The sequence below is a fragment of the Megalobrama amblycephala genome, linkage group LG16, assembly GCF_018812025.1.
Source record: "Megalobrama amblycephala isolate DHTTF-2021 linkage group LG16, ASM1881202v1, whole genome shotgun sequence".
Lineage (NCBI taxonomy): Eukaryota > Metazoa > Chordata > Actinopteri > Cypriniformes > Xenocyprididae > Megalobrama > Megalobrama amblycephala.
Genome location: NC_063059.1, coordinates 4,892,951 through 4,965,039, shown reverse-complemented (window position 1 = coordinate 4,965,039; position 72,089 = coordinate 4,892,951). Strand labels below are relative to the sequence as shown.

The following is a 72,089-nucleotide window of genomic DNA, read 5'->3' as shown; positions in this document are numbered from 1 at the left end:
ATGATTGTGATCGTTACAGTCAGGCCATAAATGTTATTAACAGTATTGTTTACACATGAGAGTTTGACAATTTCATAGTTGTGGCAGTACACCCTTAACAATTTGTTACCACAGATTGTCAGCCTGGCAGTCAAAAGACCACTAATACCAACAAAAGTGATTGGATAAAGCCATGCTATAACTATTAAAAAAGTTAGTAACCGTGTGGTAATTATGTTGTTGTAATGCAAAGGTTTGCTGATTGCAACAAACCTATCAAATGCCATTAGCATTAATATTGTAAGCTCAAAAGCTGCATATGAGTAAATGACAAAACTCTGTATGAGACATGCTTCATAGGAGATTCTATGTGTATCATAGAGCAGGTCTGTCAGTAACCTTGGGAAAAAGCCAGCTGTACCATATACAGAGTTGATGGACAAGCATGAAATCAGAATGTACATGGGCTGGTGCAATGTCTTTTCCAGAAATATTACAAGAATAATAATGACATTAAAGTATATGACAGCACAGTAAAAAATAAACCCCAAAGTGAAAAAAGCATATTTTATGCTCCCAAGATTTTCAAACAATATGAAGTAAAAGTATGTTCCATTCTCCATTTTCCTTTCACAAGGAACAATTTCATTGACCTGAAAAATAGAGAAAACAAAGTTTGTTTTTTACACATAAATAAACAATCAGCTTAGAATATTTAGCCACAGTGTCTTGTGCCATTTAATGTGACCTTAAATGTAAAGTGTTAAATTAGATGAGTAAATTATTAAATTAATGGTTAGCACAGTAATAATTCAATAATTTATTGTTTACTTTACAAACATTAGAAGTACCTTCTGTTATATACTCTGAAATGGCCATCATTGCATCTTCAGGTAATGAGCTCTATTTGTGTTCTGATTCAGTGGGACTGTGGAGTAGTGTTTTTATGGTATCTAACATGTCTCAGGAGGCCTGTTGTGGCATGATTGATTTCACTGGAAACATATAGCATAGATGTAAAACAAATAGACATGTAAAAATATCAGCATCTAGTGCTCTCCAAACTTTCCACTGCAAATAATTAGAACCAGCATTTTTGATCGTTTTCACAAAACTTTCATTGCCCTCAAAATATGTTGTTATATTGTCTGAACATGTAATATATCAAAAGAAAGAACTGAGCTTCAGCTTTAAAGAAAAACTTATTATAGCTTCATGTATTATTTTCCTTCAACAATTGAATGTGACGGTCCCACTTTATATTAAGTGGCCTTAACTACTAAGTACTTACATCAAAAAATAAGTACAATGTACTTATTGGGTTCATATTGAATTGCAAAACACTTTTGCTGCTATTGAGGTGGAATACGGGTAAGGTTAGGGAAAGCTTTGGTGGTATGGGTAGGTTTAAGGGTAGGGGTAAGGGTTAAGGGATGGGTCAACAGTGTAATTATAAATGTAATTACAAAAAATAATTACAGATATAATTACATGCAGGTGTTTTTAAGATATAAGTACAATGTAAAACATGTATGTACACAATAAGTGCATTGTATCAAATGATTAATTTAAATGTAAGTACATAGTAGTTAAGGCCACTTAATATAAAGTGGGTCCAATGTGACTAAGTGGGTAAGTTTAATAAAAAAAAAAAAGAAAAAAAAAAGAGAAGAGTGTCGTCGTCGTCGTCCCCCTCCCCCCTCACAGACTATCTGACAGGAAACTCGGGGACACTCGAGGGCAGATTTTTGGACTGGGACAGACACTGGACTGGACTCATGGACATAGATGGACTCAGGAATGTACTAATATATTGTTTTAACTAATATATTATAAAACATTTATATCATATCACTTCATTATGTTAATTGACTACCCCTTGCATCAAAGCTGCTCATGATCATGAAAACCACCTTTTTACAAGGGAGGATATGATTTGCCCCGAATCACGCAGTGACCTCTAGCACGATTCTTTAGGTAAGCTGTACTTGAAATCATATTTTTTACTTTATTTATTTTATTTATTATTTATTTACAAAAACAATATTTATTGCTGCTGTTATTTTAACACTGGTTTAAAAGCACGGTTACAATGAAATTTTGTGGGCAAAAATGTCCATTGTTAATAGTGTAGCTGTCTAGGCAAAGCACGGCTAAACCAAGCAGCTTTATGTTGGACGCGGCGAATTTGTGTGGAAAACCTGATTCAAAACTGACATCTTTTTTCCACTTTCACAACTGGGTCATTCACTGAAAACTGTTTGTTCAGCTTTTCAGAGTACCTACTTTTAACCACTTTGATCTCCTTTGTTAGTCTGTTTCTGGCCTGGTTATACAAGATTTTATCCCCACTTCTGTAGGCATCCTCTGTGGCATGACAAAGCTCTTTGAGTTTCCCAATAAACCATGCTTTATCATTATAGAATAAAAATGTCTTGGTAGGAATGTACATATCCTCACAGAAACTGATATATGACGTTACATTATCTGTGAGCTCGTCCAGAACGGTGGCAGCAGCTTCAAAAACACTCCGGTCCCTCCTGTTACAGGTTTAGCTGATTTCAGTTTCTGCTTCTAAGTTGGTATGAAATTAACCAGACACTGATGAGAGAGACCCTAATATGCACGTGGGATAGAGTGATATGCATCCTTGATTGTGGTGTAACAGTGATCCAGTATATTACTGTTTCTGTCTGTATTCTGGAAGTTCACGGGAGATATTTGCTTTGTTAACATCACCAAGAGTGATAAAAAGAGAGTCTGGGTACCTTTGCTCCATTTCAGTTATTTGTTTAGCCAGCTGTTGCAGCGCTGCGTTCACACATGCATCTGGAGGGATGTATATTCATGAGAATGAAAGAGGAAAACTCCTCTTTCCCAGTTTATGAAGGGTGCCTCTAAATTAGGACAGCATATCTTTTTCAGCGTTGTTACATATGAACACCAACTTTCGTTAATATAGAAACACAATCCACCACCTCTCGTTTTCTCCGTTAACTTTGCGATGCGATCCACTCGGAACAGCTGGAAGCCCGGCATATGAAGTACAAAGCACAGCACATTTGAAGCACAGCACATTTGTTACCATCGTTACTCTGACTGAGAATATTCATACATAGACACACAAATCTTCAACTAGTGTTTGATCACGCTATGGGGAACGTCACACGTGAGCTGATGTCTGAAAGCCAAGTATCAAAAACTCCAATCCTATTGGCCGGCGACAGCCTATGACGTCATATGGCGTGACCCGGAAGTATATAAGGAGCGCCTAGAGAAACAATCAGTATCTTTTCGTCTTTCGGGACTGTTCTGGCTGATTGCGATTGTATCGAATCCGGTAAGGGAATCTATGCCTTACAAATGTTTCAAGAGAGTGTGTTTTTCTGTGTCCCAGGTTTTGACACTTGATATACACATTTCTGTAAAAGAGTAAAAGGTGTTTTTACTGAGTGCATGGCTTGCTGGCTGGTGTGGTTATGATTGCCACTAGCCGGTTGTGTTAGTCTCCCACAACTGTTGCTGGGTTGGGGCTGGTTCCCTTGAGCTTGGTCCCTTTATTTCACTAGCTGGCACCACGTGTGGTTAAAATGGTAGGCCCTGATAGGCCTCCCTTTTAGCTTACATGTTGGCACAGTTTTGTGTTTAATATTTCACTAGCTGACGCCGCATGTGGTTAAAATGGTAGGCCCTGATAGGCCTCCTTTTTAGCTTACATGTTGGCACAGTTTTGTTTACATTTTCACTAGCTGACGCCACGTGTGGCTGAAGTGGTAGGCCTTGATAGGCCTCCTTTTTAGCTTACATACTGGCACAGTTTTGTGTGATTTGTATTTACCATTACCACCACCGGCCACGCCCGCCTCTGCTAAGAGTAGGCCCTAGGTTAGGCATCTCGCAGTGTATTGTGGCAGTATGTGCACTCCACCATTGGAGTTAAATTATGTTTACTGAACGCATGGCCTGTTGGTTGGTATGGGTCCTTTACTAGCTGCGCCATGTGTTGTTGAAGTCGAAGGCCCACTAAGGCCTCCTTTTTAGTTGACATGTTGGCACTTTGCTTGTAATTTTGTCCATTACTGCCATTGGCCTGTTAAGAGTAGGCCCTAGTAGGCCTCTTGCAAATTATGGTGGTGGAGTATGCACTCCTCCTGTTATAGAGCATATGTGTTTTTTCTCATTGAGTGCATGGCCTGCTGGCTGGTATGGTTATGGTCACCACTAGCTGATGCCACGTGTTTGCAAGGGCAGGCCCTATGGGCCTCCTGTGTAGCGAGTTGGAGTTCAGTTGTGTACTCCTCTCACTTTGAGAGTAAAAGGTGCTTTTACTGAGTATGTTACTGAGTGGCTCTATTTTTTATGTTGGTTAGGTTGGTTCTATTTTTTGCTCCTAGACCCCTAGTGGTCACTAGACTACTGCCATATGTTTACAGGTAGTAGGCCCTCTGGGCCCCATTTTAAACATACTGGTGTATGTAATAGTGTACTCCTCTCGCTGAGAGAGTTATAAGTGCTTTACTGAGTACACTTCTGGTTGGCCAGGGCCCCAGGTGACATTTTAACCTCCTTATGGTTTGGTTATTTGTCCTTCCTGGTGCTTGAAACACTGCCATGAGCTGATGCCACGTGTCTGCTGAGGTTATGGGCCCGTTTTTGGGGCCTTCCTTAGTGCATGATGGCGTATGTTGTACTCCTCTTGCTTTAACCCTCTGGGGTCTGAGGATTTTTGCGGCCCTGGAGAAGTTTTGACATGCCCTGACATTTGTGCTTTTTTCAGTTGTTCATAAACATATTAATGACAAAAGTGTCATTACACTGTATTCAGCACAAACTAGGCTACAATAATATGTGAGGAACATGTATGTACATGTTTGTGTTTTTGAAGGAATAACGTTTATGCGTGGTTATTGAAAAAACAAAAAACTTAAGTCATTGAAATAAGGCCAAAAAAAAAAAACAATTAAATCTGTGTTCACAAGACTTCTGGGTATTGGAGGTTGTAGACTAGAGTTTTTGCTTCAAAATGATGTAAAAATATCCTGCCTACTCATTCATATAAAACAATAGAGAGATTAAAATTTTTTTGAGACACTTTTTGTCAAGAAACACAGTATGCATGAAGGCGTGAATCATCATGAATAATGCTGTAATTCACACCTGAGAAGACAAAATATCCGCATAAGGACCTGCATAATGAGCTTTTTCGGTCAGGTAGGCTGTGAAAAAACCCTCTGTGATCATGCTGATAACAGGATTAATGTCCACTCTGGACAAAAAAAAACATGATTTCATGCATGCACGTATTATTGCACATGATGTGAAGAAAATGTTGTATAGGCCTATGTTAAATTACAGTACCAGTCAAAAGATTGGACGCATTTTTTTAAAAGAAGTCTTAAGTCTCTAACCAAATAATGGTTCTATTTTAATATACTTTAAAATATAATGTATTTCTGTGATGCAAAGCATCTGAACATTCCTACCTCTATGGCATTTCATATAGGCTACTATACATGTTATATTATATAGCCTAAATGTTAATGTGCAGTTGACAAACTATACATAATTAAAAAGATCTAAGACTTAAGCTTCACATTTTGACTCTTAAAATCTTATATTGACCGTAATTTCTTAATATGCTTAAAAGCATGCACATTTGGAGAAATATTGATGGATTCTCATATGTTTATATCAATTTTCTATACAGAGGAGTAATATTTATTCAATATTTATTGTCATCACTGTGAACGCTGGATACTGTGTTTTCAATTCTTACTTGCAGCCAGAGGGGGCTCTGTACACCTTTAATCCACAAGTATCTCAGTAAAAGAAGAGGCATATCATGTGGCATTCCAGGAACTAACAGGCTTCCAGAGATCGCTTTAACATACAGATAAACACTTTTCAAGACAATAAATACACGATTGAGACGATGTATACATGTATTGCCTCAGAATTTGCGTCTGAATAGCGCTCACTCCGTGGGTGTGGCCGCATTAGTGGATAATGAGCTGAATCACGGGCGTCTGACGTGTCTATTTTCATACAGATTACACAAACAGAGAATTTTTGTTTTTGATTTGACTTACATGATTTAAAACCTGATATTTCATCGTTTCTTTAGACACAAGTCTATTTTTTTGTGATGAGTATTCACTAAGTTACACTTCATTTTCTGAGAACTATCAGATTGGACTTTGTTCAGAGGGAGATGAGAGATCATGCATCATGTTTGTTTTCTTTATTTTACAAAAAAGCACAACATTTTGTTTTTACTCTGTGTCTACACAAATAAAAGAAGATATTCCACACATTAAAATGGTGTATAAGTCTTAATTGTATATGCAACATTGACAGAGTATTTTGAGTCTCTTTCACATTGGTAAGAAAAAAACCGATGTGGTATCGCCGGCGATACCTCAGACTCCAGAGTGTTAAAGAGTAAAAAGGTTTTTTTACCGAGTGCACTGCTTGTTGGATTGTGTTATGTGGACTGTTATGTGGGCACTTTACAGTCTAATTTTGCTGTTACTGAAGTCAGGTTTCTTGCTCCCTGCAAGATAGGTGTTCACCATTGAATGTCCTACTGTTGTGACAAAGTACTTTAGCATATGTGAGTCTTACTCACTTAGAACTACTATCATGATTGTTGTAAATTGACCCATTTGATTCCTTTTTTCCCCTTTATTTTTCTTTGTACTACATTTCCCACAAATCCCAGCAACTTACATTACCATGGCTGCGTTCAGCCCCGACAAAACGTTGCAAAACGTTGCAAAACGTTTTTTAAACGGAAACGGTGGCGCGTTGAACACCCTGTTCTGATGACGCAAGAGTTGCAACTATGGCAGCTGAGAAGGCCATTCTTTGTGTTCTTTTTGAATAATTTTTGGAGCCTGATGAAGTCGGTATAAATACGTGTTTAATACTGCAAAATACGCTCGATGTTACAGTCACTGCCCTTGCCGTCCAGAATAAAAGAGAACATCCCAATCAAGTGAAGGGATTTGTGGAAACTTCTATTATTGTTATACAACATTTGACTTGCACTTCATGATGAAAAGACAAACATTTCAGGTGAAGGATAATCCACTTCTTACCTCCTTGACTGTGTTGATCTATATTATTTTTATTGTTTGTATTAGGCTTATCAATATTGCTGATCACTGTTGTTGTGCTCTATATATATGCTATTGTAATATTTACCAACTAATGTCCTCTGATTATAGAAAAGTTTACTAAAGTGTCACATCACAATACAATAGCAAAATATATAAGTATAGTATTTTTATGTTACATTAATACCCATTGTGCGAGCTGTCTCTTTAATACCGCGCGGTTTATATACATCTTGCCACTGATTGGGCTGACATTTCTGACACACCCACCAAACAAGAGAAAACGTTGCAGCGTTGCAGACCGTTTCCAGGAAACATGTTGTTCAACCCGGAAAACATAGCAAAACGTTGCGCACCGGTTTGAGCTTGAACGTGCCCCATATCTGGTGTACTACATTACCCATAATTCCCTGGTCAAGGTCTATAAATAGACCTAAAATTACTCATTTCCTTTCTTTGTTCTTTTGCATTGGTGAGGAGTGGGTGTTTGAATGGACACCCAACCATGTCCTTTGAGTTTTTTCTTTAGGATGCATTAAGTAAGTTTGTTTTTGACATTTGTATGGTTTGAATTGGTTTATTTGAATTATTTGGATTGGGTTTAATAATCATCTTGGATTGAATACTGTATATATTGTTAATGTTTATTCATGAATTGTTTGTATGAGTCTGATTATCTTTTTGTATGGTTTGTAGTGACTAAAGACCATCCTGATCATCCTATCCATCCTGTTATTCCTGTCCTTCTATGAACATCCATCATGTGAATTTGCTCCTTGTATCTCCATGTGCTTTGGGTCATCCAAAGAATTCAAGACTTAAGCATCCTGAACTAAATAAATTAAAGACTGTAAGGACTAGAACTTTTTCCAGTGTTTTAATCAGACACACCACCAAGTCTCTACAATTCTGATGAACTTTGGATATTTAAAATCTGATATTCAACAATGATGTAGGCCCCCTTCTGGCCTCCATGATTATATGCCCACAGTATGGTCTACCTGTTAGGTTGAGCTTTGTACTTCCCTGCTAGTGTTGTCTGTGTAATAGTGCTTAGCTCCCTTAGCTGATCATTGGTTGAAGGCTTCCATGAGGCCTTCCGTTGAGGATCAGCCCCAGGCTGGTTTGTGCTCCCCTGTATCAGGGTTCCCTAGTGCACAGCCTCCTCAGTGCAAATAATCAGGCGCTGAGTAGATCCTAGGATGAGCGGATTATACTCCCCTCAATACGAGGATTTATAGCACTCAGCTGAGTTCTGCTCTCCAGGATGCCCATCTCTACGCGTGGATTTAAGTTGCTTTCTGCAGTTGCTCTTACTTGCTCTCTTCTCTGAAGAATGCATTATTGAGATTCTGTATTCAGACAGGGTTGGCCAAGACTAAGTTTGTCCTTCATCAGACCAGGTCGGCCTCCCTGGTGGCATTGGGGGTACTTCGTTCCCCTCTAGTGACTGACCGGGGCTCCTTTCGGTTCCCTGGCCACATTCCTTTTAAGGGACCTTTTTTCCTCTGAAGATTTGGTCCCAGAAGCCTTTGAGTGGCCTTGGTAGGCTTTCTATGGAAGGCGTCTTTGAGGTTCAGCTTGGGCTGTTGGCCGTAGTGAGTGCTGTCACTGACAGCCTTGTGTGACCCGAGGGTGAGTTGCTTTCTGGCATTTCCTTTGAAACTGCTTAACGTTTGTCTCAACCATTTTTTGGCATGCACTCTCCTTAAGCATGGCGCTTGGGTATATCATTCCCCATAGCGTGATCAAATGCAGAGTTGAAGTTCCCTTCGAAAGGGAATGTCTCAGGTTACGTATGGGACCATAGTTCCCTGAGAACAGGTTATGAGACTCTGCGTTACCATGCCATGCTTTTGGGCTGCCTGCTGAACAGTCCCTTAACCCTCTGGAGTCTGAGGCTGATTTGGGGCCTGGAGAAGTTTTGACATGCTCTGACATTTGTGCTTTTTTCAGTTGTTCATAAACATATAAATGACAAAAGTGTCATTACACTGTATTCAGCACAAACTAGGCTACAATAATATGTGAGGAACATGTATGTACATGTTTGTGTTTTTGAAGGAATAATGTTTATGCGTGGTTACTGAAAAAAACAAAAAACTTAAGTCACTGAAATAAGGCCAAAATATGTATATTAAATCTGTGTTCACAAGACTTTTGGGTATTGGAGGTTGTAGACTAGAGTTTTTGCTTCAAAGTTATGTAAAAATTATGCTGCCTACTCCTTCATATAAAACCATATATTGATTTAGTTTTTGTAAGACACTTTTTGCCAAGAAACACAGTATGCATGGAGGCGTGAATCACCACTGAAAAATGGGCCATTCTCACCTGAGAAGACAAAAGAATTGGATAGTAATGAGCTGAAATGACTTGCATATTAATGAGGCATTTCAGTCAGGTAGGCTGTGAAAAAAACCTTCTGTGATGTCTCAAGCTCATCATGATATATGAAACATACAGAAAAATATTATTACAATATAAAGTAATGGTTTTATATTATACTTTAAAATATAATGTATTTCTGTGATGCAAAGAGTCTGAATATAGGCTTTTAGTTTAAAAGCATGCACATTTGGAGAAATATTGGATTCTCATATGCTTATGTCAATTTTCTATACAGAGAAGTTATATTTATTTAATATTCATTGTCATTACTATGAGCGCTGGTGTTTTCAATTCATCCTTGATGTCGGAGGGTGCTCTCTGTGCATTTTTAGTCCACAAATTCATCTAAAAGAAGAAGAGGCTATTCCATGAATGGAGTTTCCAATTCATACTGCAGCCGGAGGGCTTCTAGAGCTCCCTAACCATGACTTTTACATCCAGATAAACACTTTTCAAGACAATAAATACACGATTGAGACGATGAATGCATGTATTGCCTCTGAATTTGCGTCTGAATAGCGCTGGCTCCGTGGGCGTGGCCGCATTAGCAGATAATGAGCTGAATCACGGACTTCTGACATGGCTCTCTTTTCATACAGATTACATAAACACAGAAGGTTTGTTTTCAATTTGACTTAAATGATTTAAAACCTGACATCTTAACGTTTTTTTAGACATAAGTTTAACTTTTCTGTGATTAGTATTCACTAAGTTACAGTTCATTTTCTGAGAACTATCAGATTGGACTTCGTTCAGAGGGAGAGGAGAAATCACGCATCATGTTAGTTTTCTTTATTTTACAAAAAGCACAACATTGTGTTTTTACTCTGAGTGTATACAAATAAAAGAAGATATTCTATAGTTTCAATTGATATATTACTTATGTCTCTATGACAAAAAATGACGGAGTATTTTAAGTCTGTTTTGCTGCAATGTGAAAAAAAACCTGCAAAACGCGCCGGCGCGTTTTCAGACCTCAGAGTGTTAAGACGATAAGGTATTGACTGTTTCTCTAGGCGCTCCTTATATACTTCCGGGTCGCGCCATATGACGTCATAGGCTGTCGCCGGCCAATTGGAGTTTTTGATACTTGGCTTTCAGACATCAGTTCACGTGTGACATTCCCCATAGCGTGATCAAACGCAGAGTCTCGTTCCTTGTTCTCAGGGAACTATGGTTACATAAGTAACCTGAGACATTTTTTGTTTATTTGTTTGTTTTTAGATCTACATGTTCTTTACACAGCCCTAGTGAAAAAAAAGTATACTTTATTGTATTTTAAATATATTCCCTTTTTCTATAGTACACTGCAAATATACTAACAAAAACTGTACTATCATTAAATATATAAAAAGTATATTAGTATCATATTTTCACAATGCAACTTTTAACACACTTTAAAATAATTGTACTTTAGTATATTTTCAAAAAATATATTTTAGAAAAATATACTTGAAGTGTAAGTTCAGTTTATTTTTTAAAAGTGTATTTATTTGCACTTTATAAAAATATATTTGAGGTATATTTTTCCAGTGTGCTGGAAATGATCATTGTAACAATGCACTGAAAGTATATTTAAAAAATACATTATTTAGTATCCTGAAGTTGTAGTGTATCTAATGTTAAATTTGAGTATATTTTTTAAGTTTACTTCTTCATCCTTGGAATTCATATTATTACTTGTGCTTATTTATTTCAGTATGAATGCATTACAAGCCCATTTAGTATATGCAGTGTAGCCTATACAATTTCCAAATATGTTTAAATGTTTATTAAGTTTACACTGGCAGAACCATTTTACAATCTTACACACAAATCTATATTGAACAACACACCAGCAGCACAAGTAATGGGAAAAAATATGTCGAGTGGTTAAACTTATCGGAATTGAAATGTCTCTTCAACTTGGTCTGTGACCAATCAGATTTTGTTGCTCACTGCCTTCAGCCAATCAGAGCTGCTGACGTCACGGTCGTCGTCTGAATTCCCTCGCTCAGTCAGTCAGGTGAAGTATAATGTCGCAATGTATAATTTATTTAATAAAACACTGAAAGCGCAATACATCGCTCAATCTTGGGGATTCTGACCAGTTCAATCAAGTGACATCGCAGACTGACCGTGATGGCGACGACAACCGGCTAATCTAATGGCCTACGCGATCCTGAAAGAACCTGCTATTGGGAGGTGAGTTGTAGTCTACCAGTTAACAAACTTTATTTTATTTTCTTTAACAAACGGAGAGCGATATTTCGGCTTGATATCTCCTTTTTGAGTCTGTGTGCGGTGGTTTATGGCACATGTTTGTATGCAGCACCAAAACATTAATATGATTGGTCAAATCGGCCCGTATTCTGTACGATATTAATTCATAAAGTGTTTTATGCTTGACTATGTACCGAAAACAACATCGACATGCCATTCTGATACAGTTCCCTGCTGCTAATCCTCATTTACTGTTCAGAAATAGTATTGGTTCAATGTAGGATTTAGACAGACTATTGTAAACATGAATAAAGAGTTGAACATGCTGTCTTATATCTTTGGTATATTATGTCAACAGATGCTGTTCTTCACGAGTCTCTGCGGTCATCATTGTGCCATCAGACACAGTGAGAAGCTCATCAGAACATGAATATAATGTGTCATTTGTATTTGTGTATAGAGGGTCACCATGGTCCAATTTTTTTTTTTTTTTAATGAAAAACATGGTAAGTTTTGCTGAATCTAAGTTTAAATAAAAACTATTGGATTTGTCAATGAAATATGTCTCTTCATTAGTGATGTTCTTATATTTTATTTATTTTAATGGCCTTGAAAACAAATGCATTCAACTTTGGGAAAATGTGTTAAACTGTATTTAAATAGTAGCACAACTGTATTGTGTGAGATTATGTAATTCAAAGTACAGTAGTCAACATTTGAAGTGGATCAAAAAAGTTAGGACAACTTTGATTAAAGGTTTTGATCCGCTTCAAATGTTGACTATATTATACAAAGTATAAGTAATAACAAAGTGTATTGTTATTAACTGCAAAGTGTGTAATGTTTAATATTTGGAATAAGCCAAAGGTACTGAGCATACAGTATATACTATTACCTGTAAAGTAATATATTCAGTGTATATTGCTTGTGTTTTCTGAAGACACTCGTAATTATTTTGTAATGTACTTAAATCACAAATAAAGTGTACTTATAACACAAAGTGTACTCATAACAGAAATAAAGTATACTTATAACACAAATAAAAGTATACTTATAACAGAAATAAAGTATACTTATAATACAACGTATATTATAACAAAAAAATATACTTTTAACACAAATAAAGTATACTTATAATACAACGTATATAATAACAAAAAATATACTTTTAACACAAATAAAGTATACTTATAACACAAACTAAGTACACTTTAATATCGCTAATCAAGCATGTAATTAGTCCCTACACAGGCATATACTTAAAGTGTACTAAGTATACTTGAAGTTGTTCCAATTTAGTACACATAAGTATACTAAATATACTTAAAGTTGTATTTTAATACTACTTAATTTCAACTTAAATATACTTAGTACAAAATAAGTTGTTTCAAAATAGCACACTTTAAATGAACTAATCATTAACACACTTGAAATATACTAATAATTAGTCTTGCTGCAAGTATACTTAGTATACTTTTTTTTCACTAGGGAGGTACACTGCAGTCGAGTGTCAATTAAGCCTAAATACTATTAACGAATGTTGTTTTAGTAGACTAATTTACACACACATGCACACACAAGTTAAACAGAAAGTAGATTTGAGCTGTGGTCAAACACAGAAAGAAAGGTATTGTATTGTTTTGTATTGTTCTTTTGAATTGTTTAAGACAGTAAACCTGTTTTGAAGCATATTGCATGGTTTGGCTGTTGTTTTTGCTTCTTTTGTTTCATTGTTACAACTTACCCCAGCATGTGTTACACCCTACCCTGGTAGTGGGGATCAATGTAACAAAGGCACACCATGTATTTGACATCAACTTACAAGGGTTGTGATATTCTTACAGAGTTTTGATAGGGTGTCTTTTGTAGTAAACAAATGTGGGTACTTAAAAGTTTGAGCACTCTAGCTTAAAATTTCAGTGAGTTATGGATGCTGAAGCAAAAAGTGTTACAACCACACTGATTTCCCTTATAGCACAGAGAATGAGAACGAAAAATATTTGATTCATACATGACCGAATTATTGCATGTGAAACTTGTTTTCGGAACGGAACTATAAAAACAAATAACACAGAACTACAGTATCATTGGAAAAAATGAAGATGGCCTCATACTTATAGTTTCTAGTTTAATTTTTTTCATAAAACAAAATTGTAGTAGTAGATTTTTATAGATTTTTTCCTAAAACTAATCAAAGAATAAAAAATAAGCATATGTAGTCTACCAAATTCTTTCATTCAAAGGACTATGCTCTTGTTGCTTAAAGTTTGAATACTGATTTAAAATCACAGAATAATATAATTTGCGTAATGAAACAACTAGTATCGCAGCATTACAGTTTGGCAACCCATCTGAGTATGCGCCTTATTGGATTTTAATGCACAAAACATTGTTAAAACTTTCACTATGTAATGGATCTAATCTGCTATCATCGGGCTACAGGCTGCAGCGAGGACCTCTTGGGAAAGTTCCATCAATGGAATATGAATGAGTTCCATCATCATTAATATGAAGGGGTGGATTTTACAATCACCTTCTTTTATTGTATAACAACTAGAGAAACATGTATTTATTTATTTTTGAATTAAATGCATTTATTCTGGTATTAATGTTTCAGGCAATGTCTGACCCATGTCAGGAATGCAATAACAGTGTTCACTCATTTAGCCAAGCTAAATAATAAATTATAATGTATAGGCCTATAAATTTATAATTGTGTCAAATATTTACTGGGAATGTTACATTTACAGATAACGTAATGTATGCGATTACAAAGCATGGTAAGAGATAAAACAATGTTTGATTAAACAATGATTTTTTGCTGAATATCATACACATTCTGTATTACCTATTACATCAAAAACACAGCTATTTGGATGCTTTTATAATACATATCATTTTTTTGCGAATTTCAGGAAAATTTAGACCATAAACAACAGGGTTCAGGATGGGTGGTACAACAAGAAACTCCAGTGAAAGAATAATCGAGAGCCCTATAGGGAGATCCGAAGTCACAAACCGACTCAAAGTGACCTCACAAAAAATAGCAATAGAGAAATTTAAAAGGATCACCATGTGTGGAATACAAGTTTGAAAAGCTTTTCTCCTGAACTCTGATGAGCTTTTTGTACAAATGATCAGAATTTTAACATAAGAATATAATATAAAACTTAAAGGCATGATAAGAGTTGTGGTCACTATGAAAAAGCCAAAAATATTAATAATAATAGAGGTTGAACAAGAAAGTTTGACAATTTCCCAGTTGTGACAATACACCTTCCAAAGTTTGTTACCACACATAGTCAGTCTGGCATTTAAAATAGCAGTAATGCCGACACAAAGCATTGGATAAATCCAGCTCATAGCTATTAAAACAGATAAAATCCTGGGAGTAATTATGCTGTTGTATTGTAAAGGTTTACAGATTGCTACATATCTGTCAAATGCCATTAACATTAATATTGTATTTTCATTTGATGCATATGAATAAATGACAAAAGCCTGTAAGATACATGCTTCACGGGACATCAAGTGTGTATCAGACAGCAAGTCTGTCAGTAACCTTGGGAAAAAAGCAGCTGTTCCAAACACAGAGTTGAAAGACAAACATGAAATCAGAATGTACATGGGCTGGTGTAATGTCCTTTCAAGAAAAATGGCAAGAATTATAAAGGCATTAAAGAATATAATAGCACAGTATAGAATAATTCCCAAACTGAAGAAAGCATATCTTATGTACCCAATATTTTCAAACAACATCAAGTAAAAATACGTTCCATTTTCCATTTTCTGTTAAGCAAAGGATTCATTGACCTGAGGATGAAAGCAGACACAATTCATGTTATTTATACCTTTAAAAAAAAAAAAAAAAAAAAACTGTTTGGTAATACGATCTGACATTACCATCCCTTTGTCTCCAAAGAATGTGTAAATGTGCAGAGAATTAGCTCTAGCCTGCTTGTGCTATGTTTTAGAAGAGAGTCACCATACATGCTTTTTTTTTATAGCATAAAACATGTCTCTGAAGACCTCTCCACTGTGGCTTGATTTGCATAAACAGCACACCGGAAGTTTTTCTCAACTAAACACATTAAAAATGTGGCACAGTTGGTAAAACTCTTGTAACTCAAAACTCACTGATAACCGCAAGCTATTGAACACTTTGCTTCAAATTACATGCTTTGATGTCTGAAGATGTAAGAATGTAACATAACAACTTGTGTTGGCTGAAAATGTGCAGTCTGGTGGGCAAACACAGACACAACTAATGAGGTTGTGAGTCTTTGAAAAGGTTTTTTATTTTAAATTCATTTTCAACACAATATGCAAAGTGTCATTGGGGATATGGTACTATTGACTAGATTCATACTTGTTCTCAGTTGTGTTTGTCTTTTAAATGGCAAAGGTTATGTCTTAACACAGCCTTGACCACCAGATGGTGATAGTGATCTGTGCATAATTTAATAGTGCGCAGCATGTGCACCTCTCCTAATATTATGATTATAGTGTTGAATGGTTCATGCTTGAAATCATGCAAACATTCTCATTGTGATCAGTATTTCCTTGGTGTTGTGTCTTGTTGTTGATGCAAAGTAAGAATGGTACAGTATGGTACAATAGCTTCTTAATATTACTGATGCACAACTAATCACTTTCTTGTATTAATAATAAAATAGTGATAGGTTTTTTTTTTAAGTTACTGAAACACTGATTTATATTAATCTGCTCTGTGATAGTATTCATTGAAAATGTGTGTGAATTGTTTTGAATCGAAATATCCATTGCTTAAATATATGACCATGTTGAATTTCAGCCCTTAAAAATGCAAGATTTTGGCATTAGTTAACTTCCTAGAGGAAATACTGAAAGGCCAACTGGACTGACTCAAGTACTGCCGCATTCAGGGACATCTTCATTGCTGCTTCAGTGCCAATTACCTGAATTTGACACTACATAGGCTGCTCATACCAAAAAGTTATGGCACCTGAAAGGAAAACCATTAATGGCTTTTACCAATTAGTAACTTATGATGCTCATTGAACTGGGCTGGGTTTCCCGATAACATTGTCTCTTAGCGTGCTACGAAGACTCTAAAGGTAGACCTTAACTGAAGATATATAGTTTCTAGGCATGTTCCCCAAACTATCCCTTGGGAGGTTGCTTAAGGTATATCTTGTTAAGTGCGACGTTACCAGGTGCTGTCCATGGCGAATTGAATTGGTTGATATCGATGGCTCGAGAATCGATAATTCACTCTATACAGGGGCTGCTTCACTGCATTATGTGAGAAATCAGTGTTCTTTATAAAAAGAAGCACTTCAGAAGTAGAAATTGCATTTAACAGGACTCATAGGGATGTTATAAAAGTAATCCAAATTGCAAACTAAATCTATATTGTAATTTATCTATATTCTGCGGGTGTGGAGCTCCTCATCAGCGTGAGTTTAAGCTGACCGTTATTTAAAACAAAGCTTTAATACCTAGGAGACGTGTCATGCAGCTGGCAGACATGTAGGTATCGCGTTTATATCGTTTTGTAATTTTTTTTTAAAATTCAAAATATTCACAAACTTGTTAACTATATCATGAATTTTATGATATATTCCGATTGTAAAATATGTGGAAGTGAATGTGTTTTGTTGCGCAATGAGTTTACATGGCAGTTAGAGCTGTCGAATTTACGAAATCTTCCATGAAATACATAAAAGTATGTGGCCGGTGAACTGTGAGAAGAATAGAGTAAACTTTATTGTTTCATACACAATGTGTATCTGATGTGAATAAAACACTTCATCAAATTATAATTGAAAGGGTTATTGTTGCAGCTTCCGTAGACATAAGCGTATGGAACTGAACAAACTATAAATGTCTTTTTTATGCAGTAGCCTTCTTAATTCAAATGTGTATTTAAATGTCTGAAACCTAAAATAAAATGTTTTCAATGTTTTCACTGACCAACATAATTGTATTACGCTACATAGGCGTCTGGAGTCATTTTTTTGTGAGAAAATTTTACTTCCGCATCTGAAAAATGCCAAATCGGAAGTGACGTAACTGGAGGGAGTGCGATCAATATAAACAATAGGAAACCAATGGATCGCAATGACAGTTCAGACACTGAGGAAATTGTAAATGTTTATTCATACTCGTATAACAAACCACAGCCATACAATTAGCTTGCTATGTGGTCAAGAGAGCAGGGACAGGCCAGGATTAGACAGAATAATGGTCAGAGGAGACAAATTGAGCTGTGGTGTGAGGAGAACAAGTAGAGTACAGGACAGAGACCGGTGTTAGCTTATAGATATACACGTTAGCTAATGATATGTAACACTGCTCAGATCACAATATTGCACAGATTATTATCATGAATCAGGTCATCTAGGAGTAATGTTATTGATTACTAATAACAGAAACTAATAAACTTTGTTAATATTCGTCCACACTAATGTTACGTGTAGCGAATTAACTCAAAGGGGAAATATTAATAATTATTCATAACTCAATATGATTTATTAATTATGATTAATTATGAATATGTAAATCGGTTAATCAGATTCACTGGATATAGCTACATTAATCTTAATATTACAATCAATTAACCTGTTGTCCAGGGAACACTTAGTGTTGATTGTTTAATAATTCTAAGAAATGTTGATTTCCAGGTTATGGAAAAATAACATTCTTATCGCACCGTGCTACTTAGAGCATAGGTTCGGGTCTATATCACTTAAGAGGCAATTCATTAGCAGAAGGAGTCAGAACCAAACATGTATTGTGCACAATCTTTATTAACTAACTCACAAACACATAACTAAACTATCAAACACATAACATAACATAACATAACATAACATAACATACACAAAGGGTCACACACATATGTAGGTCAGAATGAGTAATGATAGAGTTGAACCGGAAGAGGTACTGTTACTAGAGCTATAGGAAAGTCAAAGGCACTCTGGAAAGGACTCATCAGTTTCTTTTAGCAATAGCAAAGGTAAGTCTTACAAATCAATATTAAATCGCTGTTTAGCATTAAAATGTACGATACTTGCAAGATGCCTTTAGGCTGAGGAGCGTCGGATCTGCAGGTTGAGGATAAATCTTGAAGTTATCGTCTGAAGTTGTTGCCAGTCTGTTGGGTGATGAGCACATGGCTGGGTGTTGTAGGCCGGGGGCTACAACCTACCTCTCTAGGCCCGGCCGCAAGGAGACCTGTTCGGTTGTCCAGAAGCAAGGAAGAAGAGAGGGAGTGGCACTGTTCGCTGGTTTTTAACCTCTGGTCAAAGTCCAACCTCTTAGGAATGATGGGGGCCAATGAAGATGTTGTATTTCCGGGTGACAACACACCCCCCTTGACAGGGCTTTTATGACCAAGTAGATTAACAAGCTGAGTCTTTGAATCAGAACTATTAAAGAGTCTTCTAATACTCCTGTGTTGCACAGGTATGGACATACCGCATACACAAGCATTTAAATCATCCCGATACGAACGCATAGACACTAAACATGGCATGATTGAAGTTACCTTAAATGCATCATAAAACATAAACATACATACGTGAATACAATGATTGTAATACAGCAACGGTAATAATGGATACCATTTCGTGGGAAGGATTCATTTATAGCACAGTCCGTCTATACAATAATGCCACAGAGTCTGTGTTCTGTGTGGAAAATGCAGGAAGATGCTGATTTTCTGTGTCTCTTCTCTGCTCTCCATGCGGCAGCCACATTCCTCGGCGCAATAAACTTGTAACTGAGAGCTTCCCGGGGGATGGGGACAGACCCCAGAGTGAGCTTAAAACTATTGGTTAACTAACCAATAATTGTGTCTGATTTGCCTCAGCCATTACAACGTGATATAACGGTTTCTCATCACAACTGATTTGGTAGTTAGCAAATGTAAAAAAAAAACAAGACTTACGGTGCACAATTCACGTTTTCATCTCTCTGACGGATCCATGATCATGTCTCCCGCCGTGGCCGAACATAAGTAGTGTTACTGTATGTGTTTCATGTATTGTTACCTTTATTCATTAATTATGTGTTATGAGTTTATTCCGTGCCGATAGTGTGGGGATGCATATGACGTCATGATTTTGTAGTTGTGTGAACTTGAATGTATATGTTTACAGTCAAGTTTACATACATGGCATGAATGAAATTGGAGTAGCACATAATTCAAAACTGTTTTGTGTGAGTGTGAGACATGCATTTGTGTACATTTGTGTTCATCAGTGTTGAAATTGTTTCACTTAAAAACGGCGAAGAAGCATCGCGTGTGTAAGTTTATTCATTTAATATCATCATTTACTGTAGCATTACAATGTTGAACTCCATCATATGGCCGGGATGATAATCCTCCGGTCTAAAGTGAATGCGTTTATTGAAGCAGATGCAGAAGTGAAGTCCCGTCTCTTCACCTGCACAAAACACACCCCGGCATGGAAGATAGCAGCCTCCTTTTTCTTGTTAGTAAACCTCTGGACTCAGTGTCCAGACAGGCTGGAGTTTGTGCAGCCTCCACAATAATTTACAATGACGATGATAAATAGAATACAAAAACTACTGAAAACACACTGATTCATGACCGCCATTATTGAATACCAACCTACTCTGCACTGAGTCAACACAGAGCTCGGCAAACGACTCCCCCTCTCGTGACGTAAAATGATGCAACGCTGAAAAAAAAGGCATTTTTTACAGAGACCGTCACTTTGGCTGTGTCCGAAAACCTAGGTAGCTGACTTGCTGCCTCGCTGCCTCGCTGCCTTATCAAGCAATGACTTGTAAGGCAGTGTTTGTGCATGAAGGCACCTCATGAAACGGATTTCGGACAGACTTCTGAGGCAGCGTAACAGTTTAATCATCTACAGGAATTTAGCGTGAGCTTTGGTGAGAACTAAACAAATATTTAATTACTACAGTAGTAATTTCTCGCTAGAAATTACATCAAAAGTGGAAAATGTTGGTCAAAAATGTACATTTACTCACAAACTAGCCAGCAAACGCAACTTTCGGATACCATCTTTATTTTTCTAGCTCAGCTGTCACAGAATGGAAAGCACAGGATTGTGGGATATCAAAGGTAGCAAAGGATACATCTATGTTTCCTTGAAAAATCAATCAGATGAAGATATCTCAGGAGACAGGAAGTGAAGCTAACATTGGATTCGGACGTGCCTTAATGCCTTCCTACCTTGAAATGTGTCCTCAGAAGGCAGCATTTTCCAGTTTTCGGACACAGCCCATATCTACTAAATTTGTGCCCTTATGTCCTGCAAAACATTTTTAAACCCTGCAGTACCTTTTCATATGGTATTTTTGTACAAGGTTATATATTTATCTGGAAAAAAATGTTTAACCTGCAATATGCACTTTAAAGGGTTAGTTCACCCAAAAATGAAAATTCTGTCATTAATTACTTACACTCATGCCGTTCCACACCCATAAGACCTCCGTTAATCTTCGGAACACAAATTAAGATATATTAGTTGAAATCCGATGGCTCTGTGAGGCCTCCATTGGGAGTAATGACATTTATTATTATTCCTTTATTTAACCAGGGGAAGTCATATTGAGATTATAGTCTCTTTTTCAAATGATCCCTGGCCAAGAAAGGCAACACTTAAAAAATGTATCAGCACCCCATAAGCCATACAACAACACCTAACAAGGACAAAAGTTAAATACAACAACAAACAAAATATAACACAATAATATAATAACCAGGACAGGCAGAAAACAAAACAGAACAGCAGCCTATATACAATCACACTTATAGTTGAAGGTTTCTGTGACATATAATTTAAAATCATTAAGTGGGATAATAGTGCTTCAACTGTTTCTGCAAAGCATTCCAGGTTGAAGGGGCATTGTGACGGAAGGCAGTTTTACCAAATTCAGATTTTACAGCAGGTATAGTAAAAAGAATGCTATTGCTTGATCTGAGATTGTATCTATTGTTTTCTACCAAAGAGAAAACTGATAAGTAAGAAGGCAACAGTCCTATCACTGCCTTATAAATAAAAATAAGCCAGTGATGCTGTCTACGAATTGAGAGTGGAGGCCAACCTGATAAACTGTACAAAGTACAATGATGTGTAGAATATTCAGCTTTAGTAACGAAGCATAAAGCAGAATGGTAAATAGAATCTGGTGAACATAAAACAGACTTTGCTGCATGCATGTACAGAATATCTCCATAGTCTATAACTGTCACAGAGACAAACTCTGTGATTCCCTCCTCTGGCCATCGGAGGGAGCCCTCACCCGAGTACTAACATTCTCACAGACTACATTTCCCATCATCCCCTGCCTTGGACTAATTACCCACCAGCTGTACCTCGTTAACCGGACTATAAAAGACTCACATACACTACACTCAGACGCGAAGTCTTGTATTGCCGCGGTGTACAATTCTGAGCATTATTCTTCTGTCTGACTGATCACCTGTTACTGAACCTGTTGTTTATCGTTTACGAACCTCTGCTGTCTATCCCTGACTTGTGCTTTGTGACCTGTGAGTGTTATCTGCCAGCCCTGACCTTTGCCTGTTCTCTTTTAACAATTCTGCCTGCCCTGTGTTACATCTGTTACATCTGTCTACCCCACCTGTACAACCACAATCTTGTTTAATAAAGCATGCAAATGGATCCCAGCCTGAATGATGATTCATTACAATAACAGATAAAAATGTAGCAGCAACAAGTTCCTTTCTTACTTTTAAATTAAAACAAGCCTTATTTCTATAATAAAAACCAAGTTTAATACTTTTTTTACCAGGTTATCTACATGGGGTTTAAATGTGAGCTTTTCATCTAATAAAAAACCCAGATAATTATAACATGACACTCTTTCAATTTTCTGGTCATATAGAGTGATAATTTCAGGCAAATCCTGTAAATTGCTGGAGTGAGTGAATAACATAAATTTTGTCTTTTTAGAATTAAGTTTTCAATTTAACCCTCTGGAGTCTGAGGCTGATTTGGGGCCTGGAGAAGTTTTGACATGCCCTGACATTTGTGCTTTTTTCAGTTGTTCATAAACATATTAATGGAAAAAGTGTCATTACACTGTATTCAGCACAAACTAGGCTACAATAATATGTGAGGAACATGTATGTACATGTTTGTGTTTTTGAAGGAATAACATTTATGCGTGGTTATTGAAAAAACAAAAAACTTAAGTCACTGAAATAAGGCCAAAAAAAGTATAGTAAATCTGTGTTTACAATACTTTAGGGTATTGGAGGTTGTAAACTAGAGTTTTTGCTTCAAAATTATGTAAAAATTATGCTGCCTACTCCTTCATATAAAACAATATATTGATTTAGTTTTTGTAAGACACTTTTTGCCAAGAAACACAGTATGCGTAGAGGCATGAATCACCACTGAATAATGGGCCATTCTCACCTGAGAAGACAAAAGAATTGGATAGTAATAAGCTGAAATGACTTGCATATTAATGAGGCATTTCAGTCAGGTAGGCTGTGAAAAAAAAACCTTCTGTGCTGTCTCAAGCTCATCATGATATATGAAACATACAGAAAAATATTATTACAATATAAAGTAATGGTTTTATATTATACTTTAAAATATAATGTATTTCTGTGATGCAAAGAGTCTGAATATAGGCTTTTAGTTTAAAAGCATGCACATTTGGAGAAATATTGGATTCTCATATGCTTATGTCAATTTTCTATACAGAGGAGTTATATTTATTTAATATTCATTGTCATTACTATGAGCGCTGGTGTTTTCAATTCATCCTTGAAGTCGGAGGGCGCTCTCTGTGCAATTTTTAGTCCACAAATTCATCTAAAAGAAGAAGAGGCTATTCCATGAATGGAGTTTCCAATTCATACTGCAGCCGGAGGGCGCTAAAGAAACAAAAACTCATCTAAAATTCATCTATAGAAGAAAAGAAAACAGGAACTAACTGCATGTCTTCTAGAGCTCGCTAACCATGACTTTTACATCCAGATAAACACTTTTCAAGACAATAAATACACGATTGAGACGATGAATGCATGTATTGCCTCTGAATTTGCGTCTGAATAGCGCTGGCTCCGTGGGCGTGGCCGCATTAGCAGATAATGAGCTGAATCACGGACTTCTGACATGGCTCTCTTTTCATACAGATTACATAAACACAGAAGGTTTGTTTTCGATTTGACTTACATGATTTAAAACCTGACATCTTAACGTTTTTTTAGACATAAGTTTAATTTTTCTGTGATTAGTATTCACTAAGTTATAGTTCATTTTCTGAGAACTATCAGATTGGACTTCGTTCAGAGGGAGAGGAGAAATCACGCATCATGTTAGTTTTCTTTATTTTACAAAAAGCACAACATTGTGTTTTTACTCTGAGTGTATACAAATAAAAGAAGATATTCTATAGTTTCAATTGATATATTACTTATGTCTCTATGACAAAAAACGACGGAGTATTTTAAGTCTGTTTTGCTGCAACGTGAAAAAAAACCTGCAAAACGCGCCAGCGTGTTTTCAGACCTCAGAGTGTTAAGTAAATTGTTTTGTAGAACTGTGAAATCATCCTGCAATTTCTTTAATGCCTCATATGGAGATCTATTTCCTCTCTCAAGATCCATAAAGTTACTAAAAACATATTTAAATCAGTTCATGTGAATACAGTGGTTCAATATTAATATTATAAAGCAATGAGAATATTTTTGGTGCACCAAAAAACCCAAAATAACGACTTATTTAGTGATGGCCGATTTCAAAACACTCTTTCTGTCAGGGTTCTGTCACTTCTGTCTAGTTTATTTCTTGGTTTTGTGACAGAGCTCTGACACGCCCGTTTTTGTCCTGTCTTTGTGAGCCCTTCAATCTGCATTATTGAGTCCTCTCTCCTTCCTCACCAAACCCTGACAGCTTCAGGAAGCTTCGGAGCATTATGAATCAGCGAATCAAATCATGATTCGGATCGCATTGTCACAGTAAATCACGGAAACAAACAGACAGATCCAGGTGCAGGGTAGTTTAATGGGTAATCCAAAATTGTGAGTCCAGAAACAGGCAAGGGTGATGAGGGAACACAAAACAGCTGGGTGCAATGACATGAGATAATGAGTCCGGGAAGTACATTATGGGTAATGAAGTTCACAAGTGGGGTGAGACACAGTTCAGATTGGAGTGCCCTCTAGTGGCAGACAAGGGCACTCCCAGTAATGATCATGACATTACCTCCCCTCAAAGGAACGGCTACCAGACGCTCCACCAGACACACAAAAAAAACAAAAACAAAAACTCAGGAGGGAGGTGGAAAGGAGGAGGACCAGGGGGAGAGATGGTGGGCCAGGTCCAGAGTCCCCAACTGAAGGCCAGGGCGGTGCTGGAGGGACTGACCAGGCGGGCGCCAGCAGGCCTGGAGTCCTGGCTGATTGCCAGGGTGGCACTGGAGGAACTAACCAGGCAGGTTCCAGCAGGTCTGGGGTCCTGGCTGAACGCCAGGGCGGCACTGGAGGAACTGACCAGGCGGGCACTGGCAGAACTGGATTCCTGGCTGAGTGCCAGGGCGGTGCTGGAGGAACAGACCAGGCGGGTCTCAATGGTTCAGGTGGCCTGGGCAGATGCAGCAGGGCAGAAGGCTTGGACGGTGGCGGCAGGGCAGAAGGCTTGGACGGTGGTGGCAGGGCAGAAGGCTTGGACGGTGGCGGCAAGGCAGACGGCCTGGGCGGTGGCAGCAGGACAGCCGTCCTGGGCGGCGGGGTCAGGGCTGACCAAGGGTGCTCTGTGGCCGTATCAGGGAGAGCGGGCAGCCCGGTGACGGCCTCCGTGGCCGTATCAGGGAGAGCGGGCAGCTCGGTGACGGCCTCCATGGCCGTATCAGGGAGAGCGGGCAGCTCGGTGACGGCCTCCGTGGCCGTATCAGGGAGAGCGGGCAGCTCGGTGACGGCCTCCGTGGCCGTATCTGGGAGTGCAGGCAGCTCGGTGACGGCCTCCGTGGCCGTATCAGGCTGTATCAATGCGCTTCGTTGGCACCGGCAGGGCAAGGCGCTTCGTTGGCACCGGCAGGGCAAGGAGTTTGGGAAAACAACAAACAACCTCTAGAGTGGTCTCCAGGCCTTGAAGGATGGAGGAAGCCCTTCTCCTCCTTTTCCTCCGCTTATGAGGGTGAGGCGGTGGCTCTGTGCCTACTTCATCTGTAGGCACCAAAGTGGACTCACTGGCTGGAGCAGGCTCTGGAGTGGACTCACTGGCTGGAGCGGACTCACTGACTGGAGCGGGCTCTGGAGTGGACTCACTGGCTGGAGTGGACTCACTGACTGGAGCAGGCTCTGGAGTGGACTCACTGGCTGGAGCGGGCTCTGGAGTGGACTCACTGGCTGGAGTGGACTCACTGACTGGAGCGGACTCTGGAGTGGATCACTGACTGGAGCGGGCTCTGGAGTGGACTCACTAGCTGGAGCGGACTCACTGACTGGAGCGGACTCTGGAGCGGACTCACTGACTGGAGCGGGCTCTGGAGTGGACTCACTGGCTGGAGCGGACTCACTGGCTGGAGTGGGCTCTGGAGTGGACTCACTGACTGGAGCGGACTCACTGATTGGAGCGGGCTCTGGAGTGGACTCACTGGCTGGAGCGGACTCACTGGCTGGAGCGGACTCACTGACTGGAGCGGACTCACTGACTGGAGCGGACTCACTGACTGGAGCGGACTCTGGAGTGGACTCACTGGCTGGAGCGGACTCACTGGCTGGAATGGGCTCTGGAGTGGACTCACTGGCTGGAGCGGACTCACTGACTGGAGCGGGGTCTGGAGTGGACTCACTGGCTGGAGCGGACTCATTGACTGGAGCGGGATCTGGAGTGGACTCACTAGCTGGAGCGGGCTCACTGGCTGGAGCGGACTCGCTGGCTGGAGTGGACTCTGGAGAGGCCTCTGGGCCTTGAAGGATGAAGGAAGCCTTCTTCCTCCTCCTCCTCCTTTTACCTGGGTGAAGCAGAGGCTCAGTGCCTACCTCCTCTGTGGCTTCTGGAACAGATTCACGGGCTGGAGCGTGCACACTGACTGGAGCGAACTCATTGGTTGGAGCGGGGTCTGGTTGACCCGGTGTGGCCCACTTACTCCGAAGTTCGAGATAGTGGACAAACCCCCAAAAGTCCAGGTCTCCCAGTCCATCCATCTCCCACAGAGGTAACGAGTTATCCAGGCAACCATTCAAAAGGTCCATTAAGGCAGCATCATTGTATCCCAGCCCTACCGCCAGGGTCCAAAACAATTGTGCAAAGCCTCCTACCTCCACCCCTGTTGTTTCAGGGTCGTCAAATTTTCAAGACGATCCATCCGCTCCTTTACAGTAGCCGGAGGAGTGATACGGATACCCATCCTGCTGGATCTAGTATTGCTGGAGTTTTCTGTCACTGTAAATCACGGAAACAAACAGACAGATCCAGGTGCAGGGTAGTTTAATGGGTAATCCAAAATCAAGAGTCCAGAAACAGGCAAGGGTCAAAATCCAAAAGGCAGTCAAACAGAGAACAGGAAAACAAACAACGAAACTGGTAAACTGAACTGAAAACTCCAGGACAAAGGCAGAAACAAACAGGGTATAAATAGACAGACACTGATGAGGGAACACAAAACAGCTGGGTGCAATGACATGAGATAATGAGTCCGGGAAGTGCGTTATGGGTAATGAAGTTCACAAGTGGGGTGAGACACAGTTCAGATTGGAGTGCCCTCTAGTGGCAGACAAGGGCACTCCCAGTAATGATCATGACACGCATGTCAAACCGGCAAACTCAGGGCAAACTGCTGAAATCACATGACTCTGGCGCTCTGAACAGCAGATTTGACACGCTGATTCACAATGCTCCGAAGCTTCATGAAGCAGTTTTTTTTAAATCGGCCATCACTATATAAGTCGTTATTTTTATTTTATTTTGATTGCCGCACCAAAAATATTCTCGTTGCTTTATAATATTAATATTGAACCACTGTACTCACATGTACTTCAAATGATTATATTATATTATATTATATTATACTTAGGTCATTATAAAATGCAATTTTATAATCTTCAAACAACTTTCATCTGCTTTGGGGCCCTAACCTATCATAACCGTACCTTAAGTATTACATCATAATAGTGTAGGGGGAGGGGGGAATCATAATATATAGTATATAATATAATAAAGCCATTAATATATGAATAAGCCATTTTTTGTCCATTTTTATGCCAATCATGAATTTTTATGGTGATTTGCACATTTTTCCATAGACGAGCAATAGGTATTCCAGATGGGGTGGGGTCAGCAGAGGGGGGGTCGGGGGTTATGGGGGGTGTTGTTTTATTTAAAGAGCTATTTGAGTAGTCAATGAAGAAACATAAAATACCTGATACATAAACCTTTGAAAACAAAATCATATTCTGGAGGTTTTTAATTGCTGGGGTCAAATTGACCCCAGTGTAGAAAAAAATGTTGCTGGATTTTGAGGGTAAAAGTGTGCTATTTTGAAACAACTAATTTTGTACTAAGTATATATTAGTTGTAATTAAGTTGTATAAAAACAACTTTAAGTATATTTAGTGTACTTTTGTGTGCTAAATTGGAACAACTTCAAGTATACTTTAAGTATATGCCTGTGTAGGGACTAATTACATGCTTGATTAGTGATATTAAAATGTACTTAATTTGTGTTATAAATATACTTTATTTGTGTTATAAGTATATTTTATTTGTGTTATAAATATACTTTGTGTTATAAGTACACTTTATTTGTGATTTGCGTACATTACAAAATAATTACGAGTGTCTTCCGAACACACAAGTAATATACAATGAATATATTTTTTTACAGGTAATAGTATATACTGTATGCTCAATACCTTTGGCTTATTCCAAATACTAAAAATTACACATTTTGCAGTCAATAACAATACACTTTGTAATTACTTATACAAACCCGATTCCAAAAAAGTTGGGACACTGTACAAATTGTGAATAAAAACAGAATGCAATGATGTGGAAGTTTCAAATTTCAATATTTTATTCAGAATACAACATAGATGACATATCAAATGTTTAAACTGAGAAAATCATCAAGTATCATTTTAAGGGGAAAATAAGTTGATTTTAAATTCATGGCATCAACACATCTCAAAATAGTTGGGACAAGGCCATGTTTACCACTGTGTGGCATCCCCTCTTCTTTTTATAACAGTCTGCAAACGTCTGGGGACTGAGGAGACAAGTTGCTCAAGTTTAGGAATAGGAATGTTGTCCCATTCTTGTCTAATACAGTCTTCTAGTTGCTCAACTGTCTTAGGTCTTCTTTGTCGCATCTTCCTCTTTATGATGCACCAAATGTTTTCTATGGGTGAAAGATCTGGACTGCAGGCTGACCATTTCAGTACCCAGATCCTTCTTCTATGCAGCCATGATGTTGTAATTGATGCAGTATGTGGTCTGGCAATGGCTAAAACTCTGTTCACTGTTTTCTGGAAGTATTCCTGAGCCCATGTTGTGATTGCCATTACAGTAACATTCCTGTATGTGATGCAGTGCCGTCTAAGGGCCCGAAGATCACGGGGCATCCAGTATGTTTTTCCGGGCTTGACCCTTACGCACAGAGATTGTTCCAGATTCTCTGAATCTTTGGATGATATTATGCACTGTAGATGATGATAACTTCAAACTCTTTGCAATTTTTCTCTGAGAAACTCCTTTCTGATATTGCTCCACTATTTTTCGCCGCAGCATTGGGGGAATTGGTGATCCTCTGCCCATCTTGACTTCTGAGAGACACTGCCAATGAGCCAATATTTGGCATGACATTTCAAAATGTCTCACTTTCAACATTTGATATGTTATCTATATTCTATTGTGAATAAAATATAAGTTTATGAGGTTTGTAAATTATTGTATTCCTTTTTTATTCATAATTTGTACAGTGTCCCAACTTTTTTGGAATTGGGTTTGTACTTTGTATAATATAGTCAACATTTGAAGCGGATCAAAACCTCTAATCAAAGTTGTCCTAAAACCTTCTTCTTAGGACAACTTTGATTAACATTTCTGATCCACTTCAAATGTTGACTACTGTACTTTGAATTACATAATCTCACACAATACAGTATTATAATTGTGCTACTATTTAAATACAGTTTAACAAATTACTGAGGTGACATTTTCCCAAAGTTGAATGCATTTGTTTTCAAGGCCATTAAAATAAATAAAATGTAACAACATCACTAATAAAGAGACATATTTCATTAAATCCAATGGTTTTTATTTAAACTTAACATAGATTCAGCAAATCATACCATATTTTTCATTAAAAAAAAAAAAAAAAAAAATTATTGGACCAATGGTGACCCTCTACACAAATACAAATTACACATTATATTCCATTTTCTGATGAGCTTCTCATTATTGTGTCTGATGGCCACTTACACAGAGGCATTTGACCGCAGAACCTCGTGAAGAACAGCATCTATTAAGAGAATATACCAAAGATATAAGGTCAGACCGCATGTTCAACTTTTTATTTTACAATAGTCTGTCTAAATCCTACATTGAGCCAATACTATTTCTGAACAGTAAATGAGGATTAGCAGCAGGGAACTGTATCAGTATGGCATGTCGATATTGTTTTCGGTACATAGTCAAGCATACAACGCTTTATGAATTAATATACAGAATACGGGCCGATTTGACCAACTGTCATGATCACCATCTGTTCCTGTCAGTTCCCGGACTACATTTCACACAATCCTCCCTGCCAGTCACATGTTCACTCCACACCAATCACCTGTTGCCACATACAGCTTAGCACACTACCTGGACTATAAATGACTCACAAACACACCACCTGATTGCGAAGTCTTGTTTTCCCTGTGATACATTTCTGAGCATTATTATCCTGTCTGCCTGCCTGTTTACTGAACCTGTTGTCTACCGCCTACGATCCTCTGCTGCCTACCCCTGACCTGTGCTTTGTATACTGATCTGTGAGTGATATCTGCCTAGCCTGACCATTGCCTGTATTCTGACTACGATTCTGCCTGTCCCTTGCTGTTCCTGTTTGCTCCTGTCTGACCCTGCCTGCACAACCATGCTCACTTTAATAAAGCTTTGCATATGGATCCCTGCCTGAGTCCAGCGTCGTTACACCAACCATATGAACAGGGCGTTTTGGTGCTGCATACAAACGTCATAAACCACCACACACAAACTCAAAAAGGTGATATTAAGCCGAAATCTCACTCTCCATTTGTTAAAGCAAAAAAACACAAAAGTTTGTTAACTGGTAGACTACAACTTACCTCCAAATAGCAGCACTTTTCTCCGGTTCTTTCAGGATCGCGTAGGCCATTAAATTCCTGGTTGTCGTCACCATCAAGGTCAGTCTGCGATGTCACTTGATTGAACTGGTCAGAATTCCCAAGATTGCACTTTCAGTGTTTTATTAAATAAATTATACATTGCGACAATATAATTCACCTGAGTGACTAAGCGAGGGGGATTCAGACGAGGACCGTGATGTCAGAAGCTCTGATTCGCTGAAAGCAGTGAGCAACAAAATCTGATTGGTCAAGTCAAGTCACCCTTATTTATATAGCGCTTTTTACAATGCAGATTGTGTCAAAGCAGCTTTACATTGATAATTGGTATATAATTTTCCTTTTAAAGAATAGTGTCAATGCAGGCAGATCAAAAGCACTGTTGAATAAATGTCAAGAATACTGTTGAATATCAAATGTCAAGTCAAATTAAATTAAATTAGGGCTGCACGATTAATCGTATTTTAATCACGATAACGATATCTGCTTCTCCCGATTGATTTTAAATAATCGTCACGATATTGGCCCACTCTATGAAAATGAACATAATTTGGAAATATTGGAAGTAATATTAGGAGTTTCGCTGTTTTATCTTTTGAAGTTCCTAAAGGTTTCACCAGTTTTCATAATGTTGATCAGCTAGAAATGATTGTTCTTTGCTTTACAAATTTGCCGGGCAATTTGAATCTGGTTTGTCTTATTGCAAACGAATTTTGTTGCTTTAAAATCTAATGTGAATACATATTACAAAGCGCTCACCAAAACCATGTTTTGTATTGATTTACCATCTAACGAAGTTATCATAGTTGGTTAAATTAAGTCGTTGTGCCACCTACAGGCCTTTTGGGTGAATTGTAGGTTGGTAAAGAACTTGCAAAATAGCCATAATTACATTACTCTTTTTGATAGAATAAACGTAATTAATAATCGTGATTATAATTTTGAGGAAACTGTGGCACTGGCTGTCGTGTCGATGAGGCCTTCACAATGGATGATCTAGTCGACTCGATCTCGGCTGATACTTCAGGGCTGCGTTGTGGTCGTATCAAGGCGCCGGTCCTCGGTCTCATCTGGATACGGCCCGAATCCGGTTGACTACGGTAAACCTCGGGATAAACAGAAAGACTAATATTAGCGTAGATGCCATTCTTTTTCTGATGTAACGAGTACATCTGGTGTTATAGGAAGTGTTCCCGGTTCCGGCTGAACTAATTTATGCAGCCTAATAATCCTTTAACGGATTTGAAAATATAAATTTATAATGTGTTATGTGTATGCCAGGCTAAAGAGAAGCGTTTTTAGTCTAGATTTAAACTGACAGAGTGTGTCTGCATCCCAAACAATGCTAGGAAGATTGTTCCACAGTTTAGGTGCCAAATAGGAGAAGGATCTACCACCTGCGGTTGATTTTGATATTCTAGGTATTATCAGCTGGCCTGAATTCTGAGATCGCAATAAACGTGAAGGACTATAATGCATTAAGAGCTCGCTTAGGTACTGGGGGGCTAAACCATTTAGTGCTTTGTAAGTAATTAACAAGATTTTAAAATCTATATGATGTTTAACAGGAAGCCAATGCAGTGACGACAGAACTGGGCTAATATGGTCATACTTCCTAGTTCTAGTAAGAACTTTAGCTGCTGCATTTTGTACGAGCTGTAGTTTATTTATCAAGCGGGAGGAACAACCACCCAGTAGAGCGTTACAGTAATCTAACCTCGAGGTCATGAACGCATGAACTAACTGTTCTGCATTCTTCATTGAGAGCATATGTCGTAGTTTAGATATATTTTTAAGATGGAAGAATGTGTTTTTACAGATGCTACTAACATGGCCTTCAAATGAAAGATTGGTATCAAAGAGCACACCCAGGTTCCTAGCTGACGACGAAGACTTAACAGAGCAGCCATCAAGTGTTATACAGTATTCTAGGTTATTACGTGAAGAAGTTTTCGGTCCAAAAATTAGAATCTCTGTTTTTTCTGAATTTAGTAGTAGGAAATTACTGGTCATCCAGTTTTTTATATCAGCTATACATTCTGTTAATTTTGTGAATTGGTAAGTTTCGTCAGGGCGCGAAGAAATATAGAGCTGAGTATCATCAGCGTAACAGTGAAAACTAACGCCATGCTTCCTAATGATATCTCCCAAGGGTAGCATGTACAGAGTGAAAAGCAACGGTCCTAGTACTGAGCCTTGCGGTACTCCATATTTAACTTGTGATCGATATGACATCTCATCATTTACTACTACAGACTGATAACGGTCAGATAAGTATGATTTGAACCATGCCAATGCAATTCCACTAATGCCAACATAGTTTTCAAGTCTATTTAAGAGAATATTGTGATCAATAGTGTCAAATGCAGCACTAAGATCCAGTAACACTAATAGAGAGATACAACCACGATCTGATGATAAGAGCAAATCATTAGTAACTCTGATGAGAGCAGTCTCAGTACTATGGTACGGTCTAAATCCTGACTGGAAATCCTCACAGATATTATTTCTTTCTAAAAAGGAACATAGTTGCGATGAAACTGCCTTTTCTAGTATTTTTGACAGAAAAGTAAGATTTGAGATTGGCCTATAATTGACTAATTCTTTAGGATCTAGTTGTGGTTTTTTAATAATAGGTTTAATAATAGCCAGCTTAAAAGTTTTTGGTACGTATCCTAATGACAACGATGAATTAACAATATTAAGAAGTGGATCTATGACTTCTGGAAGCATCTCTTTCAATAGCTTAGTTGGTATAGGGTCTAATATACATGTTGTTGATTTTGATGATTTAACAAGTTTAGACAATTCTTCCTCTCCTAAAGCAGTAAATGAAATGAATTTTTCCTCAGGGACACTACAATGCAAGGTCTGACACAATTCTGTAGTAGACGGTTGCATGGTTATAATTTTCTCTCTAATATTATCAATCTTGCAAGTAAAGAAGTTCATAAAGTCATTACTGTTGTGCTCTTTGGAAACATCAGAAGTTGAAGCTTTATTTCTTGTTAATTTAGCCACTGTATCAAACAAATACCTAGGGTTGTGTTTATTTTCTTTTAAGAGTTTTGAGAAATAGGCAGATCTAGCAGTTTTTAAGGCCTTTCTGTACTCAATCATTTTCTCTCTCCACGAAATGCGAAATACTTCTAGTTTTGTTTTCTTCCAGCTACGCTTCATTTTTCTGGCTGCAGTTTTTAGGGCCCGAGTCTGCTCACTGTACCATGGCATTGGATTAATTTCCTTAATATTTTTTAAACGCAAAGGAGCAACTGAATCTAATGTGCTGGAAAAGACAGAGGCAATAGTTTATGTTGTTGCAACATCGAGGTCTTCTAAGCTGTCTGGTATGCTAAGGCGATGAAACTGATCAGGAAGATTATTTATAAAGCGATCTTTAGTGGTAGAAGTGATGGTTCTACCATATTTATGGCGGGGAGGCAGTTTAGCCGCTTTCACCAAATGTAATATACACGAGACTAGATAATGATCTGAGATGTCGTCACTCTGCTGCAAAATTTCAACGGCATTAATATCGATTCCATGTGACAATATTAGATCTAAAGTATGATTACGACAATGAGTGGGTCCCGACACGTGTTGTCTAACACCAATAGAGTTTAGAATGTCTGTCTGTAAATGCCAATCCCAATGAGTCTTTTTTATTATCTACATGGATATTAAAATCCCCAACAACAAGGACTTTATCTGCAGCTAGTACTAACTCTGATAGAAAATCAGCAAATTCTTTAATAAAGTCTGTATGGTGTCCTGGTGGCCTGTATACAGTAGCCAGCACAAATGTCAGCTTACATAATGTTACGTAAAGCACCATCACTTCGAAGGAATTATATTTGAAAGACTTTTGACTAATACTGTAAATATTACTATAAATTACAGCAACACCTCCCCCTTTGCCTTTCTGTCGAGGATTGTGTCGATAATCATAACCTTGAGGGCTGGACTCATTTAAAGTAGTGTAATCGTCCGGTTTTAGCCAGGTTTCTGTCAAACACAGCACATCTAGATTATTGTCTGTGATAATATCATTTACAATAAGTGCTTTTGAAGAAAGTGTGATCTAATATTTTACAATCCAATCCAAGCTTTATCATTTGTTTATCATTATTATCTCGATTTTTTATTTGTTGAACATCAATTAAATTTTTTCCATTAAATGGGTTTGGAAGTTTTTTGTTTTTATTAATTCAGGGTACAGACACAGTCTCTATGTGATAATATCTAGGTGTAAGAGTTTCTATGTGTTGGGATTTATCTGACTTCTGTAACGTGAGACAGCTAGCAGACGGTCGGTTTAGCCAGTCTGTCTGCTTCCTGACCTGGGCCGTAGTTTGTCATGTTTCAGCTCTAAGACTATGTGCCATCTTACTAGAGAGAAGAGCAGCACCATCCCGGGAAGGATGAATACCATCTCTTTTCAACAGGTCAGGTCTGCCCCAAAAACTTTTCCAATTATCTATGAAACCTATATTATTCTGCGGACACCACTTAGACAGCCAGCCATTGAGTGATGATAATCTACTAACTATCTCATCACTCCGACGAACAGGAAGGGGACCAGAGCAAATTACTTCTCCTGACATTGTACTTGCGAGTTCACACACCTCTTTAATGTTAATTTTAGTGATCTCCGACTGGCGAAGTCGAACATCATTTGTGCCGACGTGAATAATAATTTTAGAGTATTTACGATTAGCATTAGCCAGCACTTTTAAATTTGCTTTGATGTCAGGTGCTCTGGCTCCTGGCAAACATGTGACTATGGTGGCTGGTGTCTCTATTTTCACGTTCCGTGTAATAGAATCGCCAATTACTAGGGCACTTTCAACAGGATTCTCAGTGGGTGCGTCACTGAGTGGGGAGAACCTGTTTGATGTTCTTAATGGAACGGAAGAGTGGTGTTTTCCGCGACTAGGCCGCCTCACCGTTACCCAAGTGCCCTGCTGCGCGGGCTCTACAGCCGGAACCGAACAATGTACAGAGTTCACTAAGCTAGTCGCATCCAAAACAGCATCTGAAGCCCCTGCATTCTTACTATCCTCGATTAAAGTTTGGATGCGTGTCTCTAATTCTGAGATTCTCTCTGTCAGCCTGACTATTTCCCTACATTTATGACATGTAAATCCCTCGTCGCTGACAGAGAGGGCTATGCTAAACATGTGACAGATGGAACACGATATAACACTGGGAAAGGATGACATAACTCACCGTGTTTGTAGACTGATCTGAGTTGCCACAGCTGTTTGATGAACGCGTTGGAAGAGGAGCGCGCGAGACTGATGACAAGTTAACCAAGCTAGCGGGATGCAAACGCGTTGTATCAGCGATTTAGATTCAAAGATTACAAGCTGGCGACATCAGATTAATGTGGTGGGCAATAGTATATATATAAAGTAATGATAATATAAGCAACAAAAAGTACGAGATTCAATAAAAGTAAGAGAAAACAAAGCTATACGAAGATACAAAACACTGAGCAGCGAGGCAGAGAGGCAGGCAGGAGCAATCCAGCAGCAATCGAGCAATCCAGCAGCAATCCAGATTGGTCACAGATTAAGTTGAAGAGAAATTTGAATTCCAAAGTCTCAAGTTTAACCACTCAACATATTTTTTTCGCTTGTAACTTTACTTGTGCTGCTGGTGTCTGGTTTAGGCTACGTCCACACGAAGCCGGAGCTTACCCTAACTGATCTTTTTTTTTTCCTCGTTTTAAAAAATATCTGCGTCCACACGAAACCACTGAAACGACTCAAAATGATGTAGTATACATGCCAGACCAGTATGTGGTGCTGTAATTCTGCCACAGAGATGCACTTAAAGCAGCGAATAAAACTTGGAGCATGCGCATAAACCTTGCACACTGTATACAAACTATAGTAAAGCTTAGAAATAACGCTTTATTTTGGATCAGTAGCTTCTGCAGCACGAACACAAGCATCTAGAGTCTGCCATTGTTGTTGTTGTTGTTGCTGTTTTGTGCTGTTAGCGGCATCTGACTAGGGTCGACACGTGGGGTGATGACATCATCGTTTCAGAAAATATACGGATAGGCTGTCCACACGAAAAAGCAACGACGGCGTTTTCAGATTTATCCACTCTGGGACCCAGTTTAAAAAAAATAGTGGTTTCACCTTTTGAAAGCCGGATCCGTGTGGACAAAACGCCTATCCGATACAAAATTTGTGCGTATTCACAAAAATGCGTCTCCGTGTGGACGGGGCCTTAATATTGATTTGTGTGTACGATTGTAAAATGATTCTGCCAGTGTAAAATTATTAAACATATTTACTCATATTTGGAAATTGTAGGCTACACTGCATATATTAAATGGGCTTGTAATGCATTAGTCATACTGAAATAAATAAGCACAAGTAATAAAATGAATTCCAAGGATGAATAAGTAAACTTAAAAATATACTCAAATTTAACTTTAAATACACTACAACTTCAGGATATTAAATAATGTATTTTTTTTAAATATACTTTCAGTGCATTGTTACAATGATCATTTTCAACACACAGTTAAAATATACCTCAAATATATTTTTATAAAGTGCAAATAAATACACTTTTAAAAAATAAACTGAACTTGCACTTCTTCAAGTATATTTTTCTAAAATATATTTTTTAGAAAATATACTAAAGTACACTTATTTTAAAGTGTGTTAAAAGTTGTATTGTGAAAATACGATGCTAATATACTTTTTATATATTCAAAGATAGTACATTTTTTGTTAGTATATTTGCAATGTACTATAGAAAAAGGGAATATATTTAAAATACAATAAAGTATACTTTTTTTTTCATTAGTATACTGTAAGACTTGATTTTTCCTGCTAGACAAAAACTGAGATCAAGTGCCCTGCAATAAAGCAATAAAACTCATCTTTTTCCGTTTTTGGGCCAATGCGGGGTTCCTTACAATACTAAGTAGTAACCTGTCATCCAATTTTTTTATATCAGCTATGCATTCCGTTAATTTTGTGAATTGGTAAGTTTCGTCAGGGTGCAAAGAAATATAGAGCTGAGTATCATCAGCGTAACAATGAAAACTAACACCATGCTTCCTAATGATATCTCCCAAGGGTAACATGTACAGAGTAAAAAGCAACAGTCCTAGTACTGAGCCTTGCAGTACTCCATATTGAACTTGTGATCAATATGACCTCTCTTCGTTTGCTACTACAAACTGATAACGGTCAGATAAATATGAATTGAACCATGACAATGCAATTCCACTAATGCCAACATAATTTTCGAGTCTATTTAAAAGAATATTGTGATCAATAGTGTCAAATGCAGCACTAAGATCCAGTAACACTAATAGAGAGATACAACCATGATCTGATGATGGTGGGTATCAAGGGAGGTCTCAAGAGAGACCTTCAACCTTTCGATCAGAACTCGGGAGTGCAGTACTCTAAAGAACGACCCTCAATGCGAGGGGAGTACCCACTGGACTCAATCGAAATGAGTTTTTAACACCTGTTTGCCACCTGATGTTACCTGTTGGAGTTTGGGCTCCTTGCCGCTGTTGCCTTTGGCTTACTCAGTTGGGGACACTTGACATTTGATATTCAATAGTGTTTCAGTTTGTAGTAGTAAACAATGAGATGTCATATCAATCACAAGTTAAATATGGAGTACCACAAGGCTCAGTACTAGGACCGTTGCTTTTCACTCTGTACATGCTACCCTTGGGAGATATCATTAGGAAGCATGGCGTTAGTTTTCATTGTTACGCTGATGATAGCTCTATATTTCTTCACGCCCTGACAAAACTTACCAATTTGCTAAATTAACAGAATGTAGCTGATATAAAAAAACTAGATGACCAGTAATTTCCTACTACTAAATTCAGAAAAAACAGAGATTCTAATTTTTGGACCAAAAACTACTTCACGCAGTAACCTAGAATACTGTCTAACACTTGATGGCTGCTCTGTTAAGTCTTCGTCGTCAGTTAGGAACCTGGGTGTGCTCTTTGATACCAATCTTTCATTTGAAGGCCATGTTACTAGCATCTGCAAAACCACATTCTTCCATCTTAAAAATATATCTAAACTACGACATATGCTCTCAATGAAAAATGCAGAACAGTTAGTTCATGCGTTCATGACCTCAAGGCTAGATTACTGTAACGCTCTACTGGGTGGTTGTTCCTCCCGCTTGATAAATAAACTACAGCTCGTACAAAATGCAGCAGCTAGAGTTCTTACTAGAACTAGGAAGTATGACCATATTAGCCCAGTTCTGTCGTCACTGCATTGGCTTCCTGTTAAACATCGTATAGATTTTAAAATCTTGCTAATTACTTACAAAGCACTAAATGGTTTAGCTCCCCAGTACCTGAGCGAGCTCTTAATGCATTATAGTCCTTCACGTTTATTGCGATCTCAGAATTCAGGCCAGCTGATAATACCTAGAATATCAAAATCAACCGCAGGCGGTAGATCCTTCTCCTATTTGGCACCCAAACTCTGGAACAATCTTCCTAGCATTGTTCGGGATGCAGACACACTCTGTCAGTTTAAATCTAGACTAAAAACACATCTCTTTAACCTGGCATAGACATAACACATTATCAATTTATATTTTCAAATCCGTTAAAGGATTATTAGGCTGCATAAATTAGGTCAGCCAGAACCGGGAACACTTCCTATAACACCAGATGTACTCGTTAAATCAGAAAAAGAATGGCATCTATGCTAATATAAGTCTTTCTGTTTATCCCGAGGTTTACCGTAGTCAACCGGATCTGGGCCGTATCCAGCTGAGACCAAGGACCTGCACCTTTACACGACCACAACGCAGCCCTGAAGTATCATCAGAGATCGAGTCGACTAGATCATCCATTGTGAAGACATCATCAACACGACAGCCAGTGCCACAGTTCCTCAATAAACCGACCATACCGGCGTGATGAATACGATCCTCAATTGGACACGACCACAACGCAGCCCTGAAGTATCAGCAGAGATCGAGTCGACTAGATCATCCACTGTGAAGGCCTCATCGACACGACAGCCAATAGCACAGTTCCTCAACAAACCGTCCATACCGGCGTGATGAATACGATCCTCAACTGGATGGAACTGAAATAAATACTTTGAATCTTGCGATCCTATCAGATTTATGATAGCAACCTGATTCGTAACAAAGCACAGTTCGCCAGAGGAGAACTGGCCCCCTGACTAAGCCTGGTTTCTCCCAAGGTTTTTTTTTTTCTCCATTTTAACACCTATTTGCCACTTGTTTGCCACCTGATGTCACCTGTTGGAGTTTGGGTTCCTTGCCACTGTCGCCTTTGGCTTGCTTAGTTGGGGACACTTGACATTTGACTTGACATTTGATATTCAACAGCATTCTTGACATTTATTCAACAGTGCTTTGATCTGCCTGCATTGACACTATTCTTGAAGAGCTGCTGTGCAGCAAAAATTATATACCAGTTATCAATGTAAAGCTGCTTTGATACAATCTGCATTGTAAAAAGTTCTATATAAATAAAGGTGACTTGACTTGACTTGACTTTTGATCTGCCTGCATTGACACCATTGTATGCGAAGTGAACTGAGCTGAATGATGACATCACTGTTTACTCCAGTGCTGATATAGATAAATTAACTAAATAATAATAATAACTATTGTTTCGTACATCGGAATTAATCAATACTGAATTTTTCTTAAGATGGATACTAACACCATTTTCTTTAAGAGCTGCTGTGCAGCCAAAATTATATACCAGTTATCACTGTAAAGCTGCTTTGACACAATCTGCATTGTAAAAAGCACTAAATAAATAAAGGTGACTTGACTTGACTATTGACCAAGCTCAATGCAAGTACCAGGGAGGCTCCTAAAGAGCCTACACTCTGATATAACTCTAGGGAGTCAGAATACCATCTTAGCTGGAAGTGCTAAGGACCTACTCGACCCAGAGATTCTCCTTCAAGGTGGCCTGCTCGAGGGCCAACTACTTGGTAAAGATCCAGAACTCCAGGGCTAGTATCAGAGAGGCTCCAATGGAGCCTGAGCTACCTGATAACAGTCTGCTCAATTCTAGGGAACTAGGACCCTCAGGAACCTAGCTCAACCCAGAGGATCGCTTCATTTGCGATTTCAAGGTGACCCAAGGAGGGCCAACTACTTGATATCTAATCTAACTCCAGCAGAGATAGCCACTAGAGGTATGCGGGCATGGAATACTTATTTGCATGGCCTTAACGAGCCGTGTACTCAGCATATCACTTTCTACCCTTAAAGCAAGGGGAGTACAAAACTGTGTGGCCAGGTTGATAAGGAGGCCTCAGTCAGGGCCTACTGCTCTAGCATAACACGGCCAAGGCCCGAGGCTAATGCTTGAGCTTTAAGGGAGCATGCTCAACTTGCCCTGAAAGGGGGGAGTACTCGACACGCTTAACCTGAGCATCACTGGTGTTGGGCACATATGGGGCACAGACCTCTGGGAATGACGTGAGCTAACCCAAGAAAGGCTCAAAGGTAAAAACCTGAGCAAAACACTCGCTCCAAGACGAGAAATCAGCTCTGGAGGAGTGGAGGCCCCATCAGGAATAAATTCCAGAGGAGGGGCCTGCAACACTCAACTCCACGACTTGATGATAATAAAGGAGCTTTTCGTGGAGAGATACTCCAAGATCAATCTAAACAAAGCTACTACCAAAGCTCTAGAGAGTGGAGACTTCAGCATAATGCTTTCCACTCTCTAAACGAGAGGAAGTCTAACAACACTCAAGGACAACCACAGGGGAGGCTTTCAACGAAAGTCCACAACACCTGGTTATTTGTCTGTGCCTAACACCACCAGGGAACTGAAGCTCAGCATATCGCTTATACTCTAATATCAAGAGGAGTTTCAGCTCAAACTAGATACATTGAGGAGGCCGTAAGGCCTGCCACTCGCATTAATAGCCTAGACTCTCACAAAGAGAGGAGGCATACTAGGATCACTAACTGCTAGTCTTAAGCTGGAGAGGCTCTCCTAGGAGTAGCCAACTCCGGGCTACTGCATGCTAGGAGGCGGAAAGCTACAGCTGAACCGCCTCTGTCAAAAAAGGAGCAGTGGCTTCAACAAAACAACTCTCCAAGTGAGAGGAAACCAACACACTCACCACATGGAATGTCAAGGTGGCCTTAACAGGCCATCACTTGAGGACATCAACTACCTGGAGCTCAGTGGAGCAGAGGCTTCAATAAAAACTCTGAAATGAGAGGAAGCCAACATACTCATCATAGGGTGATTGTCAAGGTGGCCTTGCAGTAGGCCAACATCAAAGACCTCAACTACCTAGAGCTCAAATGGAACGGCAGCCTTGAATAGAGAACAAAAGGAAGCCAGCTCACTCATCACAGGGTGATGTCAAGTGTGGCCCAGAGAGGGCCAACACCTACCGTCATGAACTATCTGGAGCTCGGGGGAGCGGAGGCTTCAGCATATCACATTCTACTCTCTAAGCGAGAGAAAACCGCTTCACTCGACCTAGGGAAGGTATCAAGGGGGCCTAACAAAGGCCAAACACCTCAAAATCATGATTTTACCTGAAGCGCAGCAGAGCGGTGGCTTCAACAAACGACTCTCTTTATGGAGAGGAAACCAGCACACTCAACACAGGAGGATTATCAGGGTGGCCCCGGAAGGCCGAACACCTGACATATCAACTACCTGAAGGTCAGATGAGCGGTGGCCTAAAAAACCAACTCTCAGATCGAAAGGAGGCCATGCCATTCACTACCCTCCTCCTCATTCATTTTTTAAAGTTAGACTTCAACCTTCTTGGTATTCCTCAATCAATTCATTATAAAGAAGATAACAAGGAAAAAAAAAAACCATAAAATTATAAAAGAATGCCTATTTTTGAATTCATTTTTTGTAAAAATTGTATAGGGTCGCTAACGACCAAAGGTGTGTATCAGTGTACGTATATTTTTTCTGCAAAACAATAATACAATCTTAGATGACGGAATAAGTGCAATTCACCTTAATTCCACAAGGAGGCAATGTCTGATACACAATGCTGAAGTGACGACTCATTCAGACAGAAAATGAAATAATAAGAAAAACATGAAATGGCTCAGTGATTTACTGCAGAGCAAGTACTAAATGCAGTCAAATATGACTGTCACTGTCAATGGATGGATCTGGTGAAGCTGTTAGCTATCTAAATATTGATTTTGAAGATGTTGAAAAATATATAGTTCTGAGAATATGTTTGAGATCGCAAATGGGGTCATATTTGCGACCTCAAACATAAAACTAGCCTATTATTTGCTGAATTTACTGGGAAATGAGCTCTGACGAGGACAGTAATGATTATCTGCATAGGTTAATGCTATCTGCTATTAAGACCTCATAAAGAAAAGAGTCACATAGTAAGGGTGCCACAATATCCTTCCCTAATAATGGGAGCTCCAGGGCCCCAGTTCAAATGCCTCAATACATAAAACATAGAATAAACATCCCCTTATTCCTTTCTACAGGGAGCTGAGGTCACTAAATTTGTAATGGCTCTCACAGAGGGAGAGGTAACCTAAAGCTCAACCTGAGACTTCAAAAAGCAGAGGCCTTAATGTAAAAGTGGCCTGCCACTCTCTTTAGTCTGAAAGGAAGCTATGTGCCGGATCCACAGACGGGTTCAAAAAGATGGAACTAACACATCATTGGTCTAGCCTCAGGCCTGGAGTGAAGCGCCTGGAATATAAAAGAAAGCCCCCCTTTTATTCCTTTCTATAGGGAGCTGAGGTCAGTAAATGTAAAATGGCTCTCACGCCAGAAAGGCAACCTGCAAAGCTCAACCTGTAACCACAGTAAATGGCACTGCATGAAAAGTGGGATTTTCGTCCCCGTAAATGGCCGGAAATCTCCCTAATTTTCGATAATTAATGACAATTCACATCCTGTGAACATCGCGTTCGTCTGTGCCACATATTGACGGAAACGAACCATGACGTATGTGGAGCTCGCGCTGAGGCGCTAATGGCTCTAATTAGCATATGAATAGCAGCGCCCACAAATGAATTTATTGAGGAAAGGAAAATTTGCCAGTGACGTGCTGTTTATTCAAAGAAAGAGCTTTATTAGCACGCTTCGGAGCTGTAGGTAACTAGAGGTCGCACAACCCATCCAGACACCCCGTCAACGATGCCGTCTTCATCAGACATCAGGTCTATGGTAGCGCACTTCCAAAGGCCCACCTCATCCTCAGCTAGCACACTCTGTCTTGCTTCTAGCAGCTGTAAAAAACAACCAATAAAGACAATCAGTATTGCGCGATGCACTGCGTATGGACTCAACACATCTATTAATGCACCTGAAAAATATTCACATTGACCAAAAACGGATCTAATCTAATAAATCTTACCCTCTTTCTTCTCGCTCGACTCCGAGCTGAACGCTTCACAGCTTCCGCCTGCGATGCAAGATCTGGATGTTTCTAAGTTACCTGAAGCTTCTGCGTACTCGTCTCGTAATATGTTTTACAGGCAGCTGGAAAACAATTAAATGAGAGTGATGAATAAAAAACAACGAGTAAAAGAACTTAAACAATAAAAACAATAAAGGAGAAAATAGTAAAAGTTACTTACACTTGTGCTACTTAAAAAAGCTTTGCTTTTAGGCTACTTTTAGCTTAGATAGCAGTCTTACCGCAATCTTAGGATTGTGCACCCGTCTTCTCTTCTTAGAGTTAGTATCTTCCACACAGTTTTTCAACTCCAAAGCAGCCAACCTATCTTCTATGGACAGCAACCTAAAGTGAACTGCTCATTTACATCGGCAGCAAACTGATAGCATTCAGCAGTTTCTTCTCGCCGGTGTTACAGATCAGCTAGGGATCATGTTAACTGGGGGCGCACGTGAGCACGCAGATAGTTTTACCTGGATTTCCAGCAGATGTTAGACGGCGACAGATTCGTCACATGCGATATTCCATTTATAGATTTAAAAACGTATGTTTCACCAGTTGTATACATTGCGATGCGTAATAAAGCGCCTCGATTTCGCGGTGTTCGTTCCTGCGTTTTTGGAGCAGTTTTAACGAAGGACAATAGTTTCAATGAATGTCAAACTTGTCAACGAAATTAAGTAAAGTATAAATATTTATTTTCAACAATAGTGTATCATATTGTGTCTGTAGTGTGCTGCCATGTTTTCTAAACACAAATTACAACAGACAGATTAAGCTAAAATTAGCAGTAGGCTACCTAAAGCAAACATGAATTGCAAAGTCCTTAATGTTTTTATTAACAAGTCTTGTTAATTTATATGTTGCTTACTATTGTTCATAAGCAAATTATTTATTTTATGAGCGATTACATATATTAAGGGGAAAAAAACAGACACTTTGGCTTGTGTTTGTTCTAGGTGATTTGACTGATTTTGTTGATTTTATTTTCTGAGATCTCTTGCTTAGGTTTCAAGTACACTCTGTATCCTAAAACAACCATGTTTCATTCTGGATTCATGACTGATTTAACTTGACTTTGTGCAGGCTTGTATCATACTCTGCTCCAGAGTCATATCCATCAATAGACTGGAAGTAGCAGATGGATACCTGCAGACATTTCTCTCAAAATTAGTCGATTTTGAGAGAATTTGCATTTGCATTTGTATAGCTCACAGCATTTTCATTTACATGTTAAAGCCTCCCCTGGAATTAGAGGAAGGGGGGTCATGGGGGGACAACTGCCAAGCAAGGCCTACGTCAATTCCTGACAATTCACGGCAGTTTTCGGTGTTGCCTGCAAATTGCCGTGTGCAGTCGTAAACCTGAACTTCCACGACAATCTACAGTGCCGCTTACTGACGAAAATCCCACTTTTCATGCAGTGTGGAGACCTAAATCTAGATGAGGCCTGCCATACTGCTGTAGACTGAAAGGACCGTTTTCTGCCGTTTTCTGCTTCATAACACATAAACGCGAGTGCAGAAAGGAAACATGCAACTAGGGTTGCCAAGGGAAACACTCAAGTGCGAGAAAACAGCCTTATACAGGCGAACGCGTGTGCTCCTAATCCAAACAAACAATGCACAAGTAATGTGTGTGATAGATGTAAAGCTTGCACACCAACCTACACATCGCTCGTCCAAACTTAAATAGAGCATTGCTTACTGATATAGAGGATGCATCCTAAATCAGCTAAACACTCTCATAACAAAAAAAAACCCTCCTGCTTCCGTCAAGAAGAGACAGACAAATGAGAATGGAGCTTTCCTTGGCGGTAATTATTCACAACATGTGCTGACAGAACCCTCAAGCACTGGGCATGCATGCTCAACCTCTGTATATTTATTTTTCACCCAAAGTGCAAAGTACAAAAATGACAAAAGGGCTAATGGAACAACTGGGCTAGCAGGCATTGATGGGCACTCTTCAAACTACTGCGGTGGAGCCCTACACTTCAGGCAACAACAGACAGGCAGCATTGTTACCCACCATTGAGGTCCCCAAGATCCAGACCTCTATATTTTCAGACAGGTCTGTCTCAGGTGAGCAAGAAAGTGCTCACACGCCATCTCAGGTAAGATTTTTGCTCTTCTCTCCTTGAGAATCTTCCATCATTAACCATATTAGTATAACTTCCTTTTGTGATCTGACGTGGCTTTACATCACAGAATGAGGCAGAAATGATAGGCAACACTTTCTATGAAGACCATGCTTATAATGAATTATAGCTCCATTTATTCTTATTTATAAGCAAGTATTACTATTTTATAAACATATTTATAAAGACTTATTAAGACTTATACCACATTAAAAGAACAGTTATAGTTACATTTATATTATTTTAATAATTACTTATAAGTCACGCATTTTGCTTTTCAATGCATAATTCATACACTGTCGTATGGTTCCATGAATGTATTTATAAAGATGTAGCTTACATTGCTATAATTTTGTATTATTGTTAACATTACTTTTCATTCAGATTTATTTGTCAAATTAGTGAATATATTGTTATTAACAGCTGTGCTGTGTTCTTATAAATACTTATGTGAGTAATAATAGTCACTAATCTCTATAAATGCATCATTGTTGGCTTTAGGTAAAGTGAAAACATAGGATGCAATTTTCCTAAATCAAATGTTAAGAAATAACGAATATGTGCTCATTTTACATTTTAAGCTTACTTGTAAATGTAACTAATAAAACCCTGAAATCATTAATACAAACAGTTGAAAAAAAGCATCTTTTTTATGTTACATACTAGCAATACACTGCAACACTATTTTTAAAGTGTAATTCCAAACTGCTATATGCAATACCATGGAATTGGCTGAGGAGATATAGTTTTTACAAATCAAAATTACCATTCATTACCTCTAATGCAAACTTTAGCCATTAAAGACATAATAACTAGTTGATACAGCAACTGGAACTATTTTGTGATCATTTATAAATCTGTGTATAATGGCTCATGAGCATGCACATTGAAAAAGCAAATGCATGGCTTATAAGTAATTATAAAAATAATATAAATGTATCTATAACTAAATCTTAATGAGTCTTTATAAATATACTTATAGAACAGTAATACTTACTTATAAAGAAGTATAAATGTGGCTATAAATCATTATAAGCATGGTCTTCATAGAAAGTGTTACCAAATTATATTTTATAGCAGGGGTATTCAATTCCTTCTCAGCTGAGGTCCAAACAATACTTTTTGGAACAGTTAGGCTATATTTCCATCAGGGCAGCCGCAGTAGCTACTTTGTAAAAAAAGATGACATTTAAGATGACAATATTGGGCCCCAAGAGCCAAAGTAGTTATGTCTAAGAATTTTTACCAATACTTAACAAAAAAAACAAAAAAAAAAAACTGAGAAACATACTAGGGGTGCAGGGTTTACGTCTTAAGAAAAGTATGAACCATTTTTATATTTTTTGCTATAAAGTAAAGTAACTACTAAAAACAAACAATGTAAAAAATCTAATAATCAAAACTCTCACCATTAGCACAAAACTAGTAACTAGTAATTTCAAAGTATTTTGTCTTTCCTTGCCATCTCTAAATAATTTTTCAAATTATAGCCTAACATTGTTTATTATGAAATGTTCTTAATATGCTGATTAATAATGATTAATAATGTCAAATGTATAGGGAAGAACAAAACGTCTAAAGGAGCCACACGTTAACTTGTCACAAACCTGGTTTAGTTAAATGTTAATGAGTTATCTGTACCCATATGAAAAAAATCTGTATGTTTCATATACAGCAACCATATATCTTCCTTACTCAAATCAGCCAGCATTTCCTTATGTGTTTCATGTAAGTCCAATACATGTCATATACAAAATCAGACCGATTATGGCCACTTTCATACTAAAAAGCACACATACAACTTATATGGGATTTTTAGGTCATATATGAATATTGTAAATTTTTATATGAGTTTTACATGACAACAGTATGTAATAGTATATGATTTTAGTAGAAAATGTGTATGAATGTCAGTAAATTTCCTATACAAATCATTTAAAATTCTTGATTGGATCATATGCAAGTCATATAGGATTCATTTAAATTTTGCATCATTTGCTCATATGAATTTTATACAGATTTTATATGTTTCCACCCAATTCCTCATATCTCTACATATAATTGTCTTACATGATTCCATTAAATATTACAATATCTCTGCATATACAAATCATATATGATTTCAGTCAATTACTTGCACAAATTTGCATCAGAAATATTTCAACACAATCAAAGGGACACAATCAAATTATACTCCACAAGAGTAATTTAAAATTACAACTTGATATCAAACTGAACTTTGTGAAGACAACACACACACACCCCAACAACAACAACAAAATACCTTGAACACACTGTCATGGCTATCAATCATCAAACACCATTAAGGTTTTCAGATATTTTTGTGTTTTCTTCCCTCTAATTTCAGTAAGTTTGGCATTATTTGCTGTACCAATGCTGGCAGGCACCACATGAGGACACTTTCTGCAACGTTGCTCCTGTGAGACAAACAAATAAAAGGCAAACATTGCTATTGTTAGGAAGCAAAGTGGCCCACAGTCCATGACTACATATCAAGTTAGACAAATCAACAGTAGCATGTTTGGGAATCTGGACTTCCAAATGGAACCAGAAAGTTGTGAGTTTGACAGGAATTGCCACTATTGTGGCACTGAGCAAGACACTTAAAAGATTATTTCACTTTGAAATTAAAATTATCCCAAGCTTTACTCACCCTCAAGCCATCCTAGGTGTATATGACTTTCTTCTTTCTGATGAACATAATCTGAGAAATATTATTAAATATCCTGACACATCAAAGCTTTATTATGGCAGTGAGCAGGATCAACGAGTATGAGCTGAAGAAAGTGTCTCCATCCACATCCATCCATCATAAACATACTCCACACAACTCCAGGGTTTAATAAAGGCCTTCTGAAGTGAAGCGATGCATTTGTGTAAAAGAAATATCCATATTTAAACAAGTTATGAAGTAAAATATCTAGCTTCTGCCTTCCGTATTCAACGTACAAAGAAAGTGTAAAACTCTTGCAGTTCACAAAGCTTACGCTACATCCTACACCTTCCCTATTAAACTTACGGAAAAAGTGTAACTGACATGATCACAATTTACACTTTCGTAACTTGAATATGGATTGTGGTCTGGCGGAAGCTAAATATTGTACTTCATAACTTGTTAAATATATTTTTCTTACACAAATGCATCGCTTCGCTTCAGAAGGCCTTTATTAACCACCGGAGCCGTGTGGAGTATGTTTATGATGGATGGAGGCACTTTCTTCAGCCTTATACTCATTGATCCCATTCACTGCCATTATAAAGCTTGGATGCGTCAGAATATTTATTAATATTTCTCAAATTGTGTTCATCAGAAAGAAGAAAGTCATATACACCTAGGACAGCTTGAGGGTGAGTAAAACTTGGGCTAATTTTCATTTCAAACTGAACTAATCATTTAACCTAAACTTAACTCCATCTGGATCACTTTGAATATAACAACAACAACTACAGGGTTTCAGCACTTCATTGACTAGATAAACTAGTACACTACCTGTTCTGCTGGAAGGGCTCTGTAATTACTCTGTGGCAAATCCTGTCCCATCTTCCAAGTTACGTGACTGATGCTGACAAACAGAGACTTCAGGGCCATCTTCACTTCATTTATCAGATTTGGTAGCTCTAGCAACAAAAATATAGCAAAATAAAAGATAAAGCAATCTCTTAAACCTATTTACCAACCGACTGCCTCCTATGTGTGCATATGGTCATCTAAGCTGATGAATTTAATGTTAATGATGCGTTTTACAAAGCCATCATGCCAGATGTTAGAGGTTGGAAAACTTTCAGGTTTCTTGTCATATACTTGATAATGTAATTAATTACCAATAATTATTAAGTTCTTTGTCTTAACTTTACATAGCAAGTTGAATAATAATATTGAAACAATAGCAGTTCTACAATAATTTAAAAATTTTAAGTGTAAAGACAGAAAAAAAACTACTAAAATAAACCACCAAACAGTTTGATAGCTGGCTGCTGATTCACCAAACAATAAAATAACTAATACATGCATTTTTCTTACTTTTTTGTTGTCATTTCTCAATTTTTCCGTTTTCCTCCATTATTTCAGCCTCTTCTGAGTCTCTGTCGAGGTTGTGCTTGATACTCATCAACAGACATTAATTTCTCTGTGGTTTGGGAATCACTGTCCTTTTCCTTTCAGTCTGTCAAGAAACAAGAAACAAGAGATGGAAATAATACGCATTCATTTTCTTAGAAATTTGTCTTCTTACCTCAATAAATGTAAACAGATGAATATAAAATGTCTGTACCTGAAGGGGAGGGAGGCAGATGTTAATACGTTTTTTAAGGGTCCACAATTATGCATGTTACGCACATACACACTAGTAATTAATGATTAACTTAACATACAGGCTAGTAAGGGCATATTAGCCATTATTTAAGATTTATTAAACATTTGAAGGAACAACATTCATGCAAAAACAAACAAAAATAAGCTAGTAATTAATGATTAACTGAATGTACAGTAAACGCCCTTTAGTCATTATTTAGCAAACCATATATTATTTTGATTCAGACATTACCATAAATCATATGAATATCTCAAATTGACACAATCAAATTAAACATTAACAGGCAGTTATTAAACACACTGACACTCATATATCACTCTTTATCTCATTTCATGACACAATTATCACGTTTACTCGTGTTAGCTTTAGCCCATGTGCTAATCAGTTCAGCTCGCGCTGTGTGCACGCGGCCTACCGTACTCAAAACGACTCAGAATTAATCATTTTAGATACTTCGACATGTTATTTACATTATATTCGGATTAATATCTGAAATTTCACTCACTAAAGCAAAATAGAATAATATCTTTATTCACACAAGGAAGATTACTCACAGTGCTTCAACACGCTGGGATCCGCTCCGTCTCTCTCTCTCTTCTCTGTCTCCGGCGACAACACTTCAGGCTGACGCATCGACTTCAAAAGCTCCACTTTTAGTGCACTCAATCACATTTCCAGTTAGATCAGTGGATTTTCAAGAGAAACTGTCTGTGCTGATCTGCTCTGACTCTCTCTCTCATCTGCTCACGCTGAAAGCAGCGCCGGCGCGACCAGTGGGCGGGACTTATGAATGCGCCGCTACTATTGGCTCTAAGGGGTGTCTCTCACTGCAGCACGATCAGTGATTGGATGAATCTCTTTTTCTTCTAGATTTTTTTTTTCCTTTTCTTAACTTTTTTCTCTTTACTGGTAGCATAGGTTACCCGGTTTACATCAATTAATCTGGGCCAGGCAGAAGCAGATCAGGGGGCGTATTCACAAAACATTTTATCTTAACACTAAGAGTTCTCCTAAATAGCAGTGAAAGTTCTTAGCTAAGAGTTTTCTCTTAAAACCTATTCACAAAGCTACTGAGACAAACTTTTACTAAGGAATAGACAGAAGTCTTAAGCTAAGAGTAAGGGCGGGGCTGACCTCGTTGCTATGGAGTAAACACACAGTGATTGGCTGATGGGGGAGGAGTCCGCGATTTAATCATAAAAATATTGTAGAATGAGGTCATGTTTCCACATTAAAATAAAGGTTTTAAAATACAAATGTTGCATTATTCAAATAAATATTTTTTAATAAAAATGTTGCCATAGTCAAAATAAAATGTTGCCATATTGTTGCCATAAAGGTTTTAAAATGTAGGCTAAGTGTCACTAATTAAACTAGTATATACAGTTAATTGTCCACCTCTTGGATGTCTTCATCTCAAAGGAATGCAGAATTCAAGTGACAAATTATATTATATTATATATATATTTTTTTTACTCTATTCAATCATTTGTAAGTGTGAACTCATCATGAAAACCACTGCCACAGATAATCAGACAATATTTATTTATTTGTTAAAGGTTTTTTTTTTTTTTTTTGCGTCTCATCGTAGATTCAAATCTATAAATCAAAATGTATTGCATTTATAAAGAAAAGGTTCAGCACCCAAGGCTATTGCCTCAATGGTGTTCAGTGTCTTTGGGTGGATTAGGACTGTTTGTGATTTGGTCTTAGTGACTCAGGAGTCCTCTTGACTACTGCTAATGTTTCACAGACTTAGAAACTAGTTTTAGCGCTAAAATGCTTTGTGAAATACTCTTAGAGCAAAAATTTAGGACTCCTAAAATTAGGACTGACACGCCCATTATTTTTAATAGTTTCTCCTAAATCGGCAAGTTAGGAGCTACTTTTAGATGTTTAGATACTTTTAAGATGTTTTGTGAATACGGCCCCTGATTTCAACCTCTTTTTTGAGTCTTTTGGCTCAGTGTTACCATAATTGTTACAGCCACACTAGTTCATTTGTGCTTGTAAACTTCTTCCTTGCTGTTTTTTCCTGCATAGTGGCTGAATTCTTGATTTTCTTGATATTTCACATTTGCAAAAACTTGCTCTGTTTTATAGTCACACTAGTGTAATGTGTCTGTTTTGCTCTTGATATTTTAGAGCGTGACCCCTTCATTGCTGTGCACTTTTTCTGCACAGTGGTTGATTTGTAGTTTGTACCACCAAAAGATTCTCAGAGTTTTTGTGTGTTTTCGTATTTCACATTTATTTCCTATGGCGGTCATTTTTAACCACAAAGGAGCCAAGTGTGACTTTTTCTCCTGGCCTTTTAACATATCTGAATCATGTCCATGATTTTTGTGTTCACATAGCTAATGCGACTAAAGTCACCAAGTGTCATCCCACGCTAAAATGTTAATTTAATTAATTAGTTTTGTAATTAAAATGTTAATTTTGTAATTAATATATGTGCTTGCGTGTAGTTTATATGTGTTTCATCTAAGATTGAAAGTCTATGATTATACATTATATGACTGTGATTGACAGGTGTAGGACTCCACTTAGGACAAGATAAGAGCAAGGGCATGAGTAAAGTACAGCCTTATACTGATGCACTATGTTTAATACACATCTTAAGAGATATGGTGGACATTCATAGGCCTATTAAATTTGTATTATTTACCTGTTTTTACATCATGAAAATCTGTAAGACTTTAGTTATATGTTGGACATATATGACATATAGGATTGAAAATGCATAAATATTATGCAATTTGTATATGCGTTTTTTGCAGCATATATGTCCCTTATAATATTCTGTTAGAACATATAAGAATCACATATGTTTTTAACAAAACTTTTCCATATGGGTATGACAGATAAAAATAATTGTATTGCATTTTCTGCACCGTTTTAGCAAAGATATCTATTTTACTGCTCTGCTCACAGTGTTTCTTCGACTATTGTTAAAATAACTGTCATCTGCAGCTCTTAATGTGGTGCTTTATGGGAGAGAGAAGTAATGTGCATGGAGCAGAAAGGGCTTGATTGAAGCACGTTTTGTTCTAGATAAAAATATTAGAGGATGTAACATAAATGACACTGAGCACTTGTGTTGTTTTGATGAGCTGTTCACTTTAATCTGTAGAAACAGTAAAATGGTGCATTTATGTCCTACGGTTTGGATAAAACCTGCTATTTTTATAGTATACTGTTTACTGTTTTATGGTATTCTGTATAAAGGCTATGTCGATTAGCATTGCATATAAATATACAATATTCTTATGAAGATACCCAAGATGGCTTGAAGAACACAGATAAACCATATGTCACAATTGTGTGTTTATTGTCTTGAAGTTTCATCAGTCAAATGTCTCAGTCAGCATTTTATTCAGCAACACTACAGCAATAGCTGGATGCATTTGACCATATAAGGGATTTCCTCGAAATGCTTGCATTGCCCTGTTTTGGCTAAAATAAATAATAATAAAAAATGGTAGCACTTTGTTTTACAGTGCTGTTTCCCGTGTACATACTATGCACTTATTATAATAATTACAATAATTGGGTAAACTTCCACTTACCTTATATTACCCAGTACTTTTTTAGGTAAGTACACTGTAAGTGCATGTACTGAAAAATAAAGTGCAAAAAACAACCAAAAAAAAAAAAGTTAGTGTAGTGTTAGTGTAGTGTTAGTGTTAGTGTAGTGTTAGTGTTAGTGTAGTGTTAGTGTAGGCCTATAGTAGGCTGTGTTATGTATCCTGATTGACTTTATGATTAGTTAAATCTGTTTTGCTACATGCATCGCCACAGAGTTAACCATTTCAGACAGTACAGGACAGCCTCTGTCTCGTTCACTTCACGTCTGTGGGCGTTACGCACAGTTCAGTGTGGCCCAGGCACGGCGCCAGGATTCCAGTTTTGGATGGGCCAGACCAATTGTGGGTGGGCCTTAAATTAAAAATGTTAAATTATAAAAAAAAAAAAAAAAACCTTATCCAATCACTGCTTAACCTAATAAAAAAATATTGACTAATATAGCCTACTGTTATATTATCTGTGCGTATACATAATATAGATTTTAATAGCTTGATGCTCTTTAAATATTTTGTTGCATTGTTAAAAGTTTCGGTGCATAGGACAGACCTATCCGCGATCGCTCTCTATGGTTCTGACTAAAGAAGAGCGCTTTGGAATCTCCATTACGCATGAAACGCATCATACCTGGGCTGCGTTCCCCTATAACACTGTCTCTTAGCGCGCTACGAAGACTCTTAAGACTCTTAACTACCACTAAAGGTATATCATAGACGCTAGGCGTCTAGGCGTCTTCAGGGCTATCATCCACTCGCGAGGCATATGCGCTGAAAGGAAGAGGCGCTGGCGCCCTCCTAGCAACGGCGCTGTTTTTGGTAAAACATGATTTTGACGACTTCATTAAGTTTTGTTTTATAGAAAACTCTTTTAAAAAGATATTCGTTTTGTATAAATTGTATCTTAATTTTGATCAATGTTTTATCAATCAATTGCCCGTATTTAATAAATAAGAAGCAAATATATAGCAGACAATGTATTAACCTTAGTGTAATTGACAGAATTACTAAAAAATATTTTGCTAGCTAAAAGTTAAAGATTTTTTGTGTCACGCATGCATGCATGTCTATTTCCCTCATATTAAATATAAAACGCATGTGGACTGATATTTTTCCAATGTCTGGACTCCTTCATTAATGGAGTATATAAACAGATGTTTCAATATATTGGTATTAAATGCATTTTCTGAGAATTTATATTTCAAGTTTTTACTGCAAATGTCAAAATGCGCGCTCTTTGGTCCATCAGTGCTTGAGTCACTGATCACATTAGAATAAAATATCTCATAATAAAATACAAAATTGACTGATTTATGAATGTATATGCATAGTTCTCATCAGTTGGAAATACAGATTAACGCTTTCATTTGTTGTATTTTTGATCCTGAAAGAAAACAGAACAACAAAAGAGCGAATCATAGGCCTACATGGAGTCTGTACGTGTTATGCTTCTTACGCGGACATTTGGGACTCAAATCCTGTAAAAAAACGGTAAAAAGTCTGGCAGCAGGGTTTCCAGAGGGATTCCGTTAAATTACAGCAAATAACCATTTCACAAAATTACATACAAAAACTGTAAAAATACAGAACAGACTTTACAGTCAAAATTCATTAAATTACAGTATATTACTGTTGATAATAATTTATTAAACCGTGAAAAAACTGATAAATTATGTCAGATTACATAGAAAATTACTAACTTTCAGGTTAATCTCTGCAAATTGAAGGTTTTTATGAGTTATTTTATCAAGCTGCTCTGTCCATCTACAGTTACTTACTTTTAAAATATAGATTTTCCATGTACAATAACTAAGAAATTATTTATAAAAACGCACTTAGCACATAAATTCAAAAACAAATGTTTGCATTTACAGTATTCATTTTTATTTTTACAGAACCACTCACAACTACAATCAATCTATAAATTAATTACTTAGAAATGCATAAAATTAAAAACCAATTTCTGTTAAATTAACAAAATATAGGCAAGGCGCAATGAATGAAATGCACAAATGGTAATTAAATAGAACCCCTGAAATGAACGAGGGCGAGCTGTTTTATTTTCACAACATTTTTGACCCTTGAAAATTCATACCGGTAATATCAAGCCACTGAACGAACATATAGAGCCCTATATTGAAATAGCATTGACAGTCAATGCTATTTCGCCCCGCCCACCCCCCTGTTCCAACGTCTATGCCCTTGGAGTCAGTAGAAAGAGCAAGAGAAAGGGCAACGCCTACTAGCTCTATCTGTGAGCCCCAAGATCACCGTGCTTCTCAGTAGCAGAACTCGAGCCACAAGGTGCAGACAACAACCTCTCTTCTTTAGTCAGCTGTCCACAACAGGCCTAAATCAACCATGGTACCAGCACAAAAACACACTCAGCATAATATCATCTAATTATTGTTAACATTTGTTTTTTTATATCATTTTTTTTATCAATATTGCACACCCTTAATGTATAATATTAATATTTATTTCTTCAGGTCTTAAAAGGGCCTTAAAAAGCCTCAAAGCTGCTGTCCACGATTTTTGGCCCTCTAGTGGTTAATAAACAGAACTGCACGCGTCTTGCAGAGGAACATTCTAACCGGAGCTACTTTTCTCTGTGTATGTCTATGGCGAGTCACGCAGTTACTGTGATACTCTGCAGCGAGTCCTACCAGTCCGGTCTGAAATAGTCCGAATATAAACACTTATTATAAGACAAAAACTTGGTTTGGAAAATGGATTCATGTTGTATATTCTCATTATATAATTTTTGTAAATTTAAAAAAAAAAAAAAGTTGCAGCTTTAAATGTTACTTTTAAAATTGTGCAGCAACCCTGAGGAATGTGCATGTAGTTTGTTTGTCCAAGTTTCATCAATTGAACATATATATTATTGTTAGAATAATTATTATTATTAGAAAGACGTTTACTAAAGGATATATATATATATCCTCCGTAGGTAATCACAGCGTGCTGATGCTGATATACAGCCATATCACACGGCTACATGTCTTTCTAATTATTAGAAAGACATGTTTATTAAAGGATATATATATATATATATATATATATATATATATATATATATATATATATATATATATATAGATAGATAGATAGATAGAAATATATATAATGAATGTTATGCAATATATCAGACACAGGTAATAGCCTACTCTCTCAGGCGATCTCTCTCTCTCTCTCTCTAATACTGTACAAAATTCAATGAGTTTCAATGGAGGGACTCAACGTTCCTTCGTTACTAGATCTGAAGTGACGTTTTAGAATTAGTAATGGAGGCTTGGTCAAACTGTCAACTTGAGATTTGAATCCGTGGCAGAAGGAAGTAGTGAAGTAGTGCTGCACAAAAGAGGGTTTTAAAATACTCTGTTGTTGTTCTTATTTATTTACACACTCGTGCTGTCTAACTGTTGTATAAATGCAATATCACACTCGTATCCCTGCGATATGGCTGTATATCAGCACGCTATGATTACCTGCAGCCTTTTTTTTTTTTTTTTTTTTTTTTGCATGTGAACCATAATATTGTCGGACTGAATGTTATTTTATTTTAAAAGAAAGATTTAGGAATTAGTTTTGAGAGGTTCAAACAATAGTTGTCTACATGCCTTATATCAAATAATTAACAATCATGACATTTGGTGTAGTTATATCTATTGTCAATATAAATAATAATAATAATAATAATAAAAGTGATTCCATGCTAGAATAATAGCACTGTTATTTTCAAACCAGCTTGCAATGAGTATAGAAGAATTCCAGAAAGCAGTCTTAGATTTAGTAGATTATTGATGATCTTTATTATGTAAAACCATAAACAAATGAAGAAAAAGAGGCAAACCTAAAGCTCAAACATTATACACAATGCATATTGGAAACACAACTTGCCTACATATATTTCATGTCTCATGAAATATAGGTTTTAATTTAACACAGATTGTTAAAATTTGCACCTTTCAAAACCAGGAAATAAGCATTTTAATGAAATATCTAATTTGTTTTAATTGGAGATAAATATTTTTTTTTAAATAGTGCATAATAACATGACAATAAAAAACAATTTTCAAATAATGTGTTACAAGATAAAATGAGGTAATTACCACATTTTCTATTTTCTTAACACTAACATTTTATATATATATATATACACACACCAGTTAAAAATAGTTTTTTTCTTTATTTTATTTTTATTTCTAAATAGATAACACAATTGTAAAGAATTACTGACACTAATATAATTTATATCATTTTTAAAAGATTTCATAGAAGCTTATATTCTACAGTTATTAATCTGAGCTGATAAGATATGGATGGCCCCTTCATTCTTTCAATTAAAAAGTTAATCTGTGATTGTGTTTCCAAAATCCTTATACAGTTTTTCACAAAAAAATATTTACTGAGGAGATAATTTAACGAAAACCGGTATAGAATTCAGAGAGATGAAAACTATCACATTTAGTGCATATACCTTTAAAAACTAAAAGGTGAGTGATTGCGTAATTGAACAAATATCTTTACATTTTTAAATATCTTTCTAACACTATTACAACAGAAACAAAGCAGCCTATTTGGAAGCTTTTGTAAGATGTCTAATTTTTTTGCGGATATCAGGAAAGTTTAGACCATAAACAATAGGGTTTACAATGGGTGGTACAACAATAAATTCAAGTGAAATGACAACAGTCAGCGCTATAGGAAGTTCCCCATTCACAAATCGACTCAAAGTGAGCTCACAAAAAAGAGCAACTGAGAAATTTAAAAGGATCACTATGTGTGGAATACAAGTTTGATATGCTTTGCTCCTGAACTCTCGTGTGCTTCTTTGACAAATGATAATAATTCTGACATAGGTATATATTATAAAACTCAAAGGGATAAAAATGTTTGTGATCGTTACAATCAGGCCATAAATATTATTAACAGTATTGTTTACACATGAGAGTCTGACAATTTCATAGTTGTGGCAGTACACCCTTAACAATTTGTTACCACAGATTGTCAGCCTGCCAGTCAAAAGACAACCAATACCAACAAAAGTGATTGGATAAAGCCATGCTATAACTATTAAAAAAGTTAGTAACCGTGTGGTAATTATGTTGTTGTAATGCAGAGGTTTGCTGATTGCAACAAACCTATCAAATGCCATTAGCATTAATATTGTAAGCTCAAAAGCTGCATATGAGTAAATGACAAAACTCTGTATGAGACATGCTTCAAAGGAGATTTTATGTGTATCATAGAGCAGGTCTGTCAGTAACCTTGGGAAAAAGCCTGCTGTACCATATACAGAGTTGATGGACAAGCATGAAATCAGAATGTACATGGGCTGGTGCAATGTCTTTTCCAGAAATATTACAAGAATAATAATGACATTAAAGTAAATGACAGCACAGTAAAAAATAAACCCCAAAGTGAAACAAGCATATTTTATGCTCCCAAGATTTTCAAACAACATGAAATAAAAGTATGTTCCATTCTCCATTTTCCTTTCACAAGGAATACTTTCATTAACCTGAAAAATAGAGCAAACAAAGTTTGTTTTTTACACATAAATAAAAAATAAACAATCAGCTTAGAATATTTAGCCACAGTGTCTTTTTTTACCATTTAATGTGAACTTAAATGTCAAGTCTTAAGTTAGATTAGTAATATAATAATTATTAAATTAAATGAATGGTTAGCACAGTAATAATTCTTTTTTTTTTTCTACTTTACAAATATTATTAGAAATACCCTCTGTTATATACTCTGAAATGACCATCATCGCATCTTCAGGTAATGAGCTCTATTTGTGTTCTGATTTAGTGAGACTGTGGAGTCACCAGTGTGTGCTAGTGTTTTTATAGTATCTAACATGACTCAGGAGGCCTGTTGTGGCATAAGTGCTGCAAAGTCCTCTGATGTTTGATTTCACTAGAAACATAAATAGCATATATGTAAAACATAAACTGAGCATAATTCAGCATTTAGTGCTTTCCAAACTTTCCACTGCAAATGATTAGAACCAGCATTTTTGATCATTTTCACAAAACTTTCATTGCCCTCAAAATATGTTGTTGTATGGATATCTGAACATGTAATATATCAAAAGAAATAACTGAGCTTCAGCTTAAAAAAAAAAAAAAACCTTTGGTAACACTTGATAACTCACGCTATGAAGCATTAGTTAAGCATTAGTAAATAATCAATTCATCATTTATAAAGCATTAACACACATTAGTAAGCCATCTATAAATACAGCTATACATGCTTTGTTCTCGATTTATAAGCAAGCACTATTTACTAATGCTTCATAGCATGCAGATTATAAAGTGTTACCAAAACTTATTATAGCTTCATGTATTCTTTTTTTTCTTCAACAATTGAATGTGACTAAGTGGGTGACTTTAATAATAATAATAAAAAAAGCAGCATTTGAATAAAAAAAGCTGAGAATTGTTTTTTTTTGTTTTTTTTTTTCTTCCCCTCAAAGACTATCTGTCAAAACATTGATAGAGTAGATCACATCTATAAACACCCCAAAGCACAGTCCTATAACTCTTCCTGGGTCGACTCTGTAACAGATGGGAGTGGGACAAAGGAGTTGGAGATCCACATGCAGGCTTTATTTACAGGAAGAGCATAGTTGTACAGGCAGTAGGTCAAAAGGTCAAACACCAGCAAACAGTAACAGGAAGGCAAGTCCAAAACTTGCCCTCTGAACCACCAAAGCTGTTCAGACGGGCTTGAAGACCCCCCACGGCAGAGCAGATGACCACCACTGCAGCTCAGACGGGCTTGAAGACCCCCACGGTGGAACAGACGACCACCAAAGCAGTTCAGACAAGCTTGAAGACCCCCACGGCGGAGCAGACGACCACAACAGCAGATCAGGTAACACTGGAAACCAACATGGCTGAACAGGAGAAACTGAAACATGAAGCAGAGAGGTTAGCATTGGCCACTAGGCCCATGACAGTACAGGTAGGGAGCTCAGAAAAGCCTGATTGAAACATCCTCTCTGGACATTTTGCAGCAGGCAGACATTAAGGAACAACCTCTGTGGTTGTGTCGGGACAAACAGACAGTTCTGGTACGACCTCTGTGGTCAAGTCAAGGCAGACAGGAAACCCAAAGACCACCTTCATAGTCGTCTCAGGGCAGACAGGAAACTCAGGAACGACCTCCGTGGTCATGTCAAGGCAGACAGGAAACTCAGGGATGACCTCCGTGGTCATGTCAAGGCAGACAGGAAACTCGGGGACGACCTCCGTGGTCATGTCAAGGCAGACAGGAAACTCGGGTACGACCTCTGTGGCCATGTCACAGTAGACAGGAAACTCAGGGATGACCACGAGGCCGGATTTTAGGACTGGACTCATGGACAGAGGTAGACTCAGGAATGTACTCATAGATTGAAGCAAGCTCAGGAGCAGATTCAAGGACTGATGTGCACTGATGTGTGTGCAGGCAACACGCACCAAATGGCTGTGGCCATAATGGCCACTGCTGCAATCTCTGAGGGCTCAGACGCAGCCATCTCGGCTGAGGGCTCTGGAAGATCTGCCGAGGCGTGACGAGGCTCAGGAAGATCTGCCGTTACTTGATGAGAATCAGGAAGATCTGCCGAGATGTGACGAGGCTCAGGAAGATCTGCTGAGATGTGACAAGAATCAGGAAAATCTGCTGAGACATGGCGAGGCTCTGACATGCTTGCAAATACAGCTCTGATGCAGCAATCACATGAACAGGCTCTGGTGAGGGAATTACTGGGTTTGGAGGTGCAGAGAGTATCGGGGTCGCGATAATCAAGGTGGAAGGCATAAAACTTTGCAACAATACAAGCTCCACTGCCCCCAGAGCTTGTTGAAGTTGGCCCCCAAAACTTTAAGAATCCAAAGAAGAGCCTAATAAAATTAAGGCATAGTCCATAAAGTCTCTTAGACCACAATTAAACTTCCGTTCTGGAAGGTTAAACCAGGTTTTTATGGGCTCATTTAGTCCAAAACGGAAAATTTCCTTCAAAGCCACATCATCAAATGGAACTTGAAAATATAACTCACATAATTGGTGAACATATTCCTCAATAGATAAGTCTCTTTACCGAAGACGTAGTAGCTGGTCAACTGGATCCATGGTTGGACTGGAAACGCTCATAAAAGCCGCTGGATCTTGGTATGGCTGAGTATTCTGTAATGGATGGGAGCAGGACAACGGAGTTGGAGATCCACATGCAGGCTTTATTTACAGGAAGAGCGTAGTCATACAGGCAGTAGGTCAAACACCAGCAAACAGTAACAGGAAGGCAAAGCAAAAGAATAATCCAAAACACAGGCACAGGTCAAGGCAGGCGGCAAATGATCAACGAACAAGGAAACAGTCCAGGGTCAAAACACAGACAAGGTGAGGCGAGGTGAGGTGAGCCAAGGTGAGGCGAGGCGAGGCAAGGCACAAACGGAATGCAAACTGTTTTGCATTCGGCCTATCAGGATCAAAATCCTGATAGCCCAAATCCGAGTAGAGTGTGTTCTGCTGACAGACCCTTATGCAGACCAACTGAACTTAGTATTGATATGAATGCTTTGGTTCAACAAGGAATCCAACGACAACAAATCAAGCTCTGCCACAAGATGGAGAAAAAGGCGTCGCAAGCGAAGAGCTGCTACCCTTGGACAACATCGTATCAGCCCTACAGCCAAGGAAATAATTAAGTTGCTTAGATAACAACAGAGAATTAATGTTAAATTGATTTCATTGATTAAAAAGTCTTTTGCTTTGAATAACTTTCATGCTGATCTAACTTGCATCACAGGAGGACTTGCAACGCTTTTGACGAGCAAGGCACCTGCAAATTCTCCTGTGTCTGACTGAGCGAACAAATGTTTTCCTGTTGTGGTTTTGGAAATTGGGGGCCATGCTTATGTTGAAAAAGGTTATTAGTTTAGTAGAATAAAGGTTACTCGCTTTTGCTATGCTATGTGTTGCACCTGTTGCAGCCAACATGTATTCCATGCTTTGAAGATTGAGAAGGTGTGAAAACCGCCAATGGTTGAATGCAGAAGAAAACCCCGGAAACTGGGGGGCATAGGTCTGTACTTATACTATAGCCTAGTTTTTGTTTTCTCTTTTTACAATGTATGTTTTCTCTTCTTTTACCAAATAAGGAGACGATTAAGGTCCTCCTCTTTCTGATGATTATAAAGTGTGAAACCTGTATCAGAAGTTTGCCGATTGGTGAAGACTCCACTCCTCTGTTTTGTATGAAGATTTTTTATTCTGAATTTTGTCATTAAAAGATACCAGTATAATTGGTAATTTGTAAACTCTTTTAAACAAGTCTCAGAGTGAATTATTTTTATATAAACCTATTAACTGAAACCTGAATATAAATATATATCGTATATAAGATATATATACAAATATATATATTGATTCCTTACGAGCTCCAACCTTCGAATCCCAACTGAGTGTGGCTGGACCTTCCTTAGGCATTACTGATCAGCTGGTTTTATCATCTACCCCGGACATTCTGCAGGTAAGGACTGTTTATTGATCAGCTTTTATTGGGGATTGTGTTATTATCTAGTTGATTATTAATCGAAGGAAGTAAAAAATCCATAAAATAAAGTTAATGAACACAGACCCAGGGCACATGTAACAGACATTTCATTATAAGGTTAGGCAGCTTTGATTTATATGCTGTTTAATGTTTGATGATCACATTATTTTACATGTTCATACACTCTTAGAAGGAATGTGTAGAAAAATTACACAAATTATGTGTAACACTCTAATTTACACACTTTGTTTTTTTTTTTTCAATTATCTTTTTATTGATTTTTAACATTTTAATAACATAACGCACAGAAGAGAAAAAATAGATAATAATAAAAAAAAAAAAAAATATATATATATATATATATATATATATATATATATATATATATATATATATATATATATATATATATATATATAAGAAAAAACAGCAAGTTAAATCAAGTCAGTCCATGGTCACAGATCACAGTTCAACCTTTGTAAATGTTATGTAAACATGCCAAACATTGTAGTGTCAGAGGTCCATAAGCGGTTCCCATATCTTCCTGAAGGCATCCCACTTATTTTTTAGGACATATGTGCGTTGTTCCAGCCTTAAAGTTTCATTTAGGATTTGTTTAAACAGATTGAATGATGGGGGTCTTTGTTGTTTCCAATTGAGCAAGATGCATTTCTTTGCTATATACGACATTAAGATAATCCTCTTCCTGCATGTGGTGTCCAGTGTCTTGTCCAATTCAGTACCAAAGAGGTACAGTGTTGGTGTAATGTCCAACGGGGTTTCCACAATCTTAACAGTTAGATCATGTACTGCCTTCCAGAAATGTTTTAATTTCCTGCATTCCCAAAAAACATGCATAATTGACCCTTTACATGTTTTACAACGATGACATCTGGGGGATGAATTAGGAAACATTTTACTTAAGCGGAGCGGAGTAAGGTACATTCTGTGCATGAATTTATAATTTTGTTCGATTATTTTATTACAGGACAGTGAGGAAAAAACATTCTGACATATCGTATCCCACTGATCATCATCAAAAGCACATCCCATATCCTTCTGCCATATGTTCCTAAGTGGGGTTAAGGAAGAGCTGTAATGATCCAACAAAGTGCTATATATTTCAGAGATTTTTCCTTTTAATGATGTTGATTTTACCAAAATCTCCTCAAGATTTGTTAGCCCCAAAGATAGACGTTTTTCCCCTTTTAGGGTGTTTATTAGATGGCGAATTTGTAAGTATTTATAAAAGTCCCATTTCGGAATTTCATATTCTGATATTAAAACAGCAAAGGACTTGAGCGTATCACCATCGAACAATTGTTGGAGTTGGTATATACCATTACTTCTCCACTCTGCTAACAAAGAACCACCAATAGATGATGGCAGATCTGGATTTAGGGATAAGGGGGAAAGCCTGGAGATTTTACCAAAATTCCCACAGAACTTGTTTGTGTCTTGCCAAGCCCGAAGAGTGTTGTAAACTACATACGTTTTTGTTATTTGATGTAGTACCTTTATGTTGTTAATGAATGGTAGCAAGGTTGTAAAAATAGGAGTACAGAGTTCTTCTTCTATGTCTATCCAGACTGCACTATTACGTCTTTGCACCCAGCTAATAATGTTCTTTGTCTGGGCGGCCCAATAGTACCTCTGTAAGTCTGGTATTGTCTAGTCTGGTATTGTAAGTCTAGTCCCCCTTTCTCTCTGGATTGTGTTAGAGTTTTAAAAGCTATTCTTGGTGAGGAATTTTTCCAGATGAAAGAGGTTAACATTTTGTTTACAGATTTAAAGAAAGTTTTATCCAAGTAACAGGGCAGTGACTGAAATAAATAACTAAAACGGGGCAGAACATTCATTTTAATTACATTAGTTCGTCCGAGAAATGAGATGGGGAGCAAATTTCCAATGTTCTAATTCTTCTTTAATCTTTTTAAGCAGTGGAATGTAGTTTATGAGGTAGAGGTCCTTAAGTTTTAGAGCCACATTCACCCCAAGATATTTAAAGCTGCTTTGAGCCCAGGTGAACGGTGAGATTGCCTTGAGTCTATTCGAAACTGACAAGTTAATTAATAATGCATTGGATTTTGTCAAATTGATTTTATAGCCTGAAATTGTTCCAAATTTAGTGATAAGGTCTAATATTGCTGGGATTGATTGCTCGGGACTAGTTAAGTATAAAATTATATCATCGGCATAAAGTGAAATTTTGTTCTGTGTTTTCCCGATATTTATACCAGCAATCTCTTCATTAGCCCGTATGGCTTCTGCGAGTGGTTCAATTGCCAAGTTAAATAAAAATGGAGACAAAGGGCACCCCTGTCGACAGCCTCTAAACAAATCAAATTTTTCAGTGAGGGTACCATTTATACATATTTGGGCTTGTGGATTGCTATACATAGTTCTGACCCATCTAATACATTTTTCACCAAGATTAAATTTCTCCAGAACGGCAAACAGATATGACCACTCGACCCTATCAAACGCTTTTTCTGCGTCAAGCGAAAGTAATAAGGCTGTTCTGTTGTGTAGGGATGAGTGGTCAATTATATTTAGTAGCCTCCGGATATTGTCAGATGCATAGCGTGCCTTCATAAAGCTGGACTGATCGGGATTAATAATCTGGGGCAAAAGGTCTTCCAGCCTGTGTGCAATTAATTAGGATAATATCTTAAAGTCAACTGGAAGTAATGATATTGGGCGATATGATACGCATTCAGCAGCATCCTTGTCCTTCTTGTGTATTAAAGATATTATTGCTGTCTTCATAGTGTCGCCGTTTTCAAAAAAATCTGTAATCATGGGCATGAAAAGTGGCTCGATTTGCACCCAGAAAGCCTTATAGAATTCTACAGAATATCCGTCCAAACCTGGGGTTTTTCCAGAGGGCATTGACTTAATTGCTTGTAACACTTCCTCTGGGGTGAATGGGGCACTTAACTGCTCCTTCTCATCCTCTGAGATAGAGGGTAAGGATATTTTTTCCAAAAATCTGTGGATATCTGTTGCGAAGGGATTTTCTGACGTGTAAAGCTGTTTATAAAAATCAAGAAATGATGACTTAATAGATTGTGTATCATATTTCAACTGGCCTGCCGCATTACGTGTGCATTTTATTGTGCTTTCTGCACGTTCTTTTTTGAGTTGATAGGCTAGAAATTTACTCGGCTTGTTACCATATTCATGATATTTCTGTTTAGTAAAGAATAAAAGTTTTTTAATATGTTCTGTTTGAATGAGATTAAGATTAGTTCTGGCTGCATAAAGTTTTCTTAAGTTTTCCTCTGTAGGAGATTGTTTATGGCATTGTTCCAAATCGATTAACTTTTTCTTAAGTTGTTCTGCTTGTTTAGTAATTGATTTTTTTTTGCAGATGCGTATGAGATCAACTGGCCCCTAATTACTGCTTTAGCCGCGTCCCACATCACTGCCGGAGTAACAGGGGAGGACACATTATCCTGTCTGTACTGCTCTAACCATTTTCTAACATTTTTACAGGCTTCACGGTCTGTGAGAAGTGAGGCATTAAATCTCCATTGTTTGTTTTGATTTGTCTGTTGGGGAAGGGATAACCGCAGGTAGACTGGTGAGTGGTCTGATATAAGAATGGGCCCTATATCACACGAAACTATAGATGAGAGATGATCTTGGGGTAAAAAAAAATAAATCTAATCGGGAGTATGATTTGTGTCTAGCCGAATAGAAAGTGTAATCTTTCCTTGTGGGATTAAGTTCTCTCCAAACATCGACCAGGCCTATATCAGCCGAGGCTAATCTCAGAGTCTTAGAAGCGTTGGGGTTAGACAGTGTGGTTGAAGATTTGTCTAAGTTACTATCCATATGACAATTAAAATCTCCAGCAACTATTCCAAAGTCTGTATTATATTGATTAAATAGGCTGATTATATCCATCATGAATTTAGGGTTATCTTCGTTTGGTGCATATACGTTCAACAATGTCAGTTCTTGTCCATAAAGCATCCCCTTGATTAGTATTTGTCTGCCACCTAAATCCCTATATTGCTCCTTAAATATGAAAGGTATTCTTTTATGAATAAGTATTGCGGTTCCCCTTTTATTGCTAGTAAAGCTAGAAAAATAAACTTGCCCGACCCAATCTCTCTTGAGTTTTTTGTGCTCTTCGTTGGACAAATGGGTTTCCTGAAGGAAAGCTATGTCTACTTTTTCTTTTTTTAAGAATGTAAGAACTCTCTTCCGCTTGATTGGGTGGCCAAGGCCTCTGACATTAAACGTTATTACATTAAGTGTACTAGACATACAGAGTTTTGCCTGTTACATTGGTTTCGCGTGACCATGATAGAGATGAAGTAAAAGAAAAAACAATATAAGACCAAAGAACTAATAAAAGCAAAAAATATAACATGGGTAGAGCATGAGGGGCCCCCTCTACCCACTCCCTTCCCCGCCTCCCCAAAACCCTAGCCTAGTCCCCAAACGACAAGGCAACCACCCTTGAAACACGTAACACCCTCAAGTTGACTGGCAAGTAACAACTAACTGTCAACAGCGCACAACTATTTAGAAAAAGGCAGCGTCTCTGTGCAGGAGGACGGCAAGATAAGAGTTAAACCTTAAATTTCTTAGGTGGTACTTCACTCCACATAACAACAAGCATGCAGGTAATGTAAAAAAAAAAAAATAAATAAATAAAAAACACCTTTTATATTTGTCCAAATAAACAATATAATAGCATGAAAAAAGATATATGTATAATAATTGTTCTCAAGTGCATACATATACACATATATATACACACATATATATATATATATATATATATATATATATATATATATATATATATACACATATATATACACACACACACACATATATAAATAAAAAAAAATTGCTCAGCCTTGCTCTCTTCTACATACCATGTTAGAAAAGTATCAAATATATCCAAAATAAAGTGACAGTTATATAAAAAGGCTGCTAATATTCATGGAAAATAAATAAATAAAATAAAGATAAAGCAAGAGACTATTTTATAGTAGCCTGTGTGTGCCTGCTGCGGATTGTTCATATATCCCACCGATGTAGAGCCCAACGTTACCTGGCTTAACTGTCCACCATCAGGCCCAATGGTGAGCCTGATTTCTGCACAAAAATGTGTGTACTCATCCCTCTTCGGGTATAGAAAACGATTCAGTTCAAACCTGGTACATTTAGGCTATTTTGCAGTGATTTTGCGGTGAAATTCCTCAGCCTCTTGTGGGGAGGAAAACATCTGGATCTTCCCGTTGTGTAGCACTCTCAGTTTACATGGTTGGAGGTGAAATCCTCGGAAGGTCCCCATGTCAACAAACAGCTTTTTAACAGTGTTGAACTCCCGTCTTCATCAGATCGTCTCCGCTGAGAAATCCTGGACGAATGCGAGTTTGGATCCGTCGTGCGTAATGTCCCGTTGTCTTGTGGAGCGTAAGACGAATTCTTTATCTTGATAGTTGAGAAAGCGAAGGAGGACGGCTCGATTCTGGTTGGGGATAGCTGAGGCCAGGGTACGGTGGGCTCTTTCTAATATGAATACTCTGTCGGATTCGATGCCCAGCCACTGGGGTAACATATCGGTTATAAAGTCCAAAAGAGGACGCTTACCCTCTGCTCCCTCCTTAAGACCAAACAGCCGGATATTTTTCCTCCTACCGCGGTTTTCTAGGTCTTCTGTCTTTTCTTCCAGGTATGCGAGCCGCCTTGTTGCTTTAGCCAGATCCCTCTCGCTCCTATCCAGCGCGTCCTCTGTAGCGGCTATGCGGGCTTCAGCTTCCTCGATTCGTTTTTCATTAGCTGTCACGTCTCGTTTAATTTCACCTAAATTATTCTCCATCACCGAGATAGAGTTCGTCAGCTCCCCCAGTTGGTTGTTTATTCCGTCCAGCTTCGAGCTGAACTCAGAGCGTAGTGATTTAAGCTCAGTTAGCACATCGGTTACACTAGCCATGCTGTTGTCTTCGACACTCTTGACCGGAGAAGATATCTTCGCGCTGCGTGCGCTTGTTTTGCGAGCATTCGAGAAGATTTCACACTCCTTTGGTACAGGGGGTTTAGGCATTATTTGTATTATGAAGTTGACCAGGTTTGCAAAGGTCTGGAGCTGTTTAATGTGCGATGTTGTACGGAGCCGTCAAACTATGCTGCCATCTTGTTCGGGCTCTCTAGCACCCCCCCATTTACACACTTTGTGTCAATATTAACTAAAATGTGTAGAAAATTAACCTCTTTTACACATATCTATGTGTAGATTAAAAATTAAAACAACTCAATTTACTCAATTTATACGTGTAGACTGATATGCTTAACACACTTCACCCTGGTTTCACAGACACCAAGTGTTGTTCAAAATGACGTCACATCAGTTCACCAATATTCAGTTACAGTTATAGCACCAACCGATGACAACAGGAAATGACATGTTTTACACTGTGATTCCTCATAAGGCAGGAACACACCAAGCCGATGGTTGGCCGTCGGACAGTTTTTGTTCGTTGGCCGACTAAGTTTTCTCAGTGTGTTCCACTGTAATTCACTCCCAGAAACACATTTAAATATGCCACAAAGTACAAACATGTTAGAGACATGTTAAATCATGCAACACTTGGCTAAGTGCTAATGTATGCGATTAATGCCATGAAACAGGAGGTTGTTGTAACTCAGGCATACAATGTCCAATCTATGCCCCAAACTTGATAATAGTCCTGACCTGAAGACATCTACATGGCAATATTAAAGTCGGCATGAAATCAAAATTGACCCTATTTTCTTTGTTAGTGCATATTACTAGTCTTGTGGTAAACAATTAATCCGTGCAAGTTACAGTATTTCACAATTGCTAAAACACTAAACCCCATTCTCTGAACCCAATGCTCAGTGGCCTAAACCCATTTGTCGAATCAGTCACTTTGTAGGCAAAACCTTAAACAAGTTCAGGTAGTTAAGACACTGTTTGCAAATCTCATCCACCCTTTTTGCAAAACTCTAAACACATTCTTACTCACTAAAACACATTTTGCACTGTGTTGCAAAATGGTAAATACATGTGGCAAAAGTTAAACACAACTACAACACAGTTGTCATCCTTTAAACACAATGACTCAAAATTGTTCACACTTATTTCTAATGATGTGATCAAATCAACTGTATAAAATATAGGTCAGTTCAGAGTGCACAGGTGACACAGGTGCTGAATGATGATACCAACAATAGATGGAAAAATCTGAAAAGTAGAGGAGGAAGAGTATGTGTAAGAGGATGATGAGGAGAAAGAGCAAGGGGTGTGGAGACAAGGCTGTCAAGGCTGGATCCGGCACAGGTTTTTCCCTTTGCCTGGCAAGAGACGACATTGCCTGTGATGTGGAAAATGTCCTCAACAATATTCAATAATATTCAACAATATTATTGATCTGACAGTACTGACATTATAGGATGAGAACTGAACTAAGCTAGCCTAGATGATGACATCACTGTTTTCTGCAGAACTGCTTTATAGAGGAAAATAATTACAGTAATTTACATAATAATTGATGGTCTTTACAATGTAAGTGAAACAACACTGAACTGACTTCAGCTGAACAATGACACTATTTTCTTTTAGAGCTGTACAGCCAAAATGAACCCTCTTTGCATTACTGATCATCATGTACCTGTTATCACTGTAAAGCTGCTTTGACTATACTATACTATACTATACTATACTAGACTAGACTAGACTAGTATCTGTGTAGTATAAATTGCAATTGAAATAAAGGTGACTTGACTTGATTTAGGCCGGACCCAACATGAAGACGTGATGCTGAAGCAGAATGAATCTCTCACTGACTCTGAACTTTGTTTTGTGTGTTTGTGTGTGTGTGTGTGTGTGTGTGTGTGTACTGTATCATGCTTTTCATTTAGAGTTTTCTTTGACCTTTTAGTCATTTGCATTTAGACTGCTGTATGTTTGCAGTATGTAAGTACTGTATATACAGACATTCGATACTATATAATATTGAATATAATACT

The 72,089-nt window shown here is 37.7% G+C and overlaps 3 protein-coding genes and 1 long non-coding RNA gene across 5 annotated transcripts in view; all 4 read right to left on the bottom strand.

Annotated features, from left to right (window-relative positions):
- Window positions 1–888, bottom strand: part of LOC125249160 (putative gustatory receptor clone PTE03) — a 2,001-nt gene extending 1,113 nt beyond the window's left edge. The window contains exons 1-2 of the mRNA XM_048161381.1: window positions 831–888; window positions 1–632 (exon numbers count right to left, since the gene is read on the bottom strand). The exon at window positions 1–632 is cut by the window's left edge and continues 1,113 nt beyond it. Of these exons, the coding sequence (XP_048017338.1) occupies window positions 1–602 (602 nt within the window). The 5' untranslated portion in view covers window positions 603–632; window positions 831–888. The remainder of the gene's footprint in view (window positions 633–830) is intronic.
- A 13,245-nt stretch (window positions 889–14,133) lies between these two features.
- LOC125249171 (putative gustatory receptor clone PTE03) lies at window positions 14,134–15,658 on the bottom strand. Its single transcript, XM_048161400.1, has 2 exons — window positions 15,594–15,658; window positions 14,134–15,503 (listed from the first exon to the last, which is right to left on the bottom strand). The coding sequence occupies exon 2, from the start codon at window positions 15,474–15,476 to the stop codon at window positions 14,559–14,561; it is 918 nt and encodes a 305-aa protein (XP_048017357.1). The 5' UTR covers window positions 15,477–15,503; window positions 15,594–15,658; the 3' UTR covers window positions 14,134–14,558.
- Window positions 15,659–48,022: 32,364 nt separating this feature from the next.
- On the bottom strand, window positions 48,023–51,914 carry LOC125249744. Of its 2 annotated transcripts, none has more exons than XR_007180623.1 (4): window positions 51,491–51,914; window positions 50,645–50,894; window positions 50,114–50,241; window positions 48,023–49,040 (listed from the first exon to the last, which is right to left on the bottom strand). It is a non-coding gene; the product is annotated as an uncharacterized LOC125249744 (long non-coding RNA). The 2 variants fall into 2 exon arrangements; XR_007180624.1 differs by having other exon boundaries at window positions 48,109–49,040; window positions 50,645–50,786; window positions 51,491–51,907.
- Window positions 51,915–58,328: 6,414 nt separating this feature from the next.
- LOC125249154 (olfactory receptor 51I2-like) lies at window positions 58,329–60,337 on the bottom strand. The gene is made up of 2 exons (XM_048161372.1): window positions 60,266–60,337; window positions 58,329–60,044 (listed from the first exon to the last, which is right to left on the bottom strand). Exon 2 carries the CDS (start codon window positions 60,012–60,014, stop codon window positions 59,097–59,099), a length of 918 nt encoding a protein of 305 aa, XP_048017329.1. The 5' UTR covers window positions 60,015–60,044; window positions 60,266–60,337; the 3' UTR covers window positions 58,329–59,096.
- Window positions 60,338–72,089: the final 11,752 nt, after the last annotated feature.

Bases quoted from the DNA above. Each gene is read 5' to 3' on its own strand.
- LOC125249154 (XM_048161372.1), bottom strand. From the start codon at position 60,014: ATGGAGAATGGAACATACTTTTATTTCATGTTGTTTGAAAATCTTGGG.
- LOC125249171 (XM_048161400.1), bottom strand. From the start codon at position 15,476: ATGGAAAATGGAACGTATTTTTACTTGATGTTGTTTGAAAATATTGGG.